Source organism: Peromyscus maniculatus, chromosome 2, assembly GCF_049852395.1.
Source record: "Peromyscus maniculatus bairdii isolate BWxNUB_F1_BW_parent chromosome 2, HU_Pman_BW_mat_3.1, whole genome shotgun sequence".
Classification (NCBI taxonomy): Eukaryota; Metazoa; Chordata; class Mammalia; order Rodentia; family Cricetidae; genus Peromyscus; species Peromyscus maniculatus.
Window position 1 is genome coordinate 37,383,663 of NC_134853.1, and position 71,887 is coordinate 37,455,549.

The 71,887-nt window shown below is 39.9% G+C and overlaps 2 protein-coding genes and 1 pseudogene across 11 annotated transcripts; 2 read left to right on the plus strand and 1 right to left on the minus strand.

Moving 5' to 3' along the window:
• Positions 1–6,305: 6,305 nt before the first annotated feature.
• Chchd7 (coiled-coil-helix-coiled-coil-helix domain containing 7) lies at positions 6,306–12,328 on the minus strand. Of its 3 annotated transcripts, none has more exons than XM_006992645.4 (5): positions 11,618–11,757; positions 9,863–9,928; positions 8,339–8,437; positions 7,494–7,598; positions 6,306–6,604 (listed from the first exon to the last, which is right to left on the minus strand). In XM_006992645.4, exons 2-4 carry the CDS (start codon positions 9,914–9,916, stop codon positions 7,494–7,496), a joined length of 258 nt encoding a protein of 85 aa, XP_006992707.1. In that variant the 5' UTR covers positions 9,917–9,928; positions 11,618–11,757; the 3' UTR covers positions 6,306–6,604. The 3 variants fall into 3 exon arrangements, with proteins under 3 accessions (XP_006992707.1, XP_006992708.1, XP_042126824.1); XM_006992646.4 differs by lacking the exon at positions 6,306–6,604 and adding an exon at positions 12,178–12,328 and having other exon boundaries at positions 7,461–7,598; positions 11,618–11,763; XM_042270890.2 differs by lacking the exon at positions 6,306–6,604 and adding an exon at positions 12,025–12,235 and having other exon boundaries at positions 7,461–7,598; positions 11,618–11,763.
• Positions 12,329–12,680: 352 nt separating this feature from the next.
• Positions 12,681–56,724, plus strand: Plag1 (PLAG1 zinc finger). Of its 8 annotated transcripts, XM_076563952.1 has the most exons (6): positions 12,715–12,902; positions 39,225–39,329; positions 43,421–43,511; positions 46,776–46,874; positions 49,712–50,070; positions 50,586–56,724. In XM_076563952.1, exons 5-6 carry the CDS (start codon positions 49,829–49,831, stop codon positions 51,841–51,843), a joined length of 1,500 nt encoding a protein of 499 aa, XP_076420067.1. In that variant the 5' UTR covers positions 12,715–12,902; positions 39,225–39,329; positions 43,421–43,511; positions 46,776–46,874; positions 49,712–49,828; the 3' UTR covers positions 51,844–56,724. The 8 variants fall into 8 exon arrangements, with proteins under 8 accessions (XP_015841770.1, XP_076420067.1, XP_076420070.1 ...); XM_015986284.3 differs by lacking the exon at positions 43,421–43,511 and having other exon boundaries at positions 12,681–12,902; XM_076563955.1 differs by lacking the exon at positions 49,712–50,070.
• On the plus strand, positions 27,760–28,398 carry LOC121827110 (forkhead box protein H1 pseudogene; annotated as a pseudogene).
• Positions 56,725–71,887: the final 15,163 nt, after the last annotated feature.

Here is a 71,887-nt window from a genome sequence, read left to right on the forward strand (position 1 = left end):
TGATCCTTTCATAGTGTACCATTATAGAATCAGTTTTGTGTGTGTCTGTGTGTGTGTGTGTGTGTGTGTGTGTGTGTGTGTGTGTGTGAGAGAGAGAGAGAGAGAGAGAGAGAGAGAGAGAGAGAGAGAGAGAGACTAAGTTCATCTAAATAGTTAAAGCTTAACAAAGTAAGAAATGACAAAGAAGTTAGACAAATATTACTGTGAACCTGAGTAGATCTTAGGGATTTATAAATCTTATTTATCAAATATACTTTATTCATCAAACATATATTGTTACTTATCTCAATTTTTTAGAAACCTGGTGTTGAACAGATTTAGCAAAGATATAAGTAGTTAGACATACAACTTAAATCAATTTTTGTTAATCTGAGTAGACCTTTATAAACCTTAAAATTTTATCACCATACAAAAATCCATACCAATCCAAAATATTTGAGACCCACTGTTGTTTCCTTAGTCTAAAACAGAGAGACAACGGTAAGCAGAGGGCTCAGAAGGATTGGGCCATATGATTGCTATTCAAAAACATCTATTTTCTTAAGAGTTGATCTAAATGCCGGGCGGTGGTTGCGCACGCCTTTAATCCCAGCACTCGGGAGGCAGAGCCAGGTGGATCTCTGTGAGTTCGAGGCCAGCCTGGACTACCAAGTGAGTCCCAGGAAAGGCGCAAAGCTACACAGAGAAACCCTGTCTCGAAAAACAAAAACAAAAACAAAAACAAAAACAAAAACAAAAAAAAGAGTTGATCTAAGTTACACAGCATATTCTGAACAAGATTTTAATTACAAGCCTTTTGTTATAAATTTAAAGTCAAATTTTTGTTGTAGATTTTTTAACCACACCCAATGAGCTTACAAATCCTGAGACAGAGTTCACAGCATAATCTTTCAAGGATTTTGTAAGAACAGATTACAGAGAAATCATAGAGATAAAAGATTTTTAAGAGTGGGAAGTAAAACCTTAGAGATAAGAGACTTTTGGAAGTGTAGAGTGGAACAAGTTTAGATATGGGAGATTTGGCGTTCACTTGTTTGTGCAGCGGCATTGTTGTGATTTGAGAGAATTTGGAAATCAAGTGTGCCAGTTTTGGGCCATTGATCTGTATTGAGGCCAAGCTGTTGGAATAAAACCTGAGTCCGTGGAGGAGAAGAGGAAGGGTTGCAAAACAGAACACCACTGGCGGCGGGGGTTACAGTGTGGGTGTGTTCCTATAATCTCCAGGAGGGAACTGAGAGTGCAGGACTGGCCAGCAGGAGCCGAGAGGTAGCTTAGTAGGCCTGCAGTTCCTAGGGGAAAGTAAGAGAGGTGACAAGAATTTCCGTCCAGGGTGTCTCCAGGTGGAATGGGAAACTCGTCAGAGAGAAAAAAAGTTCTATATCACAGAGGAAAGGTGTTCATCGACCTTGTGATTGGAGCCCAGTGGGGGCAAGAGGAGCTTCCAAGCACACCAGTGTGGTCTTCACAGTAAAAGCAGACAAAGCAGGGGCTCCATAGAGGCACTTACCCAGGAGAGAAGGAGAGGAGAAAAGGAAGATGTCCACATTGGGGTAGCAGGCTAGAGGCATACAAAGCTGCATGAGCCAGAGAAACATGTAGGTGCCCACATGGGGGGCATAACAGGCCAGAGCCCAGAGAGAAACTTAGATGAGAGATAAATGGTTAGAAAACAGGTAGAGGGAAGCAGCAGCTGAAGAACTGGACTCTAGAATTTGGAACTAAATTTTGTGGGTAGCAGAAGTCAGCAGAAACAAATGATCCATACATACCTTAGGAGAGTCAAATCATCATCTTGGTCTGAAGAAGCCAAGTTCCTTGGAAGGGAACTCATTTATACCACTCCTGGGTTTCAGCACCAGATGAATGAGAAAAATAAAAAAGGAAGGACATGACTATGTATAATGGAGGAGAAAGTTTACTGTAGATAAAAGGGAGAGCATAGCCAGAGGCAGAGACATCTGAGAGAATCTAGAGTGAACATGACCAGACTGAGCGAGGCCATATGAGGAGAGGGGAGAGAGGAGAGGAGCAGAACCAAGAGGCCATGGTGCTAAAGGGTAGACCAAAGAGCCAAGTAACCAAAATGGTTGGATTATATAGGGAAGGGCAACTTGGGGAGAGGAGTCCAATCGAATATCTGGATTGGAGAAGTTTAGGGTAGGAGGTAGGATATGTCAGCCAGGAGAACCCTGTAACAGGTGGGAATGAGGGATGCTGGGAGAACCTGGCAACTAGGTCTGTTTTGATATGTTAAGGAGGTAACTCAGCCATTCCTCGAGGGTTTGAGATCTAACAACTATGTAGAGATGACATTAAAATTCTAAGTCAGGGAATATGCTTACATGTTGTGGATATCACTCTGTATGTTGTGAATGTGCTGTTCTGATTGATTGATAAATAAAGCCATTTTCCTGTGTCCCACCTGGCCCATGGTCAGGACAAATCTCTCTCACCCACCAGTCTTGCAGACACTTGAACCCAAGTAAATGCACAGAGGCTTATATTAATTAAAACTGCTCAGCCATTAGCTCAGGCTAACTATTGCCTAGCTCTTACACTTAAATTTTTTTTTTGTATTTGGTTGATGCCTTTATTACATTGTATTAATTGATCTTCAGTTATCAGAATAACCTTTATTCCTGAGTTAAATCCTATTTGCTTATTTTTATAATACTTTTGATATTATGTAGAGAATTTTGTTCACAGTGCTTGGTTGAACCCACAGGGTTAAGAGGACTAGGAAAATAGTCCACCACTGTGGTAGTTTAAAGGTAATTGGCCCTCCTAGGGAGTGGCACTATTAGGAGATGTGCTTTTATTGGAGTAGATGTAGCCTTGTTTGAAGAAGTATGTCACTGTGGAGGTAGGCTTTGAGGTCACCTATCTGCTCAAGCCATGCCCAGTGTCTCAGACCACTTCCTGCTGCCAGCACAAGAAGTAGAACCCTCAGCTGCCTCTCCAGCACCATGTCTGCCTGCATGCCACCATGTCCCACCATGATGATAATGGACTGAACCTCTGAAATTGTAAATGATCTTACACTTAAATTAACTCATAATTCTTATTTACGTTTAGCCACATGGTTTCACACCTTTTCTCATTATTGCCTTCACCTCTTGCTTCCTTTGTGTCTGGCTGCTGACTCCTGACTCAGCCTTCCTCTTCCCAGAATTCTCTTCTCTGCTTGTTCTGCCTATACTTCCTGTCTGGCTACTGGCCAATCAGCATTTTATTTATTAACCAATCAAAGCAACACATTCACAGCATATAGAGCAATATCCATAGCACTATATATAAAATATAGATAGGATAAAAGGGTAGATTGTTGAACCTACTTTTAAAGAGCAACAACTTATTTGAAATGTTTTACATTGCTATGGATTTTAGTTTATTGATACAAATTTAAAGTTAATTTGTTATACTGTGTGTATATTTCTACTCTCATTTGAGGTACTATGTTTATGTAACTCATTTAGATTGCAATGGATAATTAAAAATACAGATTAATAATTAGTCTTCTATGACAGTCAAACTTATAGTCATGTTAAGTTTTCTAGGTATACGTAGATATAATTCAATTAGGTAGGTAATCATCAAACACTTCAAAGACCTACAAAACATGGCATTTAAAATGTTTTAAAAATTTAGACCTTCTGGACAATGAAACATGTCTGCTCCTGGCAGCACTGATTTACTTCAGAGAGGAGGATGGGCATCGAAGACACTCTATATGGAGTTTATCTTCTTCTTGGCAAAAATAGTAATTTGGACAAGAAACTGTTCTTGCCTGGACTGTTTGACAAAATGTTGCATCGATTGGACATGCAGGACCCATAGGAGGATGACCACTGAACTTTACAAGACAAGATGGTCCTTCATGTTCCTGCTTTGCAAAAGAAACTGCCAGACATTCTACAAGACACACACACACACACACACACACACACAGGACTGAAAGACTGTAGCTAGGCCTGTGGGCTGAAGATGGATGTCCCAACATTACAGAACTTTGGGTGACTGTCCAGGCAGCCAGCTGTCTCTATCATTCTAGATTTTTAGAAGTTGCTTATAATGTACTTCCTGCTTACTTAGGTAATATTATATCCTTCTGAGGTCTTTGATGTAGTTAAAGATGAAATAGTTATAATTTTCTTTGGTTATGATAAGAGATAAGATAGATATAAAACCTTAGACTCACAAATATAGGATAGATATTTTAATTTTACAAAATACAAATAGACTAGATATTATAACTGTAATTCTTGCTTGATATATGTAATTTTACCATGTTAAAGTTAAAACCAGTAGCTAGAGAGTTTTCTCTCCGGGTCCCGCCAAGCCCCGGCAGTCCGACAGCCCACTTATAAAATAAACACACAGATGCTTATATTATTTACAAACTGTATGGCCATGGCAGGCTTCTTGCTATCTAGTTCTCAGCAGGCTTCTTGCTATCTAGTTCTTATTTCTTAAATTAACCCATTTCTATTAATCTATAATTAGTTTGTTGCTCGTGGCTTACCGGTATCTGAACATCTGCTTCTCATCGTGGCGGCTGGCAGCATCTCTCTCCCTCAGCCTTCCACTTCCCAGAATTCTCTTTCTCCTGCCTATACTTCCTGCCTGGCTACTGGCCAATCAGCATTTTATTTATACAAAGTGATAACCACAGTAAAAACCTTCCTTTAAAAAAAAAAAGAGAGAAAGTGCTGTGGATGTCATGTGAATGTGTTGCTCTGATTGGTTAATAAATAAAATGCTGATTGGCCAGTAGTCAGACAGGAAGTATAGGTGGAACAAGCTGAAAAGAGAATTCTGGGAAAAGGAAGGCTGAGTCAGGAGACGCCAGCCCGACACAGAGGAAGCAAGATGACAAGGCAGAACTAAGAAAAGGTATGAAGCCATGTGGCTAAACATAAGTAAGAATTATGGATTAATTTAAGTGTAAGAGCTAGGCAATAGTTAGCCTGAGCTAATGGCCGAGCAGTTTTAATTAATATAAGCCTCTGTGTTTACTTGGGTCTAAGCAGCTGCAGGACTGGCGGGTGAGAGAGATTTGTCCTGACCATGGGCCAGGTTGGACATAGGGAAACTTCAGCTACACTTACGTGTACTGAAATGTGCTATGGGATGGTCTATATGTCAAATTACTCTGATTGGTCAATAAATAAAATACTGATTGGCCAGTGGCTAGGCAGGAAGTATAGGCAGGACTAACAGAGAGGAGAAAAGAAAGAACAGGAAGGCAGAAGGAGTCACTGCCAGCCGCCACCATGACAAGCAGCATGTGAAGATGGCGGAAGCCACGAGCCACGTGACAAGGTATAGATTTATAGAAATGGATTAATTTAAGCTATAAGAACAGTTAGCAAGAAGCCTGCCATGGCCATACAGTTTGTAAGCAATGTAAGTCTCTGTGTTTACTTGGTTGGGTCTGAGCGGCTGTGGGACTGGCGGGTGAAAAGATTTGTTCTGACTGTGGGCAAGGCAGAAAAACTCTAGCTACAAGAAATGCTTATACAAGTATGTACTAAATCTGAAATCCACCTGAAATCATCACTTTCACAAAAATCAACCCAAAATGTTTTTTTACATTGAAAAACGTTCTTCTCACAATACATAGCAATCACAATTTCCCCTCCCTCCACCACTCCTAGCTCCCCCCGCCCAACTTCCCCTCTCCTCCACATAAACTCCCCCTGCTTCCTCTCCAGAAAAGAGCAGGCCTCCAAGAGATGATAACCAGATACAAGACAAGGTGATAGCCCTCATACTGAGGATGGACAAGGGAACCCAATAGGAGGAAGAGAGTCTCAAGAGCAGGCAAACGAGCCAGAGACATACCCAATCTGCTTTTAGGAGTCTCCCAAGAACACCAAACTAATAGCCATAACACATATGCAGAGGATGTGATGCAGCCCCAGTTGGCCCTGTGCTTACCATTTCAGTCTCTGTAAGCCCATATGAAACCTGCTTAGTTAATTTGGTGGGCATGTTCTCCAAGTGTCCTCCATCTCCTCTAACTCCTACAATCTTTCCTCACCCTGTTCTACAGGGTTCTCCAATCCTTTAGGGAAAAGACCTGATGGAGACCTCCAACTTAGATTCTCTCTCCTTGTGTGTGGCTATAGGTCTCTGCCTCTCTGATGATGACTGGACAAGGCACCAATCCTAGGTCTCTGGGCCATCTAGTCTCTGGTCCCTGGCCATCCAGGCAGTGTAGGACATGGGTTCCCTCTCCTGGTATAGGCCTCAAGTTAAACCAAACATTGGTTGGCTACTCCCACAAGTTCTGCGCCACAAAATATTTTCAATCCATTTTTTATTCAAATAGAATCTCATCCAACAATCAGGTCAAGCCAGATGTGGTGGCTCACATATTATCCCAGTGTTCAGGAGGCTGAGGTGTGAGGACCATCAAGTTCCAGGCCAGGCTGGACTGCATAGCAAGACCTTGTCTCAAAAATAAAATAAAAAAATAAATGTCATCTGGTTTAAATACTTCTGAGCTGGGTTTTCGACTGGAGAGTTCATTGAAGAGTCACAGATACTCCTGATTCAGGACCAGGTGACGGAAAGGGACACAAGAGTTTGCCTTGACTTCCTAGAACACATTATTATTAAATACAAAACAAACTATGAAAAAGCAGTGAGAATAAGGAGAGCTCCTGTACCATCTAGTCACCACAGCAAACATTCCCACTGTTTCCTATCATTAAATGAAATTAAGCTCCCCCACACTGATTCATCTAATAAACCCCATATGCAGTGTGTACTGTCATCTGAAACTAGAAACTCTACTTCTACAAGAGTCCATTTCTTTTTTGCCTATTACTGTGGTCCAAGAACTGGTACTGTGGCTTTAGGTGATCCAAAAATTCATGAATTTTAGCCACAATCATAGAATCAAGCGTTCCTTTAAAGAAGTAACAGTTTTGTATACGCCAAAACATTTGCAGTGTTCTTGTGCCCATTTATCTCCTAGTGAATGCACTAACCTTAAAGATGGTGGATGCAGCAGGATGAGGACTTCAGGGAAGAAGCCCAGGTCTGCAGCCCACTGCACCCACAGCTCACTCACCCATCATCTCTCCACCTCATTCTCCACTCATTTTAAACACAGGCTATTCTTCAACACAATCACAGTTTGCTTTCCTCCCATCACAGTGTTGCTTGCATCATTTCCTTTCTTAGAAACACTACCTTGGTAAGAGCCCTAGGAGTCTGTTCTAGGCCCAGGAGAGCTCAGTTCCTACAGTCCTTCCTCACATTGCTGTCCTTCTATGAGGGACAGCATGGCAATAACATTCTTGTCACAGCACTAAAAGCAAACACCAAAGACCTAAGGCTCGCTGAATTCTGTCTCACCTTGCACAGCTCAAACCTGCCCTGCCTGGGATGAAACCAGTAAAGTCTGAAGATTTCAACAGTCACTGACTTAAAAAAAAAAATCCATCTGCTTTAAGTTATAGAAGCAATTTTAATGCAAATACTCAATAGGGCATCCTTTGCATTGCTCTCAAAATTTCATCTCTTTCTGCTGCTGTAGGCATAGGTGGCTGAACTCCATTTTGTCTTCTTTGGACCATGACAGAATTCTGTATATAGGCAGAAAAAAAAAAAAAATCAAAATCAGTCATGTATTAAATGGCAATAATTTGCCAGTAATTTTCTATTGTTTCTTCAAAAAGAAAATTCTAAAACCCAAGTTTTAAAACTCTAAAACCTACTTCTGGAACTCCAAATGTTTCAGTCTATTAACATTTACACCAACGTGATTATCCCCACAGAAAACATTATTAACAGGAGTGGGATAGGAATATGCCATGAAGTATAGACAAGAGTGTATACAGTCCACCTACAAAAGCTGTGCATGATTAAGTGATACTAACTATCAGAAAAGGAAAAGGAAGGAGCTGGATATGGTACTCAGGGAAACAGAAATGAATTATCAATGTATTAATCACATTGTAACAACTGTGATTGTCTGTGGGAAAGGAGACAGAAATAGAAGTCTAAAGAGATCTATGGCATCAGGGGTAAACTGTACTTTCTCTTCCTCTTCAGGAAACACAAATTTATAACAAGGCTATTTTATGACTACAGATACCTCCCTAGGAAGACTTATCCATATCAAAACCGAAGCTTTAACTGTTAGAATAGAATGAAACAATCTCTCAAGGACCCCATAGAGTTGAAAAACCACACAGAAGATAAGGTTGAAGGTTAAATTTCCCTACGGCCATCATGGAGAAGACTGTGGGTTATTGACTGATATCAGCTTCAGTCAAGAGCCTAAGAACAGAGTTCTACAAGAAGTGTACTAAGAGGAGCTTACCCAGAATCGCCGGCAGTTTTTGTACTTCAAGAAGTAATTGGAACACCTTTCCCTGTCGTAGTTATTTTCATCCATACATCTGGTAGAAGCATCAGATTCCTTAAATATATAAGAGAGTCATCATTTAAAATGTGGAATGTGGTCTATGAGAGATCCAAACATAAAGCCTTCTGAAGCTGCTTCCCCTCGGAGCAGATGTGAAATGGATAATTTTTGTTCATTTTAGTGGGTAGACTTATAAAACCCAAATAATAAAGCCAACTATTCCAGAAAACACTCAACTTAAAAAGACATCTTTTTTTTCCAGTTTGGGCCAGTTTTCTAAGTATCTGATCACAAGAGTTTGAGCCAAAGCACTGATTGTGGTCCTATGTTCCAGAAGCTAAAGCAAGGTAAACCATGCTGATCATTGCTCCACAGCAAGAGAGAGGAACCTGTCTCCCAGCTCATGGTGCAGTTCTCCCAGCTTTCCCCAATTCTCATTCTGACTTGATGTTTGATCTTAATGCTCGTTTTGAGATTCCAAGTAAATTACGAGAGTAAGTGATCTACATCAAGGAAACCTAAATTAACAGCACTCATCTAGGTGCATTTTTGGCTATCGTTCACTCCATTATGCAAGCATACTATTACATATGCAATTTTAATAGTTATCATTAATGTACTTCAAAAAGAAAGTTAGCAACACAAGGCCATGAGTTTAAAATGAGGTAGTTACCACTGATAATTAAACTTAAGCTGTCTGAACTAGAAGCAGTTTGGACAACAAGCTTCAAAGTGAAAGGTATGACTGTGAGAAGTTAAATAAAGTTTCAAATAGGCAGGGAATCTCCTTCCCAAATCTAAGAAACATACCTTATCTAAACAATACTTACTTACTTAATAAAGCTGTTGAAAACAGAATATACAGACCAACGGATATATACTGTATAATGTATATTTTTGAAAAAGCCATACAGGATGGTGAATTAGTGCTCCACATGGAAACAATATGATGATTTTTATATTGCATTTCTCAGGAGTGGCAAGGCCACAACAAAATGTTACAAGCTACACCCAATTAATGTCAACAAAAGCTTATTATTTCAACACAACATTGTTTAAAAGATACCTTGGTGAGAACCATTAAGCTTAAAATAAGCTAATCATACTCTCAACCCATGACTCAGCCAGCTTGTCTCAAAGAGATTAAATAATTGCTGTGATTAAAACCATTGTTTTAAATTTGCTGTATTATATCATGTTTGGACTCAAGATTTTCCTTAGCATTACATATGCTTGTCAAGTTTTACAGTAACAACCAAACACTGCTTATTTCACAACTAAGCAAAGTTGAAGAAAAGAGTCTTTGTTAGCTACATTTGGTCATTTAAAAATGTTAGAGTGAAATAAAATACACTGGCCAGGAATATCTTTTTCACAGAATAATAGTTTATTCAATAACTGTATAAAACAGATGCCCACAAAATTAAGAGTGGTTTTCCCACGTTAACACTCATGACAATGAAAAGCAAATCACCCTACCGACAAGCAAGGGTTTATGTCAGGATCTCTCAGCCGCCTTGCAACCATAGGCATCTTGTCTTCTCACTGAAGGCAGAAGGGAGAAAAACAGGTAAGAAGGAAATGACCAGAAAATGTCATCAGCCCCAGAAGCACAGAAAACTTAACTCTCAAAAGTGTAGTAAACAATGGAACATAGCACATCTATCAAAAAGCCAGTTACTGCTTAGTCAACGTTCTAAAAGGCCACAGTTTAAAAAACAATTCAAAGTTTATTCCAGCACTACCTTCTACTTAAATAACACTTCCCTGGGTTGAAGGAAGTCAGGGAATGCTAATGTGGTTCAGTAATTTTCCAATCCAAGTCTTAAAAATACAGCTTTGCAAAAAGTCTATTGGTTAAAGACACCACATTTCACGAAGAGCCAGTTAGTTATTCCAAATCAAGGAATACACTTCATGAAGTAAGTCTATCAATCATGGTTCAAGACAACTGCTCTTCAAACTCCAGTTCAAGTGAAACTGGTGACAATTCTCTTCAAAGAAGGAGGCAGGGTGTAAAAAGCAATAGTCACAGTTATTTCAGAATGGTCTTTATTTGTTTCAATATACTGATATGGCATTGATGAGCTACTCACCATCTTTGAAAAATCCCTATAATAAGTGTAAAGAGGCTGATCTGGCTTACGTGCCCAAATCCTGTTCTAGTTTACTCTTAACTAAAAATCAAAGTATATTCCAGAGAAGTAAGACAGCATTATGTACACAACTCCACTGAATTAAAAAAATAAAAAATTAAAAAAAAGCATGGGATTTTTCAGAGAAGTCAGAATTTTTGAATGAAATGTCACAAAAATGTTAAAAGAAATAATAAATATGCCGAAAAAGTAATTCAAGCCCATGAACTCCTGATAAGTGAACATTTCTCAGCCAATGGTCACCCTGTCCAGTTCCTTCTATACTGAGAAAGATCAGGATGTCTGGGCTAAAAGATGGATCTGATTATTCTTCAGTCCTTTAACTTTCAATAATCACCAAATGATTATTGGATTTCATGACCTTCATTGAAAACATCCAGCCAACAGACGCGTGCTGACAGAGACTCAGTGCAGAGTCCAACTGTGTCTAGAAGTTTCTCCTCCTCAGAAGACAGGATTTTACAGGACTGCCTCTTCCTAACAGAAATAACAGAACTAAGAACACGTACAAACGTACAACCTTCTCTTTCATATCTATCCTGTCATGTCTTCACAGAACTCTGCTTGACAGTTCATACACAGGCATTATCATCTCAGCAACAATCAGACACAAACAGAAGTCAAGCTGTGTCCTAATCATGAAGGAATTCTGTTCTATTTCATTATCATCAGCCAGAAATGCTTTAAAAATACCTACACAACACAGTCATTAAATTTGTTGCTTCAAGTTATTCCCATTTCATTGTTTTTTGTGTTTTTTATTCTGGATTCTCAATGCAAGTCACTTTAAGCATGGATTTCCGAATGCCACCTCCTTCATATGAATCCCTGTGTTAACTGTTCAGGAAGAGGAAATGGGGCTGAAGGGGAGTGGGGCTGAAGGGCAAGATGGAGTGGCCTGCTAAAGAGGCCTTATCTGCTTACTCTTTAAATTAGAGTCAGAGTGAACAACTGTTACAACTCTCTACTACTTCCAAGAGGATATTCAAAAAGAAAACCAAAGGTTTGAGGGAAGGCTGCCAACCTACAGCACATCTGAGGAATCACTAAAATCTACTCTAAAGGGCAAATGGCTTACCCAAAGAGTTCCAGATTCCCACTCTCCCTGTAGCTTTGATCCGTAGTGGGGGAAGGGCACGTTACTGAACTCGTCCAGGCCCCTAGGCTGCTCAGAGCCGGGTCTGAGGGTTAAATCCGGAAGCAGAAACACACCACGCCGTAAACCTGGGTGCAGAGGAACAAGGACAAAAAGTTAAAAAGTACACACTAACGGGCACTGGGAGATCAGAGGAGAATCCCAAAGGATGCGACTCCCGGACCGCATCGCCTTCCGGGGTGCCGCTCCGCAGTATCCGACAGTGCACAGCCGGCACAGGTGGACGCGACACAGGGGCTGGGGAAGGGGGCGCAGCAGACCGCGAGGACCCGGGAAGGGCAGGGCGGGGAGTGACACAATCCGGGGTGCCCAGACCTGCCTAGGGTCACCTTCCGCCGCCCCGGCCGGAGGAGTCGCGTAGCGCGAGCAGCGACAGCACGGCATGCCGCGGACGAACTGGCGCCGAGAACTAGGGTAGGCGTCCCCGGCTAGCGTTGTCCAGGGTCTGCCGCGGAGGGAGGGAGGGGCCGGAGACCACTCACCACCGGTCGCCACTCGGCCAGCACCCGAGCCGGCTGCAGCTCCAAACACGTCAGTCGCTCACGCAGCAGGACCTTAAATAGCGCGCACCCCAACGTGCTGCCCCCGCGCCCCCCGTTTCAGTCCGTCCAATCCGCGCGCGCTGCTGCCGGATTGACAGGCGCGAGGGACTCTGTGCGGCGGGGGCGGGCGTTGTTCGCTCCGCCCCCGGGCCGCGGGAGGAGGGCCCAGGCAGGAGGAGTGGGTGGGGCGGCGTGAGACCCCGCCCTCGCCCCGCCCCACCGCGCCCCCCGCCCCGCAGCCTCGCTCTTAACACTTCGGCCTGACTGGCAGCTGCGCCGACCAATGGACGCGCCGGAATCGGCGGCGGCCGCGCGGACTGGCCGGGCCCGGGCGGAGCGTGAGGGGGGCGGGCACCGCGGCGGGCGGGGGCCAGGGCGGGCCGGCGGGCGGGCGCGGGGCGGGGGCGGCGGCCGAGCGGGCGGGGGGAGGCGGCAGTGGGCGCGACGTCGGCGGCAGCGGCGGCGGCGGCGGCGGCGGCGGCGGCAGCTGCAAGTTGAGCTGCAGGGGCAGCGCATACACTACAATGGCTGCTGGAAAGAGGCGTAAGGAAACAATTTCCAGGCCCGCCGCGTCCAGCCCGAAATATGAGAAAAAAATTATTAGAAATTCCGCGGGCGGTGTAAAGGCGGCGGACGGGCCGGAGGGAGGATGTTAAAGCCCCGCGGTGAGTTCTCCCGGGGTCCGGGACGGCGGGGAGGCGTTTAGCGGGAGGAATATCAGGGTTATTTAAATTATGGGACTAGCCGAGGGGGCAGAGGAGCCGCGGCGGCGGCAGGAGGAGGAAAAGTTTGTGCTACTCCCAGCCCCTGCTCAGGACCCCAGAGAGAAAAATAATAATAAAAAATCAAATAAAATCGTGCGGCGGGGCTAAGAGGACTCCCGAGGTCGCTGCTGACAGGGCAGGGGGCGACGCGGCTGGGGACCCGAAGGTGAGGTCGGTGGGAAAAAAAAAAACCTTTTATTCAGGGTCTGGAAAGTTTGAAAAGTTTTCCTCCTCCTCCTCCTCCTCCTCTCTGGTGCTGTGAATATTGTGACAGCGGCAGCGGCAGCAGCGAGAGCGGAAGACATTAGAGACCCGAAAAATAAGGGAAAAATTAATATAAATTCGGTTTTGAGAGGAAACTCTCCGCATTTTCCACCAAAACATCCCGGGGGAAGGTCGCTTCCCAAAGGGCCTGGCGGAGACCCGCGGTCGGCAATATTTGGGGGGCACTGGGAGTGACTTGGGGTAACTTTGCCCCCTTTTCCGAAGAGGTTTTTCTTTTCTGGAGAAATGCATTTGTTTTTGCCCTCTGCCCAGGTGGGATAGCCGAGTCGGGGTGCGGGGTCCGCGGGGCGCCGGACCCAGCAGGGTGGCGGCGGGGGCGTAGGGGGAGGGGGTGCTAAATGAAAGCAGGAGATCGGGACGGAGCAGGGACAGCTTGTTGTCAGTATCATAAACAACCAAAATGGAGGGAGAACTCAGGCATATAACCAAATAAAAATTGTTAAAAAATCGCAAAAAATCCCTAAAAATCCGGGATGCTCCCCCCTTTCTCGCTAAAGGTAAAAGTGTGAACCGCCTTTCCCCTGAAGTCCATTTTGACTTTGCAGGGACCAAGGAGTTAATATTTATTTATTTTTTAAAACTTTCGAAGGGCAAAAGCCTTTTATAACTCCACCGACAATGAGAAAACGTGAAAATCCAATGCAAGCGAAGCAGGGGGAGGGAGGGGGAGGTGGTAGTGCAGAAACTGCTAAACTTATTGGTAATGTGGACTGATCTGAGATAAGATAAACACTATATTTGCTATTTTATAACTCCCTTTTGATGATCTTTGCGGGGCTTGCTTTTTTTGGTAGAAAAAAAGTGATGCCATTTTCTTAATAGAGTTAATGTGTGTGATTGGAAGAATAAACCTTTGCGGCTTTAGATTGCATTTTCGTCGCATTTATGCCTCAGGTTTTGTTAGTGGCTCCCTCCTTTCTTTAAACTGGGCTCTCCAGAGGAGGGGTAGAAAGGTGCTGTTGCCCAGAGAGACTGGAGGGCGAGACTGGCGAACCTTCTGGGGAGGGGTGGGGAGTTGTTTGGCTTCTCCCTTCCTGACACGTTTCCTTCACCTGTTCGCCCTCACTAAGGAATGTTGAACTGAGGTTTTCTGGTTTTATGTATATAAAAGGATGGTGCCTCTTGCATCACATAGATGTTAGTGGGAAAGTGCTGCTGATGTTGGTTCCACGTGGGATCTGGGACAGAGCAGGGCATTTTAAAGAGACAGCTTCTCTTTTCTTAGGGTTTTCATCACCTACGGAGACTTACTGTCTGAGGACCAAAGGCAGAGGTGCTGGAAGTGTGTGGTGATGGAAGAGCCTTCTCTTTCCATTACTCAAGTGCACCCACGTTTAGGAGTGATGGAGGGAGAGGAGGGTAAACAAGCCCAGTAGAAGATGGATACGAGTGTGGCTTAGTTTTCATCCACGCTGTTCTTTTATGTAACAAGCCCTCCCAGAAACTTTTCATGTTACATTGCTTTGCTCTGGAAGCTGATTTTGGAAGGAATTGTGGAAAAATGGAAATAGTTGAAGGTGTGTGGTGTAATGGTATAGCATTATTGAACAGTTATGAATTCTGTGCAGTGAGATCAAAGAGCCATGTATGCCCATAATGGGGGTTTACAGCCATTTTGTAAAATACCTAATATTCAGTTTGGCTTCAGGTACATTGAGGACTTCTGGTTGAAAATTACAGGCAAAGAGGTGAAGATTCCTTAACATTGTAGGCAGTAGACATTTCTGGGGAGGCGGGAGTGGCCCCCATGAAGACCATGGAAAAGTTTACATACACATCCATTTTTAAAGTCCACCCTGTGCATATGTTGTAACTTTACACTTTGGAAATGAAATGCTTGAAAATCCAGAAGCCTATCAATTTGCATTTTTTTGGCTGAAGTGATTTGTGTTTAACAGGAAATGTTTACTAATCGTTAGCTACTGTGGGCTCTTGTGTCTTAGATGTCCCCAGTATTTTCAAAAGGTAAAATGTGTACGTTGTTAACTGTACTGTATTTGAGATTAAGATTAATCTGGAATGGAAACAACTTACATTCAGTTTCCACAGGCAGATGGAGTTTAGGAAATAAATCTCTATTTTGCTTTGTTCTTACAATTTGTAGAAATGGATCAGAGTTAGAACTGGATTTTTGGGCTTCTTAGGCAATTTCTCTTTTGCCATACTGCATAAAAATTATTATTTTAAAGTCCATTGTGTGTTAGTTCCTGTTTCTAACTGAATTTTCTCAGCACCTTTCTGTAAATACCTCCATGAGAACACTATCAGTGTCCTGTGAGCACATCATCCTGTGGTTTCCCACTTTGGAAACAACTACAGCTTTCTAAGAAGTCACTAAAGAAAACAGTGTCACAGATCACTATTAAATCACAATGGGTTGGAAAGAGATTAAAGAACCAATGAAGAAGATAACCCCTCCCCACCATAACCTTCTGTCCAAAGGTTTCAGATTCCATCATTACTTATAAAACCTCTGAAGTTTATTTTGCATTTTCATTGTGTTTTTGGCTTAAGGTAGTTACTTTGACTATAAGTAGTCAGGATTATGCTTTGTGCTTAAAATACATGAGAGTTGGATACTGAACAGTTGCCACTTTGACAAACCAAATACTAATACCAATAAATTCAGTGTCAGTCAAAGTCAAGGCAAGTTTTGATTTTAGTTGTTAGCTCACTGAGCCATTTAAGTTGTTTGGGCACTTAAAAATAGGATTCCATTCTTTATTGTCAGCCTCAACAGAAGTTCTCCTACTAAAGGTTATTCTTTCTCATATAGGGTGATATAAACTTTTATGTTTGGGCTTTGTACAACCAGCTACTTTTCTAAATTAGAAAATGTACTTAGAACGCCCAACTTCAAACTGTCACTCTTTGGGTCTTCTTTAGTAGGGAGTGCCACAGTAGCTGGTTTGAAATGCCTGCATTAAGGTCTTTAATGTCCTAGAAACCCTACCTGTTGAACTTCCTTTGTCTAGAAGTCCCGTTAAATTATACGAATTTACAGAAATCATCTAAGGATATCTATTGCTCCACATTCTTACTTCACTTAAAGTCAAAGAAATCTCACCGATTTAGATTCCTATCTGAGACTTAGATGCTCAGTGTTGCTGTTCAAAATTCTGAAAAGGATTTTTCTGCTGTGATGGATGATTTAGTGAGTGTGGGCTAATACTGATAAAACTCCATATCTGTGTATTTATTATAATCAAAATATTTCAATAAACAGACATTTTTAGCTAAAGTAGTGATTTTGCTTTTATCAATGAAGTTGGAAATTTTAAGAATGCTGTTTATGTTTTAATATCAATCAAATATGGGAATTTTCCTTCATTATTATCATAATCTTTATTGTTATTAAATACATTTTCATAAGATATTCTGGAAATTTACCTAAGGATTAAATTATTGTTTTCTAAATTAAATGTTCTGTTCCTATTGTAACTGGGATTTTAAAGACAGACAACTAAAACCTATGTCTATGGCTGTCTTTGAAGTTTGCTTAAATAATCATTTTTCTCAAGTTGTGTAATCAAAATGTTCATCCTTCTAGAAATGTTTTAATATTATTATTTGTTATTTTATTCCTTGGGAATTAAACATGTAAAAAATTAACCTGTTACACATGAGGAGAGTTTCAGAAGAAGAAAAGTGTGTCTGTTGAGCAGAAGCTAAGCAAGTGCGTCTGTTCAGGGTGCAAGGCAGAGAAACTCTCACTTCAGCCATCATTCAAAATATTTTAAGAACCTGATAAACAATGTTTTTCCTGAAACACTGAATACGTTGAAAGCATGTCAGTCATTGCTTGGAAACAAAGGTATACCTTTATTTCTTTAATTTTAACAGGAATTAATGTAGGCAGCATACTTAAGCAGTTAGTAAGTGTTTAGGTAGCCTTAGAAAAGTGTTTACAAACAAGTTCAGTGTGAGGGCAGGGTACATGGTCACTGTGATTTCAGAACTCAGGCAGAAGAGTTCTTTTCCATTCCAACACAAAGACACTTTAGAAGTGATTTATCGTTGCTTTTTTTTGTAATCATATCATTGCTAACTTTTTTGAAGCTCTCAAATCCGAAATCTACTGTTACTGCTTTTCCTTCACTTCAGGGCAACTTTTATATCTCATTTGAAAATTTAATTTTAGGTTTAATTTGAGAAAATAAATGAGTATTTCTAGGTTATAAATTTTTATGAAACGTTGGTATGTTGTTGTTAACATTTGACATTATAAGAAATATATCTGTATAAAAGCCTAATAGAAATTATTACAGAGGCATAGTTTGATTTTTACTTTTCAATTTATTGGCCTATCTCCCTGAGGTTTGCATTCTACCTAGTGTGTCCTCCTGTCTGTATGTCCTCCTTGTAGGGGAGAGCTGATCAGGACATGCTGAGGCTGACTATCAGAGACATTTGAATGTTTTTGTGTTCTGATTCTGTATATGTATTGTGTGTGTTATTCGTAAGGATTTTGCTTTTTTTAAGTGCATATCAAAGTACAAAAAAATGTTATAAAACAAATAATATCTCATTTTTAAAAAGTGAAGTAGTGTGATATTGCATTAAAATTGTTAGTGTTTAAAAGTCCCTGAATGTCTTGTAAACAGAGTTATTACAGTATCCTGGTATTAAAACTAACCAAAGTATGTGTTGGGAATTTGAGATGACTACCTATGAAATGTATGTGCATGTGTAGAGTGAGTGAACTTCTGCACTTACATCCTAGGTTAATAGGAAAAACAGTTTGCTAAAAGTATTCTTTTGCCTTGTTTTTTAAGTGGAACTTTTTCCTAATTTAAAATCATAGAAAACCTAGAAATGTGAAGATATTAGAGAACAAAAATGTGGTTTTGATGCTTTTTTAAATATAAGACTTTTGAACAATGGAAGTGTACTACATCAGTGTAAACTAAAATGTCCAAAAATAATGATGAGAGACCAGAGAAATAAGAATTTTAGAATAAAATAGTAATTATGATAAATTTAAGATTCAACTTATGTAAATAAAGAATAATCAACTATAAAGCAAAAATCACAAGTTTGCAAAAAAAGAATATCTGAGTGTTAATTTGGGGAATTTTATCAAAATATTTTTAGTGTAACTTGCTGGATTTGTAACCACCTTTTAAAATTAGACCTCTAGAACCTCTGATCCTTCTTTCTTTAGATTTTGATTAAACTAAATTCTAAGAATGATTTGTAGTGATGATTTGAAATTCTTTTTTTAACAGAAGGAAAAGGAGAAAGTCATTTTCTGATGTTTTTTTAAAAAGATTTTAAAGAGTATTTAAATATGTAGTTAGGTGAAATAGTTTGAGAGCCTTAGGAGTCATTGAAAATTGCCTTTCTTGTTGTTTATTGGAAAGCTTAAAACTTCTTTTTTAGGATAGTAAAATAAATTTCAAAGCCCCATTCTAAGAATAGTTTTGTTCTGTGGATTTTTCAGGGCAATTTGAATAATTTCTTACAGTCTTAATAACACTTTAAAGGCTTTTATAAGGTATAAATAAGAGTATTTCACCAAGAAGACTGTTCATTTTCAGGATATTTTAAGGTGTATGCTGCTGATTAAAGACATTTCTCTTCTCGTTTACTAATTAGCAATTGGTTTTCTGAAGGAGAATTGAAACCTGCTCTTGTGATATCTGGTAGAATTTACCTTTAGTTTTGCAGCCTGCTCTGGGAGTGCAGGAGTCCGTTCCAGAAGTGGATGGTAGTGCATTTCAGGGTCTTCAAATATACCTTTTTTGAATGAGAGTCTCATTTTAAGCTTTTCTGTTGTTAAGATTTAAATTATTGTCCCCTACCAGTGTTGGTGTATTGCATGTAGGTTGTTTATGGTTTTCTATGTTGCAGTTTCTGAGTATGAGACTATTCTCAGAGTAAATGTAACAATTAAAGAACTGCCACCTGACATCATAAAAAACCATCTAATGTCTGATCAGTGGGCATTAGAATCTTTAAGATACATTTTTTGGAAACTAGAAATCAGTTTTTAAATAAGGACTATAAATCTTTTGTCTAAAAGGCGGAATCAGAAAGTGTTACTGTCAATTTTATTTTTCTGAAGATCCATCAGTTGATTGTTCTGGATGAAGAGAATTTTCAGAAACCAAGGCTGGAAACTTAAGGTTGTTTAACTTTGCAGGTTCAAAAGAGCACCAATTGAATTTTAGTCTGATAGGTTTTCTCAGTAAATTAGTTGTATTTTTTTGTATTGTCTTAATGCTCTAATTACAGAGCCCAGATTAGTTCTCATCATGCCCAAAGAAGTTACAATAAAAGATTCTATTGTACCATCTTAAGGCAATGAAGTAAAATAGCATTTATATAAGAGTACATTCCCTTTCTTAGGTTGCTTTTTACATTTCCTAAATACAATTTCTGTGAATGTTCCATTCTGGAGAAGAGAAATTAGCTCTATTACTTTGACATGAAACTTATAATTTTTATAAGTTTATGGAAAGTTTGTTACTTTACATGTGATGGTTAAGACCTATCATATCCTTAAAATAAGCACTGGTATGTCCAGTATAGTTGATTGCAAACTCAGCCCCAGGTATAAATTTGCTCTCCTAGTACATTTAAAATTGCTTAAGTAAATGTTAGAAAATGTTTTTCCTGTGTTTTGGTAATTTGTTATTGTCTGAGGTAATTTAATTGAGTAAATTCTCTTAGTTGTGTTTCTCTTCTAATATTGGTATTTTATTTGAAAATGGTTGGAAAGGCATATGATCTCAGCATTAAGATAGAATTGGACGGACAATAAAGTAGTCACACCAAGAGTGGAGGAAGCAGCCCTGCTGGCTCGGTCTTGGAAGATGTAGAGGCTTTTCAAAGAGTGCAGGTCTGGGTGAGTACAGTGCACATCTGTAGGGCTCGGTGACAGTGTGGGCTCCGCTTGCCCCTCACAAGCCTGTGCGTCCTCAGACGTGACGTCACGCAGATGACCGATTCCACTCTGCTCTGTGGGCAGTGCGTGTGTCAGCCTCCCTAGGCTCTCTTTCAGACTTCTAAAGTAAGGTGTAAAACATTCCTCAAAAATAATGTGCCGTGCATCAAATTTTAAAGGGTTGTATGTATATAAAGATGTGTTATCATAATTGTTTACCCAAATTGAGATGAAAATGAACCATCAAATAATAAATTTAATTGGGGAAAAAGAGATTTAAATATTTATGTGAATAAATTGATTTACTGTTGAAATAGACAGAATTTTAACTGAAAGAATTGTTTTTGTTTCTGAATCTGTTTTTAAATCCCAGAAGTTTGTAAACAAAGTAATTGTCAAAATAAAATAAAGTCTGGCAGTCTGCAAAAGGTCTTAAGCATTTGTCCTTTGACAGTTAATAAACATTTTAAATGACCAAAATTACATTAAAGATCTTAGTATCTTTAATTATATTAATTGTTTTTTTAAAGAAAAGTAGTCACAGATAGCCTAGTATTTAGCTGCATGTCTGCTGTGTTCGGGAGCTTTAATTATTACGTGTTTACCAAGACAGCGCTACTTCAGTGGTTTTTAAAAGTACTATTCTGAATGTTTTCCTCAAAAGTCCTCTTTGTGTGTGTTATAACTTAATTCAGTTGTATTAAACTTTTATTTCTTAAGCATGCCCTTGTTCTCACAGCATGCTGTTCTCTTCTGAAGTACCTTTAACCATAGCTCTGGTTATCTCAAAGTAGGCACTACAGATATGACTGCTCTGCTCCACATTGGCCCAGTGTCATACTTGAATGAAGTTGTACTCAATTCACCCTTTATTGGTTACAGCAAGAATAGGAGAAAACAGTTTAAAACACTATAACGGATCCCGTTCCGAGGCTGACTCATAATAGCCTTTCTGCAGTCCACGATTCCTCTGCCAGAATTAAAAGGACTTGTTAATTAAAACCAAAATGCCCGTGTGTCTACGAACTTCTTTCCTAATCAGGATTCAGACACTGGTGTGCTCCCATTGGCATCCAGTGTGCTTGCTGTTGGCTCTGCTCCGCTCAGTGCTGCCACCCTGTGTATGGTAGTGCTGCTGCGGCAGGCACACGGGTGTGTGTGAGTGGTGAGTTCTGGAGCACTCGTGGAGAGGGGCGTGCAGGCTGAGATGAGCGTGGACGCTGTTGTGTGTGCCCTGTCTCTGTGTGTGGTGCTGTGCTCCAGCTAGGTTTCAAAAGTTATGCAGCTCAGAAGTACCGTATTCAGCTGCCAAAAATGAGAATTTGGAAAAACTTGAAAGGTAAATGCTGTTGTCTGTCTAATCTGCCGTTTCACTAAAATAAAGCAGCGCTGGACTAGTTCTCCAAATGTGGCTCGAAACTGGTCAAGTAAGAAAGCAGGGGTTCTGAGCATGTAAAGATGAAAAATATCATAAGTTTTCTTTTTTTTTATTTTAGCCAAGTTGTAATTACAAGTTCTTCCTAGTAAAAGCAAAACCAAAAGGATCACACACAAAAAGAGACTGTTTCTGCTTAAAAGGAAAGGAAACTTAACTTGATTGGTTAAATTCTGTGAATCACTGACCAACATGACTTTTAAATTATATCATCATCGTATTTAAGTATTAATGCTGTGCTTCAGCCATAAAACACTGGGGTTTGCTTGTACCTGGCTCATCATTTCATTTCCAGAGCAGCCTGGGAGATAGGAAGCCTCAATATGGACAGACTATAAAAGCTAACTATAAATTAATTTGTTAGTGTAAACCTATGTTAGGCTTAAAGTTTATACATATTAACTCAAGTTAGAAAGTGTTGTATGAATGCTTATTAAGCTATATATTTATATACATACATACATATATGGAATTTGGTGGAAAATATATCTGCTTTCTAAGTTAAAGGAGATTTTAAAATATTATAAATCTAAACTTTGTTTTACAGGAAGGATCTCAGACACAGTTGCCTTAAGTCAGGTTTATGGCCAAGCCACCTGATTTCTGAATGACCACTGTTTCTTTCAGAAGTTTTGAATGGTTTTGCTTCAGTAAACAGTGTAATTCTATATGGTAGCAATGGAAAGTATTGCTTAGGTTGGTTAATTTTAGATATTGAGCTTCTAAGACCAAAGTGTCCTGATGGCCCTTCCCTCCCAGGAGGCGTAGAAGAAATGACTGCAGTGTGTGTGCTGTCCCCTGATGAAAAGGCCACGGGCAAGAGCTTCACTTTGGTAGTCCTGTAATGTTCCCCATGTGGAAGGGTTGGGAATTTTTCTTTCAGCTCCATAAAGTACCATTTTAAATTTTTAAAATAACTGGTTGAAATGTGATTAAATTTTGAATCAGTAGTGTAGTATTATCACTTTCAAAGAAACTTTTTAAAAATTTATTTGCTCTCTTGCTTATTACTCTTCATAGCAACTTCAAGGTAAGACTGGATAAGCTGACCTTATTTTAACAAAGCAATGTTAACGGTTATACAGATTTATCTAAAAATCACAAGATTTTACACCGTTTCAAAATATAGACTGCAACTTTCTTGCCTTCACGCAAGTGCAGAGAACCATGCCACTGCTCAGGATGATCATCGTTATCTGACATTGATCCATTCTGTAGTGAGAGACATAATTGGCTTTGTTTTTACTTTGCATCCTGACAACTACAACTTTATTCTTGTGCTAAGTAAGAGCTAAAGTATGAAAGGTACCCATGCCACTCTTAGGGGACCTATATTCACTGCCTTAGTTTTTGCTTGCTTTTAAAAGTGCCATTTGAACAGTGGGTAGAAGTACAAAAGGAACACAAAGGTAGTATATTTTTAAATGTCCAGAGAATAATATAGATACCAAACACTACAGTATTCATGGGAGGGAGAAGAGAAACTTGAGATGGGCCTTGGGAAAGGCATGAGTTAGAAGCAGGCAAGAAAAAAGAGGGAGCGACATTTAGGTGAAAGATGTGGTTTCAGCGGGAGTAGGGGCAGAAGTATGCTTCTTGTGTGGGGCACCGAGACAGCCATGCTGGAGAGCTGTTTCTGAGGGAGCTGTGCAAGGCAAGAGGAGACGGGTGTGCCTGGGTCTGACCAGGGCAAGCCCTCACGGCCTGCCTCACAGTTTGCTCCATGTGCTGTAGAAGTCTTTGAGCTGTTCAAGCAGAGGATTTGGAGTTAGGAAACTCAGGGTGCTTCTTCATTTCAGAAGAACTTGAGCAGGAAGATGTGTGACATACTCCCACCTTGACATGGGATCCTCTGCTATGTGAAAGGCTCGGATATTCCCCATTGGGTCCATGTTTACCAGAAAGTTCTGGGCATTTATTTTCAATAATGCCTGATTCTCAGCACCCCTACAACATGCAGTTTAGACGTCAGCCACGACTCAGGCTTCTAATCATAAAACTGCCCATGATCACTCACTTGGAACCAGAATAGCAGTTTTTCACTTCTGTTGTAGGTGCATAGTCACAGTGGACATGTGGAGGAAGGACAAGAGAGCCAGGCTCACAGAATAGGCCTAGAGCAAGGGTGCACAGCTCAGTGGAGTTTTGACCCGTGGCTGAGTATTAGAATGGCAGTGGGCAAAAACCTAACAGGGGAGGATAGCCAGTGAGACAAGGGCTGTGCTGTATCAATTCTTCAGTGGTTTTTTGTCCTAGTTGGGAGAGAGACTCACTGAGTTTCAAGCTGGGCCTTTGGTAATAGTGATCCTCAGTCCCTGTGCTCAGTCCTCCCCCTGCAGTCTCTACCCTTAACTTCTGCTGACACCTTTGTCTAAGACTCACCAGGCATCCTGCCCCTTTCCAAAGCAGACTGTGCCCTCTGTACAGTCCCTGCCCGGCATGCCTTTACTTCTGGATTTCTGTAGAGTTGCCCAACACTTCTTCAGAACCCTGGGGAGAGTATATCTAGCTGTTTAGCTCTCTAGCTGAGGTGGCTGTACCATATGGCTGTGCATGGCATGAGGTGAGCTGCTGGAGACAACCTGTTACGCCAGCCTAACTTAGGCTAGCCCTCTCATACTCATACTGGAATTCCCCGTTCTTCCTCTGTACCTATAAACTGTGCTCAAATTGTCTTCCATCAGCAAAGCAAAACCCAAATCTTAACCTTCATTCCAACCCCTCAAGTATCTTTTTTCCTCAGCAGTGCCAACTTCATGAGAAAACAGTTTGTGTTTTGTATGTGGTCTTGTTTACCTCCCCATCTCTTGCCATCCAGTCTATCACAAAAGAAAATAGCATCCCTTCCCAGGAGCCAAACCCAGTGGCATCTTTCTAGTGTCACCATGGGTGGATCTTTAGTGCCATCGCTCTGTAAATTCCAGCCTCTTGCCTTCCTATCTCCTGCTAGTTTGTCACTACCTTTGATGGTGCAGTTCTTCCGCCTGTCCTTGCTCACCCACGTGTTAGCACTCCCTGACACTTGCGGTTCTGTGATCTCCTACCCCTCTGTACACACTGTCACTGAGCACCAGGTTCCTTCCCCATGGTTCCTTTTATTTGCAGCTTCACGCTAACAAAACCACTATCTCTACCTCACTCATGGTCCTCCATGCTTCTTTCTATATAAGCCAACTCCCTACATCTCCTGGGTTTTATGCAAACTGCAGACTGCTCAGTACCTGCTTTGAGTCAGGTACTAAGCTAGATCCTCTCCTCAGACTGCAAGCAGGGCTTCCTCAAACTAACAGCTGGTAGGAAGGCTATAAGAAAGAATCCAAGGATGAATAGTTCTGAGGGGCTGAATGAACAAGGACCCTTGGAGACAGCAGCAAATACAAAAGAATCTTTGTATAGTTGCTTGAATAATGAGGAACAACCTGGAAAACCCTGGCAGGATAACTACACAACAGTCCTGCTTTAGTTAAGGGAAACTTCAGACACTGGAGACATAGGGAACAAGTTAGGGGACCAGCTAGAGGTCCACCTTCGCAAATGCCTTGTGCTCTCCTTGGGGACTGTCAATCCAGAGGTAAGTGGAGCTCTTGAGCCATGTGTAGGTTGCCCTTTGCAAGATAATTGACTGCTGTCCTCTCACTCATCTTGAGGTCTTCTGCCCTATGGCTAGAGGCAGGACCACCTTGAAAGCTCTACTTCAGGCATAACCCCCATGAAAAGCACAGCTCCTTGAGGCAAGTGAGCCCCTTCTTCTATATATCCCTGGCCTGCTCTTTGAGCTGTAGTGATATTGCCTTGTATACAGCCACCTTGTTACCTGCTGGAAGCTCTGTCCCATCCTGTGTGTATCTACTTTTCCTCCTGATCTGTCATTAGAGGGCAAGACATGTACCACCAGCTTTATCTTCTCTTTCTTTGAGAACTGGGCATATAGTGAATTTCTGGTGCAATCTGTAGGATCTATTGTGGTGAAGAAAAGTCTGAACAAACCTTGTGCAACAGTTAGGAGCTATGTGATAAAAAATCACCTGCCCAGGAAGACATTCCCCAGGAATAATTATTGCCCCCCACCACCAAAAAAAAAAAAAAAAAAAAAAAAAAGCATCTTTTGGAGGAAGGCCATGACTCCTGAAATTGTGTATTATAACGTTACTTGTATGTCCATCTCATGCTAAGAAAAGAAGTGTTTGGCCTCAGTAGAGTAGAATATCAGGTGACTTGCCTGAGATCCTCACAGCAGGGTCAAAGTCTCAAAACTGGTTGTAGGCATTTCTCAGTTCCTGGAAGAGTGGACATCATACATGTAAATAAATTATCACTATCCATTACCTTCCAGGACAGAACCACGAGGTGTGTAACCTGTAGACACACAGGCTGCCTGTACAGCATTAAGGGGAATGTTGCCTTTACAGATCATTTGAACTCTTTTTTGTAGGCCGATTTGAAGATAGACAGAAGTTGAGAAAGTAGTAGAATTAATTCTTGTACCCAGACCACTTTTTATAGCAGTGCAGAAGTTAGGCTTGCTTCAGCCACACCCCACACGGATACAGCCCTCTGTTGGAGACCATTTGATGGGAGATTGTTTCATGTTATTTGTATTGTGTTTTTGGTATTCCCCAAAAGTACAGACTCTAAAGGTGTGATTACAGTGCAACTATTACATCCTCAAACAAGAATTCCTCAATCTTACCAACTATCCTTAATTCGCCAAATTCACATCTTCTTGGCTAACATTTAATCCTTTTAGCAATTGCATGATTCGAATCTAGTAAAGCCCAGGCCTACAGTTACCTGACAATTCCCTTGTTTCTTTCAGCCCACACATTACTCCTTCCCCATAATCCCCCTTAATAGTTGTTGAAGTTGTTTTTGGTTTTGTCCTGAAGCATTTCTAATACTTTTGAATTTTGTTCATTGGTTTTGTGGTGGGTTTTTTGTTTTGTTTTTTTAACACAGTGTGATGGCTTCTCTATGTTAATAAAATTCAGCGGCTGTTTTGTGCTTCCCGGTAATCTCTTATGGGGAAAAAAAAAGTTTAAAAGAATGAATTAGAAGAGGTAATACTGAGTTAAATGTCATAAGCAATCAGGATACCATAAATATGAATAGAAAATGATACCTTATTCCCAGTGCAACACTAGGGTCCTATCATAAAGTGTATGTAAAATGTGAATGGATATTTCCTTTGCATTTTTCTTTAGAGGACTATAATAGTTGTTCAAATTGAATTATGTTCTTTTGTATAATGCACTTTTTGCAAACAAAAACATCTCACATTGTATAAAGTTAGCTTCCTGTATCCTTATGTGTTTCTTCTTTTGTTTTTCAAAAGCTAGATCTTTGTGGAAAAAAACACAATTGTTTAGCTTTCTCCCAGTTGTTGGCAGGTAGGTTTATAGTTTTTAAGTGGTCTTGTACATAAATCATTGTTTACCTCTCTGGTAATTTTCTTCAACTAAATTCTTATGTATAAAATGAATGGGCAGAAAGATAAATGCCTGTGTTTTCCTTAGCATGTCAGTCACATGGCCATTTGGACCTCTAGGAAAGACTCTTGGTGACCAAGTGGGACATGAGAGTGTCTGTATCTTAACCTCCAACATGACCCACATTGTTTATGCTTTTGCTTTCTCACCCATCGCTGTCATTGTTTCCCTGAACAGTCACCTTGGTGTCATTATTACATTTGCCATCAGTCTGGGACTGCTGATCTTCCCTGTTCCCCAAATCCAATTGTCCAACTTACTATTTTTACCCAAAAGACTAACTCAGAAGGTGCATGGTGCATGCTTTAACACCACAGCATTGGATGTGTGTGCATTGGTAGCATGCTTGGCTATTCAGAACCCATGTTTCTCCACCATATTCAGGATCATCACTATCATTGTTGTACCTTGACATTATAGGTTCATGTTAAGGTAGAAAAGGACTCACCTTAACTCTGTCCTGTTTATTCCCTGCATTGGGTTCCTTCCCACACTCCTGAGGTCTTAAGTGTCTCTACCATCACCCTTCTCCATACCCACTCTGAGCTTTGTTTATATATGTTTTTATAGCACTGGCTACTGAATGCAAGGTCTTACCCATGCTAGGCTACCACTGAGCTACATCCCAGCCCTCACCCTGCTCTTTAAAACCTTCATGGTAGCATGGCCTCAGGCTAAGACCCAGCCTCCACACACAGTCTCACTGCCCTGAGCCCTCTCATAGGCCAGGCCCCAGCCCAGGACTGCCCCCCTTGCTTGGGGTCTTACAACCTCGCCTGTGCCCCCTCCCAAAACAGTTTGCCTCGAAGCCCCCCAAGAGGAGGAGGAAGAGATAACCTAAGGTCTGATAAACCTATACCTCATTGGCTGCGATCACCTTGGTAATTCAGACCGCATACTTCTATCCACAGGCTGAAGCTGGCCCAGGTCATCCATCAGGTCCAGCAGTATTCCCCTTCATCGGGGACAACTATGAGGGCTGGGAGGACTCCATCCACCACAACCTTTCCTCTAACCCCTGCTTCCTTAAGGTGTCCAAAGACCATGTGAAGCCCAGGTTAAGGGCCTTCTGGGTGGTGGGCATGAGCCTGATCCCAGAGAAGTGCTGTGCCTTCAGAGCACTGCCCTGTGCCAGCAATGGCAGACCCAGGGCACACACAGCTTTTGACAAGGACCTGAGCCCCTTCGTGCTCCATGGCCAGCACTGTCAGCCTCCCAGGATTCCACAACCATCCAGGAAGGGTTTTCAGCATCAAGTTCCTGATAGAGGACCCTGAAATCAACATGGTCCTAGCATGCTGATCCAAAGGGCTATATACTATACCCCCTAACTCCTCTGAGAACCTTCTGTGGCCCCTCTGTTCCCTCCAGGACCTACAAGAGTAGAGGTGGGACTTTCCAGAGGAAATCATCAGGCCTTTCCCCCTTTCCTCATAGCAAGGCACCTAGCCCCTTCACTTATTTCAGGGTTCCCTAGATCCTGTTGGGATGTCCAGCAGATGGTGTGGAGACTCCCTGTGAGGACAGCTACCTACCTCTTACCCTTCTCATCCCCAATGTAATAATGCCCTTGACCATACTACCTCCCACCTCTTATCCACAGGCCCATTTTCAACCTTCTGGACAGTAGGTACTGAATCCCAAGATCAGCTCTGCAATTTAGATTTCCTCTTCCAGGGAGTACCACCCAACAAGAGCATCTATGATTTGTGCATATGTGTCAGCCACTCTTAGGTCCTGGTTGCCCTTGCTTCAGGCTGACTCCTCTCCTGGGACAGCCTATGATACTTCAGGGTAGGCTGGGACTGCTTCTCCTTCCCACCCATGGATACCAGAGTGATGGAGAATCAGAAGTAGGAACCTAGCCACAGCTATAAAACACCAGGTACAGCCTTGCTGAAAATCCACAACTTTAAGTGGGCTACTCCAGAAAGGGTTGTGCCTCTGCTAGGTATGATAGGCCTGGCCAATCATGGCTTCACCTCTCCCACATGTAGGGACTGAGTCTGGAGAAACAACGCTCAGCCTATAGAGTGGTGCTTCTTTTCTTGATCTTCTCAGGCCCCTGTGCCATCCATCTGTTCCTCTGTCACCATGCCTTCCTGTCTCTAGGATGGGGGAGGAAGAGGCAGAAATGAGTCTAGCCTAAAGTCTTGCCCTTGTTCAATTGCCTGGGAAGGAGTATCACCTTTTGGGGAAAGGGTTAGGAAATGAAAGACTGGAGCCTTACATGATTTGGGGGTGATAGAGGTAGGAGAAATAACAGTAATTTGCAACATTAAAAAATAAAATAAATCAACTTGCTAGTTTCCCAGGATCTATTAAATAAATTGCCATTCAGTGTCTTCACCTTACTAACTTTTGCTCAACTTATGTAAAATTCTACTGGCTACTACTGCTCCTCATTATAGGATGCGTCTCCTGTCTACTGTCGCTTACTGCCCACAATAGGCCAGTACAATTTGATCTATCTTGCTTTAGAGCTGAGGAACCTGAAGTTGAAAAAAAGCTGAACCTTTTACCCAGACCACAGTGTCCTGTTTGCCTCAGATGAGTTTGCTTTCACACACACCACCAAGTCTAGCTGCTGCTTCTGCTTTGGCCTTTCCAGCCTTACTTGACATTCCCTAAGACACCATTGCTCCCACCAAGGGAAGCTTCGTTCCTATCATGCTCAGCACACACCAGTTCTGGTCCTGTTCTACTGTACCTCCTCTCAGGAGCACCACCACCATCCCACACGTGTGCCATCTGTTCTTTCTGTGAATTTTCTTTGTACCTAACCTGTGTTTATTTTGTGGTGTTTTCTGTCTTCTGTTTTTGGTTGTCAATAAGGATAAGTCATCAGTGCCCCTTTGGCACACCTTCCTCTGTAGATTATAGAGTGTTGTGTTCCCAGTGACACTTTTAGACTTCACTGGGATGATAGGCATTGATTGATTTATCTCTAAGTTGCTTCTAGTATATTCCTTGGTACTTTTTGTGCAGGGGTCAGGGACTATCTGGTCCATTAAGGAAAAATGAACTTTCCAGTCATGACCACAAGGTGGCACAGTGACTACAGCTTCCTGGTATTCGTTGAGAATGGACCAAGACAAGGAAAAAGGCCTTATCTCCTTAAATGCTAGATATGCAATGGAAAGTCCAGAGAATTTCCAAATTTTCAATTCTCAGTCATTTGTAGAGACAACTGTTTTCTTCATCATCTGGTGGGCCAACAGGGTAGAAAGCCCTCCTTTTCCCCTTCCTCTTCCTATTGTTTATTTGTTCAAAAAATACTTGAGTGTAAAGAAATGAGCAGTAAAGAGCAAGATCCTTACTCTGATGGGGCTTATATTCTGTGACCATCCCTTGAGCCAACTGAAAACATTATGGATAGACCCAAGAGTTCCTTTGCTGCTTCATGTTACTTCTGAAGCCATTGTTTTCCGTCTTCCTCAAGCTGAATCAAACCATAGGTTTATATTTTTGTTCAGCATGCTAAAGAACCACCAATAAGTGTCTATCAATAACTAATTTTGGCTTATTCATAATTATCTCTTTTTCTGCTTCCCATTTATCCAGTTAGTCAAGAGTTATCGATGTGTTACTTACAACTTTAGAAACAAACAAAGTTACATCCAGAATTATTATGTATTCAGATATAAACATAGAAATGCTGAAGTCCACATAGCATTTCTTTATGATCAATGCCTGTAAAACTTTCAGAAGATAAAGAAGACCAGTAATGGGGCCAATATGTAAAGGTATTATAGGTTTGACATACACTATATTGGTATTAAAAATGACTTTTTGACAAGGTAAAGCTAATATAAACTTACTTAGTTAAAATTGCATCTAGTTTAGAAATGTCTTTTGCAAGGAGTAAAAATGATAAAAATATAATTTAGAAACACCAAATGTCACACATCATCTGTTTGAAAACTAGAAATTACTTTCTGGTAGAACAGCCCTCTTCATAGTAGAAGTCTTCATTGGAAATTCACACTTTTCTAATATTGGACCTCACCTCTCACTGTGACTTCCGTCCATACGTCACCTCCGCCAGCCTGAATGTGCTGGATGGGAGTTAACTCTACACAGCTCTGGCCATCTCTTGCCTTAGCCACAGGATAATCATGAGTAGTTAACCAGGATGTGGGGGTACAGGGAGGAGGATAATGGGCTTTGTCAGTGGTTCTCAACGTGGCAGTTTCGACCCCTTTGGAGGATGAATGACCTTTTCACAGGGGCCACCTAAGACCATCATGCATATCAAATATTTACATTGCAATTCATAACAGTAGCAAAATAACAGGTAAGTAGCAATGAAAATAATTTTATGGTTGGGGTTACCACAACATGTGGAACTGTATTAAAAGGTTCTAAACCTTAGGAAGGTTGAGAACCACTGGGCTATGTGAAAGAGAGGCACCTCAGGTGTATGTTTTAAAGGGCATAATAGTCCTCTCCCAGCCACAGCTAAGCTACAAGCAAGGGTAAGTTCATCTCTGAATAGGCAAAGCTGTTGCCCAAGTTGCCATTCCATTTCACTAAAAACAGTTTCTTTAGTTGTGATTTGGGTTTATCTGTGACTGCCATTATCATAAAACCCAAGATATACCCTGCCTGTTTACAGACATGGCGTCATAAGCATGCTACTTCACTAAATCCCACTTTACTCTTTGAGTGCATAAGCCTTTCATATGAAATGTTCTTTTTGTTTCTTTGTTGACTGTGATCAGTGTAAGAGCCTGTACTGGGAGAAGGGGGTATTGTGTGAATGTGTGTATGATACAGGAGAGAAGACACATACATGTATCTTGATACACATGTGAAGTCAGAGGACAGCTTTGTAGAGTTGATCCTCTGCTTCTACCTTTTACATGGTTTCCAGGGACTGAGCTCAGCAAACACCATTACCCACTGAGCCATCTCGTCCTGTACATTCCAGGACAAATTGTGGGACAGCACTGATTGCTGAGTAGAACACTGAATACAATAACTTGGTATATTGAGCCCCCAGGACTATGCTGAAGACTACATTAAGTTTTCCATGGCTGCCACCAATCATGATGATCTGAGTTCAATTCCCGAGACGCACGTGGTGAAAGGAGGGAGCCAGCCCCCACAAGCTGACCTCTGACCTCTACAAGTGCCACATACATACATACATACAATTTTTAGGAGAGAATAAACTGTCCAAAGTTACACTGGTCTGGTAGGAATGTTTGTTGGGGGCCGTCTTCAGGTAAGCTTTTAAAGGAGTGGTATGCAAAGGTGAATGCCAGGCATTCACTGTCTAAGATTATGAAATGACTCTCTGCAGCATGCCCCATATCACAGCAGGAAAAGGGCCAAGAGGTATGGAGCAAACTGAAGAGTTTTTGGGTGCTAGAAAGGGGCTGCCCTTAGCTGATGCAGCCCCAAGCTTTAGATTGGTGACTTTGATTATCACCTGTCAGCAAATGTAACAAAGTGAGTTTACAGTTTTATATTTTAAGAAACTTGTTCCTTTAAAGGAGGGGGGGGGGGGGAGTTAAGCTAGTTAGAAACCAGGAGGTAATGACCACTCAATTCTGTTTCAAAAAGCAACAAAGGCACATAAAGATTAGCTCATTCTCAATAGTCTGAGCATGGGGCCAGTATGCACATGTCAGGAGGAAGCTGGGCAGGTACCTATGTTTGGAGCAGTTTATAATTGATCAGGATAATTTTTAAATGTTCAGTGTCTGGTAACATGACCCCTTCAGCCATCTAATCACATAGCTCCAACTCTTACACTTTGCTTGAAATGTAACATATCTCCTGCGGTTACCTAGCCCTGTTTCTAATTCCTCCTACCTGAAATACCTGCTATGTATGACTCACACTTATTCTTTGGGTCACACCTGTCCTGGCTCTGGAATACCTGCCTGTGTATGGCTCATACTTGTTCTTTGGATTACGATTGTCCAGTCTCTGGTGTTAATTAAAGTAAAAAATGATAGAAGTCTAATGCAGAAACATCAAACGTTACATATTGTCTGTTTTAAAACTAGACAAAGATGCTCCTGGTGGAACATGTCTTCCAGTTAGTGTGGGATAGCTTTCCTTGGAAGGCTGTTGCTGATGAGCACACACATGCTTTAGGTCCTGCAATGAATGGGGCACAGTCTAAAGCCTATTGTAAGCTTAATGATTTTTAGTCCTGCAGGTTAAAAATTTATTTTTCAAATTTGTTTAAGTTAGCATACAAATTAATGGGTTTCACTGTGGCAGAAAAAGCTTTTATTACGCCTTATCTACCAAGCATCACCTTAGCCATTACATCAGCCTACACTGAGCACAATCGCCAAATGCAAAGCCAGTTTTGTAATGAGGTGTTGAACATCTCATGCCATTCATCAAATACTGAAAGTAAGGTCAGAAGGTTTGTATGGGTGCACCTTTGTACAAGTATAAAGTTAAAAAAAATCAAATTAAATGGCAGAAGTCCAAGACAACTAGTATTTAAAACAGCAGTGTAGAAACTGCACCTAGACTCAGCAACAGGCACTTCCTTGGTATTTAATAAATGGAACAGATCCTAAAACTATTTATTATCCACAGCTCTCAATTCCAGTTAGAGTATATTCCTGGACCCTTTAAATCATGTGGTATGATAGGCCGGTTCCTAAGCAACAGGTGAGCCACAGTGGCTCCTCCGAGTAGAACAGCTGAGAATGTGGCTCTAAATCCACTTGGATGTGTGTCCTTCCTACTCGGGGCTGAAGGCTTCTCACAGCTATACTGAATTTCCTCACATTGTCTCCCCCTCGGAATGGGAAGGAGATATTTTAGTCACTTTGAGCCATATCCTTGTAAAGATTCCAGATTGTCCATTCTTAGAGTGTTTTCTCTTGAGATTTCAGTGAATTCATCTCAAGATCTGTTTTTTCTCTTCATTGATATTTTCAGTACAAATACACCATTCTGTTTTCTCTTGGCTTTATTGAGGTGTAGTTTGTGTCTATAAAAGTAGACAGATGTGAAGCACCCAGTATACCATTTGGACCACTGTGAGGCCATCACTGCAGCTCATATTGAATGTTTCTACCATTCCTACTGGCTTATTTACAGTCTTTGTGATTGATCCTTCCCTGTCTACCTCCTGTCTTGTCATTGTAGTGTATTTCACATTTTTTAGACATCTGTTAATATGAATGGAACCATACAATATGTGCCTTTTCTGGCCTGGTTTGTTTCAACGAGCATAATTAACTATTTTGAGATTTATTCAAGTTTCTGCAAATATCTGTTGTTCATTCCTTATTGCTGCTTACTAGTGGATTGTGTCCACATTTGGTTTATATATAATTTTGACTATTAAAATAAAGCTGCTTTGGATATCCATGCACAAGTCTTTGTAAAGATGTATGCTTTTATCTCCTGTATAAGTAGATAGAAATGAAATGACTGTCACATGGCAGGTGCATGTTTGACTTTTTAAGAAACCACAAACAACTGTTCTCAACATGAATTGCATCATTGTTACCTTCTTTTCATTACGGGTGTGCCCACTTTGTGATACAGTTTCTGAGAGGCCTGTTGCACAATAACTGCCCAACCCAGTCAGCCGCCTAGGACCATGGTATGGTCATACTGTTACAATTTGCATTTTCCTGATAGCAGTGATGCCAGACATCTATTCATGTAGGGTTAGTTTTTGCCATTTGTATATTTTTCCTTTCTAAAACATAGTATTTTACTTTCAATTATCTGTGTTTATCTATGCAGGAGTATGTACATGTGAGTGCAGGTGCCCACAGAGGTCAAAAGAGGGCACAAGATCCCCTAGAGCTGGAGTTAGAGGTAGTTGTAAGCTACCTGATAATGGATATTGGGAACCAGACTTAGATTTTTTGCAAGAGCAGCAAGTGCTCTTAATGGCTGAGATATCTTTCCAGCACCCATTTATATATTTCATGAGGAAATACCTATTAATGTCTCTTATTCTTTTTGTTTATTTGTTTGTTTGGTTGGTTGGTGTGTGTGTGTGTTGTTTTTTGTTGTTGTTTTGTTTTGTTTTGTTCTTTTGTTTTTTGTTTTTTTCCTGTGACAGGGTTTCTTTGTGTTGTTTTGGTGCCAGTCCTGGATCTCGATCTGCAGACCAGGCTGGCCTCGAACTCACAGAGATCTACCTGGCTCTGCCTCCAGAGTGCTGTGATTAAAAGCATGTGCCACTACTGCCCAGCTGTTTGTTTTTTGAGACAGGGTTTCTCTGTGTAACAGTCCTGGCTGTCCTGAAACTTGCTCTGTAGACCAGGCTGGCCTCAAACTCCCAGAGATCTGCCTGCCTCTGCCTCTCGAGTTAAAGGGGTTAACCACCACCACCTGGCTTTATTATTATTATTATTCATTTTTAATTGAATTATTGCCATCTTCTAGAGTTTTGGAAGGTTTTTTTTGTAGATACAAGTTCTTTATCAGATAGACACTCCATAAAGTTTCTGTTTGTCCTCTAGCTCCCTAGCTTTTCCTATTCTTGGTGATGTCTTTTGAATATCATTTTTAACTTTTGCTGAAATCCACTACCAATTTGCTGTTTTAAGGTTTGTGCTTTTGTTGGTGTTGACAATTTCCTCCTCTTCACAGATAGTTTTATTTCTAATATTTTCTTCTAAAACTTTTATAACGGGTTTACAGAAACTAAATCTTATATTTCAGTCTGTGATCCAACCCAGAGTATAGTTCTGTATATGGTTTAAAGTATGACTCAGTTCATTTCTTAGTATATGGACATTAACTTTTCCAGTGGCATTTGTTGAAAACATAGTTTTTGGTAAAAATAAAATATGCTAATTATAAAAATAAGACATTTTGGTAATATAGAAGAATATTCAGTCTTTATCTTGCCAGTCTTTTATTTATAAGTTACCTAAGTACGTGAATGGGTCTGAGTGGGATGAGGTAGCTGGAAAGATGCCTTGGAGGTCAAGAGGCCATATTGCTCTTATAGAGAACCTGAGTTAAATTTCCAGCACCCACATTGGACAGCTGACAACTACTCATAGTAACTCTGGCTCGAGCAGGGAGCCTTGCTCTGGCCTCTGAGGACACTTGTATACACACACACACACACACACACACACACACACACACACACACACTTAAAAATAAAAATAAATATTAGAAATTAACATTTTTATGTTTTCCCATGTGACCTAATATATTCAATCTTTAGCTGCTTTTTTCCATATAATTTCATGATCTTAAACTTGGTAGGTTTTAATAACTGCATATTTATTCTGTCACATGGACACTGACTTCCATCCATTTTATTAAATATTATCAATTTTATTCTTAAAATATACTTTGACTCTATGCTTAAGTCAGAGAGAGAGAGAGAGAGAGAGAGAGAGAGAGAGAGAGCGCGCATTAACTTTCAAAATTAGTTTATCAAGTCTATGTATTTGGCTACATCAAGTCTATTGTATGTATCTTAAAGAACTTTATTTATTTCCACGTGTATTCCAGGAAAGATTCAACAGTTTAGTCTTCCACCAGCAGTAACTAAGAGATTGAGTCCTTTGTACCAAGTTCTGTTTATTGTTTTATAAAACTGGAGGATGTCCTGGCTCACCCTGTTCTTCCTCTGTCTACTACCTTGTTCTTTATTGTTAAGCTACAAACAGGACCCTTCTGTTCAGCCCTGGCCAACATGAGGAAACTGAGTTTCTTCATTCTGGGACAAGAAAAGCTCTGCAGATGGATGTATCTACCCCCATGTCAGTATAGAGAAGCCAGTTTTCTTACTCCAAACCAGTACTGCTGGTCTTCTCCCATTCTCATTCCACAACTCCTTCCCTATATTTTGATCACATTCAGACACATACCCAGCCTCCTGATCTTTTTACTGACTCTTCCTCCTTTTCCTCCCTCTCCTCCCCTCCTGGGATGGTTAGTGTTGGTTATTAACAAGACCTGAATCACCCAGGAAACAAGCATGGGGCACACCTGTGAGGGGTTATCTACCCTCTGGGCAGTGAGGAATCATGTTGTTTGGGTTAACTGAGGTGGGAAGAGCATCCTAAAAGTGGATGACACCATTCCCTGGCTTGGGTCTCAGAGTATATAAAGAGCAGGAATGTATGTACAGCATGCATGGCCAACTGCCTCCTCCCTGGGGGTGCAGTGGGACCAACCTTTTCCAGCTCCTGCTGCCATGACACCCCCATGGGATGGACTGTACCTTCAAACTATGACCTAGATAAACCAGCCTTAAGTTGTACTGTCAAGGTAGTTTATCACAGCAATAGAAAGGAGCTTAAACATCTTCCTCCCTTTAGTTTCCTATCCCCTTCTCTCTCCTCCTTCCTCACCCTTCTTGCCCCTCTCCCCTTCCTTCTTCTTCTTTTCCCTCTCTTCTCTCCTCTTCCCCCTCCCTTCCTGCCCTATCTCCCCACTCTTGTTGTTAAATGCTCCCTTGTTGTTAAATGCTATGAAAGAAGTTCTTAGATGCCATGAAAGAAAACATCATCTTCCCGGAAGCCCTTCACCACCAAGCAGCCAGTCTTCTTTCCCGCTTCCTTGCTGCCCCTCCTCCCATTATTTACCCCCCTCCCCTGCTGCCCATATTTCTTATTGCTAACGTGAGTGTCCTTCTCCCCAAATGGCTATTGCTTGACAATGTTGGAGTTGTTCTATAGCTCTTAATACCCTCATTTTCTAGTTTTACCACCTTTTCCTTTCTTCCTTGTGAAATTCTGTGGTTTTATCTCCTAGTGGTAGCCATTGGGGTCCGGTTGGTTGCCTATGTCTGAGTGCAGGCTGCACTGCCTCGGACTCCCCTCTTACTTATCTTACTGCTTTGAGAATGCTGACACAGAAGTAGTCTTTCTTCTGGGGAATGACCTTTTTGCTGGTTGTCACCTTGTCTTTGAGCTGCTACTCTGGTCACAGCTTTCATTCAAGAGAACACCCTCTCCTCTCCTCCTGCCTTCCCAAGTATTTGTTGTTCATAGTGCTTCCATTGTGTCCACGTTTTTCCAAAGTCCCTGATTCTTTCATTAGTACATGCATGTGGACATTTCCACAGCCTTGGTGCTTGGTCCTTGGAAAATGTGTAAGCAACATTACACTACAACCAGAGGTCATCTTAGAATCCAGTGACTGGTGGTTCCAACCTGTCAATCCCCAAATACACATACTTTTTTTTTTTTGAGGGGAGGCAGGGCGATGGTTCCTAAGGGAATATTCTTCAAGGCAAGTCATGAAAAAATGAATAGTATTCTTTTCTTCCTGGGACTTCCTGTGGCACTTGTACTATATACTATTGTTTCTCACTGATCTCACCAGTGCCACCTCATGGCAATTTGCACACTCCTACAGAACAGAAATCATGTCTGTTAGTACCCAGGTAGATCAGATCAGTACTGTGTATAATGGGTGTTGGTAATATTTACTACATCAGTATCAAATACTCATCTTAATGGAGTGGTAACTGTAGAACTGGGCATTGGCTCTTATTTCCAGATAGGAAGCAGATGATTTTCTATGTAGAATTTGGGGCCTCCCTTTTCTGTCTTGATTATGCTCCTAGAGGTCTGTCGGTCTTCATAATTTGCAATCATGACGTACCAAGGCTGACTGCACAGGTGGTGTACTTGATTTTTCTTCCTATATTGTTGAAGGAGGGTCTGGCCTGAGGAAGGAGCGTGTATCCTTGTTCTGCCTCCACCCCTGGCCATCAGCAGTCCTTTGTGAGCTCACTCACGGGACATGATTCTTCCTTAGTCTGTGCTCACAACAAGAAAGGTGGGACAAAAGGTTTTTGACAAAGATATGGAGAAGAGTGGATATCTTCAGAATATCCACAGAAAAAGAAAATACATGATCAATTTGAAAAATACCAGCAAACTTATAATATAGATGAATGAAACACAAATAATCTAGATAACTGTGGTTCAAAGGTAACTAAATAAGTTATAGCTACTCATTTGTTTACTTTTTACTTTCCAATATATTTTTGTTTTACATTTGCTTTTGGCAGGATTTAAGATTGATCCTCCCCCACAATAAAGTACAAAGAATAAGTGATAATGAAAGAAAAATAATCTGGTTGGTATGCCGTTAACCAGATGAACCTGACTTTTGAAATTTCAAACTAATTCTTCTTTTCTTCCTAGGTTGCCTCTCGGTGCTGCCTTGGTGGGATTGGGCACCCAGAATGCTTCACTCTATGATGGTCTATTAATAAGGTGGCCTTGCTAGAGTTTGGAACAGGGACTCAGGTAGGTGGCTTTTATCATTATATGGCATGATTTTCAAAGTCATCATTTATTCCCTGTCCTTAATTAAGTAAGCTAATAGTAAAAGCTTTGAAAAGCATGCCACATAATAAGCATGCCACTTAGGATCTTAGGGCTTACAGTATACATTGTGATCTGCAGGACTTCAGTAAACCTGTGGCAAATAAAAGGCAAAGAACAGCTTTCTTGCTTCAGAATGCATTGCCTCTGTACAACATGATTGTTTCTCCTCTCAGAGAGCCCATAGATGAGTAAACTACCCTGCAGAAACACTGTGCACTCCATCTCCTGAGAAGCTCTTATAAACTGTGGGCAGGTGGAGAAGCAGATTAGGTCTGCTCCCCGGAATGGAGCAACTGCTAGAGAGTACAGAGCCCAGTGTGAGACCAGAGCCACTTCCTACCATTGTTGGGAAGAGGACACATGAAGGTATCTAGATTTCCCAACTGTAGTTATACCTCAGTGGCACAGAATCAAGGTATAGCAATATTTGGAAACCCAAGCACATGTGGATTTCAGCCAGGTAAGTCTGTCAGCAGGACCTTAAGCACAAGGCTGTAGTTTAGAGGCCAGGACCCCATAGCTCCAGGATAAGGAGCCTGGAAAAGACAAAAGTGATTACTCAACGGGCTCAAACTCCTAAGCTGGTCATCTATGGCTGACATGCCCCCTGGGGAAACTGGGCTTTCAGAAACATGAGAAGAATTAACAATCAATCAAATTAAAGAAGCATTAATCTTAATAACAATGTTCTATGGAGAATAAACCCTTAAGATTGAGTTAGCATAAAATTTTAGCCATCTCTACACTGCAGCTATTTTTAATAAAATTGTTAATAATTATTTTAGTTTTGTGGGGTTATCTTTTAAACTTATTAATGAAGGTATTTTTATTTTTATTGGTAATGATAGGGGCTTTTTAGTTTTTATTTTTTGAAAATTTGTACATGTATACAGTGTATCATATCTACCTACCACCCCCAATTCCAGTTCCTCCTAGGACTTTGAATCACATCTCCCTCCCTAACTCATGTCCTCCTTTTAGAATTATTTGTTATAATTCTAACTCCACTAAGTCCAATTAGTGTAGTATTTTTAGTATCTAGAAAAAGGAAAAATACTTAATTTTTCTGAACCACACTCCATGCAAATTTTACTTTTTTTGACTTTCCTGTATTGTAATCAGTTAATTTTTTTCTCTCATATTTTCAGTGTCATCTGTAGAGACCCACAGAGGTTTCCTAGTGAGAACTTACTCAGGGTCCAAGAATCTGAGCTTGCTTTACCCAGCAGGGCTGCATAAGGGGATGATTTGATCGTGGGCGTGGTTGCCAGGTGTTTGGAAGGGTGTACATTTGGCTGTGCGGTGTGCTTTGATCTAGTAATGGGAGGTCCTTTGTCTCACCCTTTGGCATTGTTATAAAAAGCCCTTTTGAAGAGGCAGAAGAGGCCATTGGGTATTGACCCAGGTCCTCCCAAAGCTATCCTGTGTTTCTGTCTTTCCTCTCATCATCTAGGTCTCTTTCTACCTAATATTTTCTTATCTCCCTCTCCTCCTCATAGAAACCCTGGAAAAGGTGGGAGCCGGCCTCCCATAGTCATTCTCATATCTTAACCTTACATGAAGATTATTCTTTGTAAAAGGATTTGGAATTTTGCTTTAAATAATTTTTCTTACTGTAAGACTCTCATTTATTTCCAAACAGTGCATCATGATCAGTACAGGGCACATGTGCTTATGGGGTTACTAGGACAGAACATGTGAGGACAGATTCTGGAATGCCCACCATTTAATCTCCAAGCCTGTCTAGTCTGAATGAATAGCATGTGCCTGAGTCCTCTGCTTTCACTTTGTCTCATCAGGGCTACCTGCTGAGATGCAGAAGTAGTATGGCTCTCCAATGGCCCATATCCATCCTGGGCACATCAAGCTGTCCCTTCTGCCAGAGCACACTAACCATTTAACTGCATTAAGTTTTCTCTGGTCCTGCTTTACAACTGGTTGATATTTCCAGAGCTCACAACATGCTTGCCTGGTTGCTCTGATTCTTGAAGTCCCATTACCAGGAACTAAAGTTCTTCTCAACAAATATTTATCAGATAGAGCCAGGTAATAGTGGCACACACCTTTAATCCAGCAGAGGCAGGTGTATCTCTGTGAGTTCGAGAAACCCTGTCACACAAAAAACCCAAATTAATAAAATTTATCAGATGACTACAGCATGCTAGGTCTCTTGACATGTTCCCTAAAACTAATCCTGTTTACCTCAGAGATGTGGGAATAAAGAGAAGTCTTGTTCCTAGGTGTGACTTTTAACCTTGATAGTCACACAGTGTAGCACATGGCCAACAGGCAGGTGGCAGGTACAGAGCTTTCCCTGAGGACTGGGTTCTGTGTCCATGAATTTTTCCTGTTCCTTGAGCATCAGCATGCAGCTTGGGCAGTATTTATACCTCTTCATACAGCACAGGCCTACATTTACAGTGCATGCTACTTTGAGATAGCTTAAAACTGATTTTCCACATGAACTTTTGTAAATAAGATTTTACTTAGCACTTTTCTTACATTCCATCTGAATGCCACCTTTTCCTGAGCTTATCTACAGATTTGGTGTGAGTGCCTGAGAGTTCAGATATGAAACCTAGGTTCTGTTTCTGGGATTTGAATTGCATTGGGTAACTACTCATTCTAGACAGCATACTCTAAATGTTTAAGGACAGCAGGGTGCGAATGGTAGTCGATCAGTACCCACCCCAGCAACTCGTGCAGTTAGTGGTGGTAAGAATGAGCTCATCACGTCAGGAAAGTGACCTGTGGGTCACCTCCTTTCTAGTGTAGCTGCCTGGCAAATATGGAAATGTTTCGTGCATTTTTAGAAGCCCAGAAAATCCTCTTAAAAATAGTTACTAGTATTGACTAAACACTCTTTCTTTGCATTGTTGTAATTGCAGTTATCTGCTCCTCCTGCTCTCCGTTATCACTTCTTCTTTCACAATTCTTTTGTTTCCCGTTTGCAAGTACTAATTTTCCTACACAAAGTGAGAAATACCTAGTATACTCTGTATGTCTTGGTTTTCATTTTCATAAAGATGTGCAGTCATAGAGGATCTCCCATGCACGTAAGACATACATGCTGATCCGGTGTTGCAGCCCATTAATCCTCTTTAATTCAGTGGGCTTTTTGCTCCATAATATAAATAACCAAGACAAGTATTTGTGAATTAAAAATCACATTTGTTTGACTTCCCCATGTTCCTGGATGGCTGGTGTTCTGTGTGGGCCCTCTAGAGCATGTGTAAGCAGAAAGCAAGCATTGAAGACTAGTGGTAGAGTTTCTGGGGACTTTGGGGTGCCAAGTTTGAAACCTGGACATTTCCCTACCTGTCCTTAAAAAACAAAAAGATAAGCCATTGAAGTTTTTGCTCTATATTAAATATAAGATGCTTCTAGATATAATGAGGGCTAATTTTGTGGTAGAGTTGAAAAAGATTATCGTAGAACTACATTTTAACATTTTGACAAGTTACTCAAAAAATCAAATGTAGAAAATTTTCAAAAGGCATCCTCAATTTTACTGATTACTTAACTGTTAACCTAATGTAGAATAAGTGCTGTGATTTTGCTCAAGTCTCAGTGCTGAGTTCTTGAGAACCCAGAATTCAGGTGAGTTAAATATGTACATTAGCTCTGCTTCCTGCTTTGCAGGGCTTTCTGCTCCTCTGTTCTCTGTAGATATAATTAACTCCACCCAAGTGTCTCACCATCTTTTCTACTTCAGGCCAGGTAGCACAGGTACCAGGCATGTTTTCACTCTAGGAATTTTTATTAAGAGTGGGACTGGATTGATGCTGTCTTCACATGCCAGTTAGTTCTGTAAGAATATCATCAGTCAGATCATGCTGGCAAAATGAATGTTTTGAACAGCTTTTAAATTACTGTAAGTGCTAGTATTTATCTTGGACTGGAATATGTATTTGCTGTCTTCTGTCTGCTATGATGATGAGCAAGCCTTCAGGTCGTAATGTTAGTGGTAAGCACTTACCCTGTTTTAATCTTTCTTGTTCATTCAACAGTTACTTTACTGTCATTTATGGGAAACGCAGTGAATAAAACTGGCCTGACCCTGCCCCGAGCTGCCTACAGTTGATTGTTCATTCTCTGAAGGTCTTTTTTGTTTGTTTGATTGATTTTTGCATTTGTTTTCTCTTTTTAATTTTAAATTTTTTTGACAGTTTAATATATGTATAGAATGCATTTTGATCATACTCACCCCATTACCCTGTCTTAAGTCTTTGTAATTGCAAGATTGTTTTTTATTCTTCACTAGCAAGGGACTCTGTAGACTGAAAGCTGACTGATAAAAATTTCCAAGTTATACAGGATTAATGACGTTTTGAAGCAATGTTCCAAATACAGTGGTATGCCTCCTTCAAAATTGTATTCAGTTGTGTAATCTAGTTCATCTCCTTCATATTATTCAAGATTTTATTAGTGTTTCATACGTATAAAGTTTTAACACTACAAAGTTTCCTGTTGTGATCGACCCTATTTATTCCTTATGGAAAATGTTTTAAACACATGTTGACATCTTTCTGAATTGTGAACTAATGGTTTGTTATGATTAGTATAAGTGATAGCAAAAGTTTGATGACTAATAGTATCTGCTCTTAGCAAAATCTACTTGACTTTTTTAAATGAAAAAATTATTAATGCAGGTAAGTGTCACTCAAGCTTCGTAACTTTTAACAAAGCAACTCTCAGAACCATGGGATTTAAAATACAAACACTGTTTTGACATCTCATAGAAATCAATTTCAGTAAGCCCTTTGATGTATGATTTGTTTGCTTCTTATTTTTCTTCATGAGCCACTGTTTCCTACGAATAAAATAAAACATAAGAAGATGAACCTTTGTGACCAAGCATATAATCTTTCCCCTGACTACTGCTACTATTGAATGCAGAATTGCCTTTGGAGGGGGTAGAGGAAGTGTGTCTGCTGAGGCTGAGGTTGTGTTCTGAAATGTTTTACTACCCAGCGTAGCATGAGTAGATGTATTCTCCACCTTCTTTTACAATTCCTCAGACAAAGGCAGAGGAATTTTCATCATTTCAAATAATGTAACTAATGTTTGATAAATTATTTTAACTAGAAAAAAAACATGATTATAAGGGTTTTTTTTTTCTTTACAGACTTTTTAGAGCAGTAATAATACTACCACTTTTCCACCCCTTGGGCCCATAAAAGAGAATACACCAATCAGTTTAGTTAACATTTTAGTTAGGAGTGCATATATATATATATATATATATATATATATATATATATATATATATGCTGTATTTATTTTTTATGTTTATTCTGTCCAATAATTCTAATCAACTCTTGATTTCCTTTGTTTGAGAAAATAATGAGCAGTTCTTTGAAATTATTTGTCAACTAATAAAAATTCAAAGTAGGGTAAAATTTAAAGAAATTAACTAAACTTAGGAGTTATATTTTAAGATAAACTAAATTACCATAGTAACTTTATTTATTTATAATTTTATTTCTGGATATAAGATATAGATAATGGAGGTAATTTGTAGACAGTTATATTTGTGGGCTGTTTGAAATACTTAGCTACTAAAGCATTTCTGTTATAAAATGCCACTACACAATTAAGCGTAACTAGAATTTTATGAAAATGTTTAGAAGGCAGTAAAATTTATAACAAAAAGTACACAGATTTATTATTTGCTAGTCAACTTTGGTTTTAGATTTAATTCTACTCAAATCACGCACTCAAAAATGCTAATTATTTTAATGATTAATTAAAGTACTTAAAATTTTACCTTGCAAATTGTCTTTTAATTTTTTTTATTAATTCATCCTTTTGGAAATTTTATTTGGCAGTTCTCATAGGGAAAAGGTAGCACTGACCTTTCTGAACTCTTAAATATAATGACAGGATGTATCTACATGCAGGCGAGCTCACTGTCTTGCCCTATCAAAGACCATAGTAGAATAGAAGTCTGACCATACAGACACCATCACATAGTGTGGCAATCTTGGGTCATTGATTGCAGGGACAGGATAAAGATGTAAAGACTCTATTTAAAAAGTATTTACATCATTCAGATAATAGTACATAAAATGATCTTTTATATTCATAATTACCACACCAAATACTCAGTGTGTGTCCTGGGCAAGTAAGTATTGACAAAACTAATTTTGCTATTTTGCAATTTCGATGTTCTTTCACTTATGCATGTCCTATGCCTTATAAAAATGGGGCTTTTGCTTGAACTATTAAAGATATCTTTATTTGTCTAAAAATTTATTTTTCATTTAAATAATGAGGATAATACTGGTTTCTTATATACCCTTAGTAATTTTGTAATGATGCTTGAATGTCCTCTATTAAATATTTTTTTTGTATATCATCTTTACATATCATGGAATTCTGAAAGTATGTGAAGATTTTAAGAAATATTAGCTTGTTATACAACTTTGAAAATTTTTTAACCTAACCTGTCATTGACATATCCTTTTGTTACTGGTTTTTAAGTATTTGATTTTTATTATACCTCTCAAATTCTTCTAATTAATACTTCTGTGTACTTAATTAAAAATAATCACAGCTTACTAACCACCTTTGCCTTATATTCTTTAATAAATGTAGGTCTTTTTTACTTTATACCATTGTTATTCTTGCCTTTTCTTTCATTCATAAATATTAACACAGTTTGTATCTGTGCTGTCAGTCTGCTGAAGACCTTGCTATTAACAGACATCTTTAAGATATCTTAAGGTTTTTCAGCAATGGTCTTATGCAACAAATATTGCCTTTTCCCTGATACCTGCCTCCTATAGCAAACCTATATTTAACTTGACTCATATGTACCTGGAACCTGAACAGCAGAGTGGTTGCTACATTCCAGCCATCTTTACACCATTCTTTAGTTTAAATTGGCATTTCTGCAAATAGAAGTGTGATTCTAAGAAGCCGTAGTCACAAGTGTGGGCAGTGTGGGTGGCAGTGCTGAGATCAGGTTTCCAGAGGCACTCTCCTGGAAGAAACTAAGTTTGTGTCTTCCATTATATTAAGCTTAATGAATCTTCACCAGTTTTGTTTAGAGTCAGTAACCTTAATAGCCATTTCTTTGGGTTAGATTTCTTTTTTATTAACAAGTGGGGAATCATTCAGCATCACAAATTGGCATTTTTTTCTAGGTAATACTATTTTTTTTATTTGTGCATTTATTTGGTCATGTAAAGTGTGCTTACAACTAATCAAAATAAGCAGTTGGTGGGAATTAACGCACGACTCAGCAGCGTGGAATGGAGCATGCGCTATGAAATTGCAGTTCATTCATGCTTTATTTTCTGTCCTTTATACTCTAGTTTCATTTATACTAGAATCCATTCATTTTTTACTTCTTCATAGATTGGCCAAAATGGGAAGGGCTGGATTCTGCTCTCTTCCACGAAGAGTTAATGGAACTGGCTAAGATCAAAGTCTGAGGCTTTTTCCATCCTTAATCAGGTATGCATTGAACAAAAATCACTAGTTCTGTGCATGTGCCTTTAAAGTATTTGGTTGATAAATATATTGTTAATATAATTTCTATTTGATACTAAGTTTGCAACTTTATATTTATCCTAAAATTTTAAGTGTACCTATGATAAGTAATTTGAATTTTTTAATGGATTAAAATATAAAAGCATTATCAGCCATGAAAATTTTCAGCTGGTCTTAGAAAAGTGTAATATTTGGTATCAGTGCAATTCCTCATTGCTCAGTATGTACATCTAGAAACATCCATTTGTTACTTCATATTGAGTATCGTCAATTTACTATGATAATGCTTGTGTGTGGTTTCATGATGCCCTTTTAATGTTTTGACAGGGAGGGGTTACATTAAAGTTGCTTTTCTCTTCTGGAATTCTCAGCATCACAACTGTGTTGTTACAGTGGTAATTATGACCAGTTTTCAGACCTAATTAGACACCTTGCATTCCCTTTTTATTCTGCAGTTGGAAAATGATTGTCTTGTTCATAGTCTTATAGTTTCATAGGTCTATGAAAGCATCAAGTGAGGAAATCACAATGAAAATTAAGGCTTTATACTAATTTACTGTCATTACTAGTCTTCAGAGTAGCTATTTACATCTAATGTGGAGGAAGGCAAAGCATCTGTCCTTTGAATGAGCTCATAACAGGAAAAGAACAAGTCTTTGAACTTCAGAAAATCCACAGCCATAGCTAACAGCTGCATCCGTGCTATGATGTCAGAGCTAACAGCTGCATCCATGTTGTGATGTCAGAGCTAACAGCTGTATCCATGTTGTGATGTCAGAGCTAACAGCTGCATCCATGCAATGATGTCAGCACTAACAACTGCATCCATGCAGTGATGTCAGAGATAACAGCTGCATCAGTGCTGTGATGTCAGAGATAATAGCTGCATCAATACTGTGATGTCAGAGCTAACAGCTGCATCTATGCAATGATGTCAGAGCTAACAACTGCATCAATACTGTGATGTCAGAGCTAACACCTATAGCCATGCTATGGTATCAAAACATCTGCATCAGTGCTGTGATACCAAAGCTAACAGCTGCATCCTTGCTGTGGTATCAGAGCTAACAGCTGCATCATTATTGTGATACTGGTTGCATCATATTAATATCATTTGTTAACTTCAAGAGGAACTTGCTGATACTTAGAAAAATGCAAAGGCCTATATCTGTCTTAAAAAGAAGAAACTGTGTGCTTAGCTTGCCTGAATTCTGTATTGCTTTAGTCAAAATAATGGCTCACTGCTGTTTAGTCTTCTACGGACAGCCTCTGTGCTAAAATACAAAAAGATGTGACAGACACTTACGTGTTACCAGATGTGGGTGTTTAGAATTCCTGAAAAAATTTAACTGGAATCTGTGAAAGTGAGTGTAACACACCAAATTATGTAAAGGCATGTGTCAATTTAATACCAAAACACAGGTGAGATAAGGAAGTTGTTTCTTTTCTTTAAAATATACAAGAGAATGACAAATTCTTTTAGCTATGTTTAATAATCAGATCCTTTTAAAAGACGTGACAGATGCTACCATTCTGTGGTCTCTTAGAAGAACCCTTCTAAATTACCGTAAGAAACCTTGAGGAAACCTTTGACTCAGTGGTTCTCAACCTGTGGGTCACAACCCTACCAGTGTCACATATCAGATATTTACCTTATAGTTCATAGTAGTAGCAAAATTGTAATTCTACAGTAGCAATAAAATAATTTTATGGTTGGGGTCACCACAACATGAGGAACTGTATTAAAGGGTCGTGGCATTAGGGAGGTTAAGAACCACTGATTTAACTTACATCGTAGTAAAGTCTTTGAGGAGTTGATTTTCCTACTCTGAGAAATAGAGTTAATTATATTAACTATTTCTTATCTATGGAGGTTTCTATTTAGTTTTAATTATTTCGTTTAAACTTAACGTCATACTCTTTGTTACACAACATATACTTCATTTTTTTCTCACAGCACTGGTAATGAATTGAAACTCAGAGTGAAACACCTCTAGGATGATGCATTTTTGCACAGATGTTGTGCACTGTGAGAACTCTCCACAGGCGTGCCACACTCAGGTTCAGTTGCGTCAGTCGCTGACTCCAATGGCTCTGGCTTCTTACTAACATTAGAGCACCCAGTAAGAATAATCTTCTCTCTGACGTAGAAACAGTTGAGGAAAACTAACCATACTCCCCCAAATGACAAGGATCTGATGCAGTGTTCACCTCATATAGTATCAAAGGGATTTACCATTTAATATTTGTTATGAAAATGAATCAGTTCCACCCTTGACTCAGAAACTCTTTATAGAGTGTTATAGCACTGGTTTAAAGGGTCAGTTTGACTCGGGTGGTGCTTTCTCTTCCTGTAGTATCTGGGCTTCGTGTGCTTCCTTCCTTGAACTCAGTGGTTTGCAAAGTACCAGGTGCTCTAAGTGTGTATGTGTTCATGTAATCCATGTGCACCAGAGTGATGTGCACAGAGTGCTGTGGTTGTTCAGCTGTAAGATGTGTTTTCTAAAAGCAAAATGTCTGGTGCCACCTTTAGAATCATGCTCTGAGAGTTCCTGAGTTCACTACTGTTCTGCTAAGTCCAGCATTGGTCAGGTGCAATTTCAGGGTATGTATTAACTGTTCATTCTGAGCAATGCGTTTATATCTATCTGTTTTGGAAAATACAAAGAAACCTACAGATATTACATTGGACCAGCTGAATCCATTTTATGGTTTCTTTTTTAATTCAAAAGCATCACAAAGCAAATAATTTTTTAATTGAGTTTAGTTACAAACTAGTTGTTTCTTATTTTTTTTTCCAGTCCCTTTTTGCTTTCTTTTACGACCACATGAAACTTGAGAAGCCACCTAAAGCTATATCACTTAGTGGAGTTGGGCAGTTCCCAGGTGTCCAACAAGAAGGCCTGGTTTAGGCTGCGATGGCCACTGTCATTCCTGGTGATTTGTCAGAAGTAAGAGATACCCAGAAAGCCCCTTCAGGGAAACGTAAGCGTGGTGAAACCAAACCAAGAAAAAACTTCCCTTGCCAACTGTGTGACAAGGCCTTTAACAGTGTTGAGAAATTAAAGGTTCACTCCTACTCTCACACAGGAGAGAGGCCCTACAAGTGCACACAACAAGACTGCACCAAGGCCTTTGTTTCTAAGTACAAATTACAAAGGTACTACACTCTATTTGTCTTTCAGATTATCCTTTCTCTTGTGTTGGCCGTCTGAAGCCATTGTAAGTGTGTGTATCTGTATACACATTTCTCAGCTGAGTTGCAGAGAGGAAATGTTAAGTAGATTAGACATTGGCTAGCTTGAAGTATTCTAAGTCACATACTTCTGTATTAGTGTCTTTGGATTTTTTTTTAAGTAAAATGCTTAATGAGAGTAGAATTTCCGTTTGTGAAGAGAAATTTCTACGATGAAAAGGGTGTGAACATTACATGAATGTGTTCAATCTTGCCTGTTTACTTTTGTAATGAGAGCTAAAAACCATTCAGCGCTAAAGTGGCAACTTAGATGGCTCAAGTTTTGCAGTGTGTTAACTATGCTGTGGTGTGTGTTAGTTAGGTATACCCTTTATTAAGAGAGCTGTATATTAGCATTAGTAGTTTAGCTTCCCATTTGAAAAGTGAATACGTACCTTTTTGCTAAGATAACCACTCACAGAATATATCTATGTTTAAAGGCACATGGCTACTCATTCTCCTGAGAAAACCCACAAGTGTAATTATTGTGAGAAAATGTTTCACCGGAAAGACCACCTGAAGAATCACCTCCATACACACGACCCCAACAAAGAGACCTTTAAATGCGAAGAGTGTGGCAAGAGCTACAACACCAAACTTGGGTTTAAGCGACACTTGGCCTTGCACGCTGCAACCAGTGGTGACCTCACCTGCAAGGTGTGTTTGCAGACTTTTGAAAGCACAGGTGTGCTCCTGGAGCACCTGAAATCTCATGCAGGCAAGTCATCTGGGGGCGTGAAAGAGAAAAAGCACCAGTGTGAGCACTGTGAGCGCAGGTTCTACACCCGGAAAGATGTCCGGAGACACATGGTAGTGCACACGGGAAGAAAGGACTTCCTCTGTCAGTACTGTGCACAGAGATTTGGACGAAAGGATCACCTCACTCGACATATGAAGAAGAGTCACAATCAAGAGCTTCTGAAGGTCAAAACCGAACCAGTAGATTTCCTGGACCCATTTACCTGTAACATGTCTGTGCCTATAAAAGATGAACTCCTGCCGGTGATGTCCTTACCTTCCAGTGAACTCTTGTCAAAGCCATTCACAAACACCTTGCAGTTAAACCTCTATAACACTCCATTTCAGTCCATGCAGAGCTCTGGATCTGCTCACCAAATGATCACAACTTTACCTTTGGGAATGACATGCCCCATAGATATGGATGCTGTTCACCCCTCTCACCATCTTGCTTTCAAATGCCCATTCAGTTCTACCTCATATGCAATCTCTATTCCTGAAAAAGAACAGCCATTAAAGGGAGAAATTGAGAGTTATCTGATGGAATTACAAGGTGGTGCACCTTCTTCATCCCAGGATTCTCAAGCATCATCATCTAAGTTAGGGTTAGATCCTCAGAATGGATCCCTAGATGATGGTGCAGGTGACCTCTCCCTGTCAAAGAGCTCTATTTCTATCAGTGACCCCCTCAACACACCAGCATTGGATTTTTCTCAGTTGTTCAATTTCATACCATTAAATGGTCCTCCCTATAATCCTCTTTCAGTGGGGAGCCTTGGGATGAGCTATTCCCAAGATGAAGCACATTCTTCTGTTTCTCAGCTGCCCACACAAACACAGGATCTTCAGGATCCTGCAAATACCGTGGGTCTCAGTTCTCTGCACTCACTCTCCGCGGCTTTTACCAGCAGCCTAAGCACAAGCACCACCCTGCCCCGTTTCCACCAGGCATTTCAGTAGTGTCTGGCTGGGCCATGGGTTGGATAGGGAGGTGCATGTGTAGCCCCACCTTCGATGACCATTTTTATTTTAGTGCCTACTTTAAGACAAACAAAACTTCTGCTTTTGTATAATATCAGATTTCATGAAGCCAGTAAATAATAGAAACTAGCCTCTTTGATAAGCTTTGAAACTATTCATGTTTAATTACATTTGCTGTTTCTCCTGATTTTCTGCCAGTTGTCATAGTCTCAGAGTTTTATTTCATATAGGAGCGCCATTATTATCACTAAATTCTACAAGTCCTGTGTTCAAACTACTATTAGACCTTAAAATTTTCATTTTTGTCTAATAGCAATGGGCATTGGACATTTGGCTCATCTTTTGCAAATATGCAGTACAGTGTAAATCTTATGAAATATGTGTGAATAATTGAAGTGTTTTACATTTTTTTTTACTAGCCACTAAATGGATTCATGATCAAGTGTTTTAAATGAATTAAGAATCCAGTTTGGGGAGATTATAGTGGTTTCTTAAATATACCATCATTTCAGATCAATATATTTTGAAGACTGCTATTGTCTGGCTAAAATATTGTGAGCATATGACAAAGAGAGAGAGAATGTGTGTTTCAGTTTCTGTATGTAAAAGAAATCTAGAGAGGTCGCAGGGTGCTCTGTGTTAGCACTGGCCCTTAGGCTGTTTTGCCACATTTCAACCATCTTACCTTTATATTAACGGTGTGTGGCATCAGTCTTCAGGATCAGTGTAGAAATGTTCTGTTTTATGTCCTTCACCTTTCGTACCTAGGATGGCTTCAGTATACCAGCATTCTTATGTTATATATTGGTCCATAGTTAGTCCAGAGTCTTAGAGCCATTGTGGGACAGTAGTAAGTATATGAAACCCAGAGTAGGCTGCGTCAGTCATTGGAGTGACAGACTCCTCAACAGGAAGATGGATGTAAAACATACAGCCAAACCTCAGAACTTGTCTAGAGAATTTCCACTGTTGCCAGAACTGAAAACTGGACTCTTTGGGGGCAAAGTAAAAGCCTATCACGTCACTTCTAAACAGCAAATCCTGCCGCTGTGCTCTTGCTCAGTGCACATCCATCTTTCCCTGCTGTGTTTTGATGGAGAACTGAAAACTAAGCACATTAAAAAGCGATGTGAGGAGTTTCCACAAGGTTTTACACAACCCAAAACAGTAAAACCCCACTTTTACAAATCTTAGGAAATGGGAGGAATGTTACAAATAAGTTGAATTTGTAGAGGAAACAAAGGAAAATAAAGTAAACACCAAATGAGTGTGAAAGCACCAAGGATGCGGTGCTCACTCGTGGTAGTGATGGGCTTCCTCACGCCAGCCAGGGGTCTGATCAAAAGTTCCATGTAGATTGTCCTAAGGGTTGCTTGTGTCATCAGCCTGTAAGACATATCTGTTAAGCACTTGTTAACACCTTATTCTGGGACCCCTTCTGTCTGGGCAGGGGTAGGGGGAAATTTAGAGAAGAGATGTATCTCTTTAAAAAGAAAAAAAGAAAATATTTCTGAATTTCTGAGCACTCATTAGCCTTGTATGGGGAAACTCATTCCCTTTGGTAGGGCCAACTATCACTTCAGATTGCGTTGTTTATCAATAATTGTAAACATGAGTATAGATTACTGAATATGATGCATTATTTAAAATACCTGGGAGTACTATAAATTGAGGAGAAGTGTAAAATGTCATGTGAATGGGGCTTTCATTATATGTTACATACACGTCTAACGCACTTCGTAGAATCAGAGTTACTCTCTGGAGGGCTCTAGCTCCTGGTTTTAACCTTGGAGCAATAGTTTTTATACTTATGTATTTAAATTTTATTATGAAAAATTACATTTTATTAAAAAAAAGTGTTCCAAAGGCATTAAAAATATATATGTTAATAAGGAAATACATTTTTAACTCTTCAGGCTGCTCCTGAGCTGTGGTTGGGAGCACGCTCACTCTCAAAGTGGGCTCTTTGCTCTGCTTCAAGACTGCTTCCTTAGTTTCTATGAAACAGATCGCTTACCTAAAGCTCTAGTTGAATGATTAGTGTTCAATATTGCTTTAATCACCATTAAAAAAGGAAAAGAGACTTGGTGACAGAGCACAAGTAATAGAAAGCCTATTTTTATGTAGAGGTTGCTCACAAACACCACATATGAAAGCACTAGTTTATTCTATCTAAAATCTGCTTAAGAAGAAATCACATTAATGACCTGAGACACTGGCCTTCATAGGCTGTATTTCACTGCTAATTGAAAAAAAAAAAAAAAAGGGAGTCGCAGGATATATGAAATAAAGCATTTTGAAATGGGAATGGCGCCATATATGTATATATATAAATATATTTTTATCCTAATTCTTGCCCTGCACAGAACTCTAATACACATCTTCCAGGGTACCAGTGTTAAAACGCAGAGTCTTAATTTTCTTTGTAAGTACACTTCTTTACCTATTGCTGCCCCCGCAGACTTGAATAACACTTCAAAGTAAGAGGGAATTCAGCAAGTTGGGTTGGGTTTTTTTTTTTCTTTGTTTGTTTTGTTTTGTTTTTTTAATTGACTGCAGTGGTCACTAAACCCTTTCTTGACAGATTTTCTATTAAAGATCAGGCAGCTTTTAATTTAATTGCACAATGTTTTAACAAGGATGTAACACAGAATTGGCTTTTTTCCCCCTAGAAAATACTGTCACTTGTTTTTATTTGAAGTAGGAATGATTAGGGATAGTTCTTGCCAATGCTGTTTTCATTCACCAGTGGCCAGACTCATCATCCTTGGAATTTCTGATAGTGCCTTAGATTGGCTGAAAGAAAAGGGATTAACATTAACTAAAATAGTTTAGTGTAGAGTTTGGACCTCAGACAAGATACCAAGCAAGCCTCATTCAGTTTGACTTCCACACGTATGTGCAGACTATATCAGCGGCAGCAGGGGCTTGACGGTGGAAAGACTGAGGCACTGTAAACACTATAGCCCATTGATATTTACCAATACCACCCTTATAGTTATTGGTCACTGTTAAGCTTTCATTTAAAATCCTATTACCTACTTCAGATTTCTAGAACTTAAGTTGTCTTGGTGGATTATGCACCATTCTGTATGCAATTTTTTTATTTCAGTCAGCATTTCTTTCAAGCTTTGTGTTTTTGCCTATATGTTGCTTGTGCTTTTATTTTTCTAGTCATTTGTGGAATATAGTGATATATTGTGTTAATTTGGACAGTGACGGTTTTTTAAAACCATATACTGACTGAAACATGAGCCAGAGCTGATTGCTTTATTAAGCTAATAATGAATGTTATAGAGTACATATTTCAGGATCATTCATCTAGTGAGCAGTACACATATAGGCCAATTAAAAAAATAGAGCTTGGTCAACCTCTATACTTCATATACTACAAGATATAGCACTTTCAAAATGAACCTAAACTTTTACAGAAACTTTCTTATAGGTTATGCCTTTTATTTTAAGACTTATTATATTCATTTCAAGTGCCATTAGATGATATATATGTAGGTCTTTGATATATAATGCTTTGTGTACAAAAAATGGTAGATGGTATTTTAAACAGGTACATTTTTACAGTGTTTTCTTATCGATTTGCTATATTGCACAGAATCAGTGTGTGTCTTTTCATATGGTTTTACAATGGTTTATTTTTTTACAAGGTTTACGTATCTCAAAGCACACTGTCTTCCCAGTCCATAAGTAAGTTAAAAGATACCAGTTCACCCAAGTTGCTTCTAGCCTACTGAGATCCATGTGACATTGGAGGAGATCTTTTCAGTGTTGAGTATTCGTCCTTAGTGAAAGCAGACTGGTTTTGTTTTGTTTTGTTTTTACTAATGAGTCCCTCAGTGAGTCTGTCTTGTTTTATTCACGTTGTCAGCAGCCAGGTCCACAACATAATATATCCTGATTATGTAGGTCTACATAAATACCTAATTTGTATTGTACCCACAGAGCCCTCCTTTGAAATTATATGCAAGATAATGCTACCAGCCTTAGTAACAGCACAAATCACCAGTAAGCCTTTCTCCAATGTTAGCAGCCCCTGGGGATGGAAAGCAGTATCTTTTGATAGGTTATCTAGCTCTCCAGATGACACAGAATTATTGCTGATGTATAAGACACTTCTTTGTTATAAGCTCCAGTGGTACAGATGAACCAGAATGAATGTCTCCCTTCTCAGAAACCCTCCTTCAACATTATATGGGATCATGCTGCTACTGTCACTTGGGATACAACTCTTCATGGTGCTACAAACTTCTGTCTCATTCAGTTGTATTTTTTTTATCCATAGGAAAAGGACTACATAGGTGTAAAGGTGTACAATATATTTTTATACTGTGACTTAATTTGTCATTAACAAACTTTTACACCACCACAATGTATTCATGTGCGATTGCAAAAGGAGATCTTGGATTTGCAAATGTTACCAGAACAAACCCAGCTTTTGTCCACAAGGTGACTGTAACTCAGAATGGAAAGTGGGCTTGACATAGGGTGTGGAGTGAAGAACATGTTGTAAGTTACTAACAGCCCTTTGAATTTCACAAAAACTGGGAATCCATTAGAAAAATTGATTGCATCATGCCTGAACATAAGCTGACTGCTGAAATTGTATTCTTAGCTAATGAAAAAGTGTTTGGACTAGTACTCTAAAAATATTCTAATGGTAAAGTTTTGAGTCAAATAGAAATGAAAAAAATCTGCATTCCAGACTGAATTTTGTATATTTTTATTGCATTTTAAATTGCTATTCTGTGATATTGGAAAATCAAGTGGCTTATCATGTATATCATGTACTTAAAATGTATTCACAAACTACTGTTGTATTTGTATAAAATATAGACAAAGGTCATATTTGTGTGTGTGTGTGTGTGTAACTTCTGTAAGGTAGCTTCACGTCAAGGCTACAGTGTTTCTGTACTTTAGAAACTCAAATCAAAGAAGCAAGCTGCTGCTTGTCAGGATACCCAAGTGTAAATTCTCACTCACTGCCAGTTATCACTGAAGCTTCTTATGACTTGTAGTGGGATTTGTTGTAAAGAAAAGGATTGATGAATTCCACAGAATATATAAATAGAAATACAGAATGCTTTAAATAATACAAATCCTCCTGAATCCCCATACATGATACCTTACAGTAACATTTCTACTGTTTTTAGACAATATTAATTCTTTGAGAATTTATATACTTACATAATTGTTATGACCATATTTACCCTTCGTTTTCCCAGAACCATCCCCCACCCTCTCCCAACTTCATATCCTTTTGCTTTTTAATAACCTCTGTCGTCGTCGTCGTCGTCGTCGTTGTCGTCGTCATCTATTTTACGGGGTCCATACAACTACTAAGCGTCTTTTTTGCTTTGCTGATATAAGACTGGAACTGCAGCCTCCAGAAGGCCATTTGTTTTATGAATGAAATGTCAGGTTTCAGGAAATGTGAGACTTCCAAGCTTTGGGAGAGGCTAGAGAGATGGCTCAGCTGTAAAGGTTACCTTTTCTTGCAGAGCACCAGGTTCCATTCCCAGAACTCATGCAGTGGCCCACAACTGTCTATAACTCCAGTTCCTGGGGATCCAGTGCCTTCTTTGGGCCTCCACAGGCACCAGACACACATGTGGTGCACAGACACACATGAGCAGAACATTCATACTCATAAAATATTTTTTAAAGTTTTTTGAGCTTTTAGAAGGAGGGTAGAGAGTATTATTTTTAAAGTCAAAACTTCAAGGGCTCAGGCAGTGAAGTGCCTGCTGTGTGAACTGGAGAACCTGACCCAGCAGGCAGGCAGAATACCTGGAGCTCACTGGCCCTCCATTCTAGCCAATCAGTGAGCTCTAGGTTCAGTGAGAGACCTTGTCTCAGAAGTGGGGGATGAGTTAAGACACCAAACATCAACCTCCTTTGGCCTTTAGCACATTATTGCCAGTCATAGGAATTATCTTTTAACAAGTTCCTCTGAGGTTGGTTGATTTACTACCGGTTTTACTAAATCAAGCTTTGACAATTCCATTAAGCCAGAATGGTTGCCATGTGCATCATTTCAGCTGAAAACATGGTAGCCAAGAAAGCAGCTTCCAGTAAAGATGACAATTCTGCGAATTTATTTAACACCTTTCCAGAAACCAATTATGCAAGTAACATGCTGTGTCTCCTAGCCACTTTCCATGTGCTTTGATCAGGTAAAGAAAATAGGGGTTCTCATATTTATAATTCTGTTTTTCACTTAGTCTTATCAAGTATGAAAGTATCCCACATTAATCCTTAGAATTAACACTAGATATATTCCGGCCGGGCGGTGGTGGCGCACGCCTTTAATCCCAGCACTCGGGAGGCAGAGGCAGGCGGATCTTTGTGAGTTCGAGGCCAACCTGGGCTACCAAGTGAGTTCCAGGAAAGGCGCAAAGCTACACAGAGAAACCCTGTCTCGAAAAAGACCAAAAAAAAAAAAAAAAAAAAAAAACCACTAGATATATTCCTATGTAAAGCTGATCATGTGAACTGCTTCAAAGGTGGCTTAGAGAGGAAAATTGTTCTTTTATAATACCCAAGAGCAGAATACTCTGAGAAAGGACATTTAAGATTAATTTGTATGGTGTGAGCTCCTCTATGAAAATTTCACTAGATCCGTAGTTTTCTTGTGCCAAGTTTTTGGAGCTGAATGAGAAATTCATAGTCATGGCTCATCAGTAGAAGGAAAAGGTCAATGTAGCTGTATAGCTTGAGCTAGGCTACCAGGTCTTCTGAAGTAACGTTGACTCAAACATACCCTAAGGACAAGGGCACTCACTGCTTCACCAAATCCTGGAACTCAGCTCCATTAAAAGGAGAAGCATGTTCCCTGGTGAACTATCCAAGGCAAGCAGAGGCAGTGACTTGACTATCCAAGGCAAGCAGAGGCAGTGACTTGACTGAAGCCAAAGTCCAGAAATTGTTTGGAACCATTCTGAGCTATTTTTTTTTCCTCCTAGAGCAAAAATAGTTAAGTATTTGAAATTTCACCCTAAAGCAAAAACATCAAAATATCTTGATTTCAACTGTATCCTATTCCACAAAGAAATCAGAGTCACTCACTAGTCAATTTGACAAGGCTTGGTATCCAGTCTCTAGTCAACCAGCCTAGATGTCCCTTTGAACATATTTTTCTAGCTATAGTTAATATTTAAATTAGTATACTTGCATGAAACAAATTACACTTTATGATTTTGGTGGTCCTCTTCTAATCATTCAAAGGCAAAGAAAAAAAAAGTGAACTCTCACAAGTAAGAGAATCCTGCGCCTGGACAGCCATCAGCCTGGCTAGACTATCAGCTCTACCTTGACTCTCCATCCTGCTTGCCTGCCCTAAAAATTAGTACTTGCCCCCAAAGTGAACTAGTTCCTTAACCATACCCCAACATACTTGTCTGTTTTTCTCTAGACCCCTATTACAGCTGGCTTTAACTCATTCTTTAGAGGAGATCTTTAGTGAAGAAAATGGAGACTCTCACTCTACTAGCTTGTGGCAAAATCCATCAATTCCCAGGTTCTCTCTCCTTTAGAAAACACATAAGACATGGTGGTGGAGGTTGTACCCACAAAGTAATCCTTAGAATTCTTTTTTTGTACTGGCGGTAGGCTACCGGTGAAAATTATTTTCTCTTAACAAGCAAACATGAGCAGCCTAGCCTTGCTTTCTCAGTGAAGGTGTGCTTGCAATGAACATCAATGTGTATTATAAATACATAAGTGAAAGTGTCTGTGACTCAAACATTTTTTGAAAGCAGGCCAATGGGTCATTCATTACAATACTATATATAGTCAAAGGGGCTGAGGAGATAGAGTAGGTAAATGTGCAGGATAAGCATGAGGAGGTGAGGTCAAGTCCTAGCACCCACATTGAAAAAAAAAACAAAACAGACGTAACTTAACTGCTTGTGTCTGTAACCCCAACAATGGTAGGTGAAGACAAGCAGATTCTGAAAGCTCAATTGCTGGTCAGCACAGCTGTATTGGGGAGATTCGGCGATAGCCAGAGACCCTGTCTCAAGACTATAAAACAACAGGAACACCTTATATCTCTATCTGGCCTCTGTGTGTTGTGAGCATGGGCATGCACATTCAACATACATACTTATATATATATATATACATATATACCTCACACATATACATAGATAGTAATGAACATCACAGTCAAGATCCCAGGTCTTTGCAAGGGAAAGATGCAGAGACATTTCAGTCTATAATAGTAAATTTTCCAAAAGATTCTATTTTGGTTTATCCAGTTTATTGTTACGGAACTTTAATCTTCCTCGAGGATCCTTTCAAAATCTAGTCAGTGCCATTGATCATCTTACTGGAACACATCAGCAAACTGTTTCTAAAACTAAATTACCTCTAATTAGTATTCACACACACATACACACACGCACACGCACCTGATGATATTTCTTAAGCCTGTTCCTATAACCAGCGTTTCGTGCCCTGGGAATGCCCAATGTCTGAGCATTTAAGCTCCTCAGCTATAGTGCCCTGTGGAAAGATTTTAAGACACAGCTGCCTCCCTACCCTAGAGTGAACCTGTACTTGTAATAAGCACAAACTCTGAAATCATTTTCAAAACTTGAGGAAGGTGACTTTAACACAATCTCAAATGCTTTTTGCAGTGGTAAAGAACTACTTAGTACTTAAGCAAATTTCTTACCATAAATCCTTCCATAGAGCACAACTCTGTGTCTTCCTAAATGCTAGCTTTGTTGAGAGAGTTTCAAGTTAGTTATTTAAGTAAGTCCAGAATTTTCCTTTCATTCTTCACAGTATCTGCCCATTTCTCCTCTCACATTTCTTCTAATTTTTCTGTCTTTCATAGGGTAACTCCCTGGTCATTATTATAGACCCTGTGCTTTTCCACCACTTTGCCTTCAGTTAGCCTGTTCTCCATCCCTGGCATGTATGTATTCATTCATTTCTTCTGCCCCAGAATTCCACGTGCTGAAATCTGACTCATCTTCCATCGTCTAATAGTTTCTTCCATAAAGATGCATCTGGTCTCCCCTGCTGGATGGTAGCTTACTTTCCCTCTAGGCATTACTTATCATTTAAACTTCAGATGCTGCGTGGCCCAAGCACCCGAAGGCAAAACTGTCTAGTTCTGTGCCTGAGGCAGATAACTGACATGTACCTTTTGGATCAAAGGCAAATAACAATTCTCACCTAAAAGACTCCGTCATCTTAAGATTTAGTACTCTTTTTAAAAATCTATTCTTTCAAACTTGGATCTAGAAAATAACAAAATAACTTTGACCTAAAATAGAAAGTTTTGTTCCCTACACTTCAAATCTTGTGTTCATACTCAACAGCACCTCTTGTTCCGGCATTCTGCATCAAAGCAAGCTCTGCATCTTTGCTCTACTTCTTCAGACAGAAGTTACTCAACACTTCCACTACAGAATTCAGCAAAATAGAAAGTCTTTGAAGATCTTGTAACTGTACTTCAAAGGATCTATGGGATCTCAGCTCTGAATTGTGAAGATAAAGGGAGCAACCTACAGATTCATTATATTTTCCATTTGAAAGCTAACGTGGTGTCAGCCTTGGCTGAAACAGAAAGGTTGAAAATATTGGAGCATCTTCAAACTCAGTCATCAAACAGATATTCAAGCAGAAGGTGGGTTCAGACACCTAAGAATTCTGAAAACACATTAGACTATTTTTAGGTAAGAAATACAAACAATTCACAGAAGCAATAATGCAATCAACACATTCAGCACCTGAGAGTGGGTGTATTAGCCACTTTTCTTGTTACTGTGACAACATACTAACAGAGACAAGGGAGGAGGGGCTTATTGTGGCTTATGGTTTCGGAAATTCCAGTACATCCTGGCAGGGAAAGCATGGTGACGGGAGGCTCTCAATGGTTAGAAACATGAGGAAGCTGCTTCTATTGGCCAACTGGGAAGCAGAAATCATGCCAGGGATAATCTACCCCTTGGACCTCCTCCCAGTGTTCTGCTTCCTCTAGGTAGGTACTACATCCTACAGTTCTGCAACCTCCCAAATGGTACCACTGGCTGGGGACCAAGTGTCCAAACACATCAGTCTATAGAGGACATTTTAGACTTGAAGCATAACAGCAGAAGATAATTGGTAAACAATGACACCAATAACTCTTGGTTTCATCTAATTATTGAAAATTTGCTAGAAAAAGAATAATTTTTTTTTTTTTTTTTTTTTTGGTTTTTCGAGACAGGGTTTCTCTGTGTAGCTTTGTGCCTTTCCTGCATCTCGCTCTGTAGACCAGGCTGGTCTCGAACTCACAAAGATCCGCCTGCCTCTGCCTCCTGAGTGCTGGGAGTAAAGGCGTGCACCACCACTACCCCGCGAAAAAGAGTATTCTTAAAAGTAATATGCTTGTTCTCAAATATATTTGACAGTTGTGACCATGGCTAGGGGTTGTACATTGAGTTCTTACCACTCAGAGAAAAAAGAGTGAAGACCACTGTAAGCCTTTTAGAGACACATGAACCCACATAACAAGATGATAAGGAGTTAAGAGTTAGAAAGTCGGGCTGGAGAGATGGATCACCTGCTAAGAGCACTTGTGGTTCTTCAAGAGGACCAAAGTTCTATTCCCAGCACCAACATGGTGACTCACAACTGTCTATAACTCTAGTTCCAGAGAATCTGATGCCCCCATCTCACCTCCACAAGTATTAGGCATATACATAAAATAGATAAGTCTAAAAAAAAAAAAAATCCAGTTAGAGTTGAAAGCAGACAACTCTTGCTAGATGAAAGGCAAATAGAAGATTTAAGGCACATTTTTTAAATGATGTTTTGACACTAGAAAATAATAAAATAAAAAAATTATATTAGAGAAGCTTACCTTTGTAAGCAAATCTGAGAGACTCCAGCATCCTTACTGTTGGAAAGATGTAGGGAAGAGGATGATGATGCCTACGTTTCTTATCCAAAGCACATTGTAGGTCTGTGACCAAAGGCAATCAGATTAGGGAACTGGATTTTATGGCAAGTATGGCTCAGCACTCCTGCTCCAGCAGGAGTCCCAAACAAACAGGATCCATTTTGTTCTACAAACATTTGTTAATCACATAATGTGGACCAGACACTCCAAGTGCCAAGAATACATTGAACAAAACAATAATCAAAGTGTTTCTTCATTCCTGATCTGAATGTTTCCAAATACAGACACTCCCTAGTTATGATGGGGCTCTATCCCATCCAACACATAGGTTATATTGAAACTGCATATAGTACACATAACCTGCTGCGCATCCCTGCCCAGCCAGCATAGCAGGACACTGCAGACTGTCCATTGCTTCCCTCACGGTTACACTGCTGACTGGTATCTGCAGCTGGTGGCTATTGCCCAGCATCACATGAGATTGGAAGGTAATCCTGGCCCAAGAAAAAGGCAACATTTAAAACTGCAATGTACTTTCCATTATGAAATGCATTATTACTGACTTATCATTGAGTCAAACCATCCTAATTTGGGCAAAACACCAGAAGAGAAAACTCAAGGCAGGTAAGATCTCTGTTGGCTCATGGTTTCAGAGATTTCAGCCTATGGTCACTTGGCTCTGTTGTTCTGCTGTGGCAGAAACATTAGCAGGTGAGCATTTGCTTGCCTGGTGGAGGCTTCACAAGTACAACAAGAAGAGGCAGCCTACAAGATTATTCTCCCAAGGTACACCCCCAGTTGACCTACTTCTCCAACTAGGTCTCAATACTTAAAAATGCCATAAAATTTTGTATCAATCAATGGATTTGGCCATTGATAAACACAGGGTACTAAATTTCCACCTCTGAACTCTGCTGCACTGAAAACCTGAGCCTTTCAAGAGACACATCTTCAGAGCCTTGCTTGAAAGTAAAAAAAGAAAAGAAAAAGAAAACAAATGTGTACATCCTTGTGTGCTTCTAAAGTGTGAAATGAGAGTACAGCTATGCCAATACCAGTCTGTAACGATGCCTACCTCCACCATCATCTGTGGAAGGAAAAGAAGTCCTGGTTGTAAAGGGATTGCAATCACCAGGGAAACTGGAAGATGGTAGTGCAGAAGCTACCCTTCATATTCCACCTTGGCCCCACATCCTGTTATCATTCTGCAGTTCCCAAACCCAAGATAAGGTCTTGGTAAGGTTCTGAGCTCCAAACTCCTGAGCTTCCAATACAACTATATAGGAGGGGGAGACACCACACATGACTAAGCCCATGAGGCTTAATGTCCGGAGTACCCATGAGGCCACTTGGAGGCAGCAACAAGGCCCCAAGGAGAAGGAAACTGCCTTGAGTCACATGTGTATGGACTTCAGTAGTTCAATAGTGACGAATTTTGAAAATTCCATAAGACATTAAATATCAGATTGGCTCACAAAAAAACCTTACTAACATCCCCCATGCAACAATATTAAGATAATTCAAAGAACATGGTAGAATTTTGAATTCTTCAAACCCTGTTAAATTATCTTCAACATTGTCAGATTGCCCTCCATAACAGCAACATCAATGCACATTTTTATTTCATTTTCTTAGCTGAAAAATGAGTAGTCTATATGCATCTGTTCTCTAAGTTGCTATTTATAGCCAAATGCCAGCTCCCTTGGAACTCTCTGTAACTCCGGTTCCAAGGGATAAGACATTCCACACACAGATCTATCTAGATCAGCTTTTAACTCATAATAATATATTACTGTCATCTAAATCTTTTCTCCTCTACTGCTGCCCTATGGCTCTGGCTTCTCCCCACTGCAACAACCAACACTTATCAAATATTATATAATTCTATTTTCTGGAGGCTTGTCGGAAAGGTGGTGAGTTATCTCGATTGTTCACAGTCAGTTACAGATTGAACTATTGAACTCCTGTTCTACACTTTTTGTGGCTGTGGTTCTCTGCCTCTTCAGGAATGTTGCTCCACCCTACCTTCCACCTTGATATGTAACAATCTCTTTTGTTCTCTGGTCTGTTGCTCTGGAGAGCCACTAGGTCTCAAGGCAAGGGGATAGTCTGAGCTTCATTTGCACAAGAAACAAAGCTATGCATCCCCAGCCAACCTGTCTCCTAGGCTCAGCAGGGGAGTTAGTTACCTAGAAGTTAAGCAGGCCTGAGGAACTGTTTGCCAAATGGCCTGGGAATATTTGGGCACACAAGAATTTCATAGCAGAAGACAGCTGAAATATTAAAAGCTGGATAACACCAAATATTCATAATAAATCACTTGCCTTTTGACAGACCCTTGACCAGTCCAAGTATAGCTTTAATATTCAACTGAATCTCTATAATATATTCTTGTGGCTTGCCACATTTATATATGCTTATTTTCCCAGGATATCACTTTCTTATTATTAAGATCTCAAAATTTCCAATGAATTTGGGGAGATAATGTAAATGGAGATTATGATTTGTATTAGAGTTCTTTAGAGCAACACAACCAATAGAATGAATTTATACTAAAGGGGAATTTATTTGATTGACTTACACCATATGGTTCATATAGTCCAACAATGGCTGTCTCACAAGAGAGAGGCTGAAAATCTGGTGGTTGCTCAGTCCATGAGGCTGGGTGTCTGTCTCAGCAGTCCCAATGGTCTTTAGCCTGTGTTGGAATCCTAAGAAGCAGGTGCTACTATCAGTGAAGGAAAGCCTGGGCAACAGGATACATGAACTTGCCAGCAAGAGAACAAGAAGGCAAGAAGCCTGTCTTTTTCTCTGAGAAGCCACCAGGAGCTATTGCCCTCATTTGGGGTGGGTCTTCCTGCTTCAAATAGGCTGATCAAGATAACCCTGCCCAGGAATGACCAGATTGTGTTTAGTTGATGTAGATGAACAGTCTTATTAAATAAGAAACAAAGAACCAAATGCAGAGTTAAAAGCCCAAGAGCTCAGAGCAGTAGCTAAGAGCTAAAAACCCTTTCTTTCTCTTCACTGCCGCTGCTATCTTTCCTCTCAGAAAGAGACCTACTTCCTGTGTGTCTGTCTTTTTATTGACTTTCTGTTCTGCCTTCTCATTGGTTATAAACCCAACCACATGACCTTGTCACTGCCTGTCTATACAGACCTCCAGGTCTTCTGTGGTTGGTATTGAGATTAAAGGCGTGTGTCTCCATGCTGGCTGTATCCTTGAACACACAGAGATCCACCTAGCTCTGCCTTCCAAGTGCTGAGATTAAAGGTGTGTGCCACCATTGCCCACCTTCTGCTATGGCTTGCTATTAGCTTTGACCCCCAGGCAACTTTATTTATTAACATACAAATAAAACCACATTTCAGTACAAATAAAGTATCACCAGGCTGGAGAGATGGCTCAGAGGTTAAGAGCACTGACTGCTCTTTCAGGGGTCCTGAGTTCAATTCCCAGCAACCACATGGTGGCTCACAACCATCTGTAATGAGATCTGGTGCCCTCTTCTGGCCTGCACAGTCATACATGCTGTATACATAATAAATAAATCTTAGGCTGGGAGGTGGTGGTGCATGCCTTTAATCCCAGCACTCAGGAGGCAGAAGCAGGCGGATCTCTGTGAGTTTGGGTTCAGCCTAGTCTACAGAGTGAGATTCAGGAAAGGTGCAAAGCTACACAGAGAAACTCTGTCTTGAAAAACCTAAACAAACAAACAAACAAACAAATAAATAAATAAATAAAATAAAAATAAAATATCACCATAAGTTGATGTCCACACTTACCCTCCAGTGAAGAACAGCCATCCATGTTAGCTTTTGCCAGTTTAATGGGAGCAAAGAGGTATTTCAGTTATTACATTGATTCTCATTTCCTTGAATTTACTATTAAATTTAAACATAAGGTTTTATATTTGATGGCATTTGTGACCTGTTTATGTACCCTTTGCTCATTTTCATATTTGTTCCTGATTTAATCATAAAATGTTACTTGTAAATAAAGAAATTGATCATCTGTCATCTGCATTCTGAATTTTCCAGCAATGTTATTTGCTATGCCTTTGGCATGGATGCAAGAAAACTATTTTTAAAGCTTTGAACTTTCTTTTTTTCTTTAATATTTATTTACTTTTATTTTATGTGTATGGGTGTTTTGCCAGCATGCATGTCTGTGCAACAGATGCATGCAGTGCCTTCAGAAACCAGAAGAGGGTGCCAGATCCCCTGAAACTGGATTTACAGACAGTTGGTGGTCATGTGGGTGTTGAAAATTGAACTCAGGCCCTCTGGAAGAGCATCAAGTGCTATTAACCACTGAGCCATCTCTCCAGCCCCAAAAGCTTTAAATTTCTATTTAATCATAGCTGGTTATATGAATTCCTATGACTCCAGAGTCCCAGGTATTATTATATGGGACACAGTCTCAGGAAAGAATTTCTCAGTTGGAAAATCATCTGTGTCTGCCTAGCCTCACAGATTTTGAGATAAGATTACTTTCATTTCTACTTTTATATTTAAGCTTTTTTTATATATCAAGTGTAAGATGCAGATAGAATTTTAGTTTCTTCCAGAAGAGCAGATTGTAGTGACAGCATCAATGACTGACCAGTTTGTGGGTCCCACTTCTATCTATTCCACCTTCGACTCTGGTCATTTACTGACCTGGGTAAGCCAGCATCTAGTCCGGAGTTCCCTGCCCTTCCATCCATTGATGTGTGTGTGTGTGTGTGTGTGTGTGTGTGTGTGTGTGTGTGTGTGTGTGTGTGTCCTTAACTTACCGAGTCTGCAGTTAGGTTCTCAGAGGTAGTGTGGCAAACCCACTCTCTGCTGCTCTTTTTGTAGTTTTCTCACCTAACGGTCGTGGGCATTGGCTCAACCTAAGAACTTTAAGAATATGTTATTCAATATAACAAACCCTCTGTTTTTCCGTAATTGTGGCAATCCTATTTCGATGTTCACTTTAAGAGAAGTACATAAGTCAATACCCAAGACTATGAGGAGACCTCTCCACTTCTTTTTTTCTTTCTCTCTTTCTTTCTTTCTTTCTTTTTTTTTATGTCTTTAAATATCACAGATTCTCTGTATTCACTTGCTGTCTTTTTAAAATATTTTATGTGGTTTAAATTTTGTCTTTCTGTTTTATATCTATATTCTCATTACTAGAACATTAAAAAGAAGTCAGTTGTTGAATGGTTAAGCAAATTGAGATAAGTATTTTAATTGGGTTTTTAGTCCCTCTCTTCATTTACTAAAAATGAGCATTTCTATCATTGAATTGATCCTTTGTGTATCTTCTAAATCCATGTCATTCATTTCATATTCCTGTTTTAATATATTGACTCAAATACAAAAGAATTTTTTTATTCTTCTCTCACAGACTACAACCCAACACAGTTTCCCCTCACTCCACTCTTCCCAGTCCCTCACTCCATTCCCATCCACGGATCCACTCCTCCATCCCCCCCCAAAAAAAAAGAAAGAAAGAAAAGAAAAAAACAGACCTGTGACGGGCTTTCTTTTGGGACACCAACCAGCTCTGAAATCAAGATGTGGAGACTTATTATCAATTATGAATGCTCAACCTTATCTTATGCTTGTACCACTAGCTTTTATTATGTAAATTAATCTGTTTCTCTTCATCTATGTTTTGCCTTGGGGCTTTTTTTTTTTTTTAACCTTCCTTTCATTCTGTTTGTCCTGCTCCGTGTCTGTCTGGCTGGCAGGCAACTGCCTGGTTGACTAGCCCTGGGCATCTCCCTCTCTTTTCTCTCTTTCTCTTCCTCTCTCGCTCTCTCTTCCTATTTATTCTCTCTGCCCACCAGTCCTGCCTATCCCTCTACTGCCTAGCTATTGGCCATTCAGCTTTTTATTAGAACAATCAGGTGCCTTAGACAGGCAAGACAAACACATCTTTACATCATTAGACAAATGCAGCATAAACAAATGCAACACATCTTTACCTAGTTTAAGTAATATTCCACAACACAGGCCTCCCAGGGATATCAGCAAACACACCATAACAATAAGTCTAGACACAAACTCTCATATCAAGACTGAAAAGGGTGACCCAGTAGGCGGAAAATGGTCCCAAGTGCAGGCAAAAGAGTCAGAGACAGCCACTGCTCCCACTGTTAGGAGTCTCACAAGAACACCAAGCTACACAACAACCGTCCCATACATGCAGAGGACCTAGCTCAGACCCATAAAAGGTCTGTGATTGTCACTTCAGTCTCCATGAGCCCCTATGCACCCTGCTTAGTTGATTCTGTACATGTTCTCATGGTGTCTTCAAACTCTCTGGCTCCTACAATTCTTCCTTCCCTTCTTCTGTGGGTTCCCCTGGTTCTGCCTAGGGTCTATATGTGCTCCCATCAGTTGCTGGACAATGCCTCTCTGATGACAATTGGGCTAGTCACTGATCTATGAGTATAGCAGAATCTCATTAGGAATCATTTCATTGACTTTTTTTTTTTTTCCAGTCCTGTTTGGTTCTACCCTGGGTCTCTGGGCTGTTCTGTCTATGATTTCTGGCCATCCACACAGTGTAAGGTATGGATTCCCTCTTGTGGTGTGGGCCTCAAGTTGGACCTGTCATTGGTTGGCCAGTCCTACAAGTTCTGTGCCACCATTGCCCCACATACATCTTGCAGGCAGGATAGACTGCAGTTTGAAGGTTGTGTAGTTGGCTTCCACTGCTACAAGCCTTGCCTGGTTATAGAAGATGGCCAGTTTGGGCTTTGTATCCCCCATTACTAGGAAACTTCACTAGGGTCACTCTTGTAGATTCCAGGGAATTTCCACTGCACTAGGTTTCTACATCACCCAAATTCAAATGCCCCCCAATTCCAGCCATCTCTCCCCATACTCTCTATCTCTCCTACCCCACTCCCAACTTGTCTCTCCCTTTCCAATCCTACCCCGAGTCCACCTGCAAAATCTATTCTATTTCCCCTTCCCAGGGAAATCCATGGATCTTCCCTTGAGTCCTCCTTGTTATTTAGCATCTCTGGGTCTATCCTTTACTTAATAGCTAATGTCCACTTATAAGTGAGTACATACCATGGTTGTCTTTCTAGGTCTGGGTTACCTCACTCAGGCTAATTTTTTTCTAGTTCCATCCATTTGCCTGCAAGTTTTATAATGTCATTGTTTTTTAACAGCTGAGTAATACTTCACTGTATAAATCTACTATATCCTTTTTATCCTTTTTTTGATTACAAGACATCTAAGTTCTTTCCAGTTTCCGGCTATTATGAATAAAGCTGCAATGAATATGGTTGAGCAAGTGTCCTTGTGGTATGATTATTATCCTTTGGGTATAAGCTCGAGAGTGGTATAGCTGGGTCTTGAGGTAGATCGATTCCCAATTTCCTGAGGAACCTCCATATTGATTTCCAAAGCGGCTGTACAAGTTTGCACTCCCCCCAACAGTGTAGGATTGATCCCCTTGCTGCACATCATTGCCAGCCAAGCTGCCACTTTTTTTTAACCTTAACCATCCTGACAGGTATAAGATGGAATTTCAACATAATTTTGATTCTCGTTTCTCTGATGGCTAAGAATGTTGAACATTTCTTTGTTTCTGAACCATTTGAGATTCCTCTGTTGAAAATTCTCTGTTCAGATTTGTACCGTATAATTTAGTTGAATTATTTGGTTTGTTGATATCTAGTTTTTTTAGTTCTTTATATATTTTAGATATTAGTAATTTGTCAGATGTGGAGTTGGTAAAAATATTTTCCCATACTATATGACCATGTCCTTGGCCTTACAGAGCTTTGTAGTTTCATGAGGCCCCATTTTTTGATTGTTGTTCTTAGAACCTGTGCTACTAGTGTTCTGTTCAGGAAGCCATCTCCTGTGTCAGTAAGTTCAAGGCTATTTCCCACTTCCTCTTCTATTAGGTTCAGTGTATCTGGTTTTATGTTGGAGTCCTTGATCTACTTGGACTTGAGTTTTGTGCAGGGAGCAAACAGTTTTGTACAAATAGATATGGATCAATTTGCATTCTTCTACATGCTGACATGCAGTTAAATCAACACCATTTGTTGAAGGTGCTTTCTTTTTTTCCATTTTGTATTTCTGGCTTCTTTATCAAAAATCAGGTGTTGATAGGTGGATTAATGTCTGGGTCATTGATTAGATTCCATTGGTCAACCTTTCTGTTTTTATGTAATAATGTGCAGTTTTTATCATTATAGCTCTGTATTAGAGCTTGAAATCAGGAATATTGATATCTCCGGATGTTCTTTTATTGTACAGGATTGTTTTAGGTGTCCTCAGTTTATTGTTTTTCCATATTAATTTGGGTATTGTCCTTTCAAGATCTGTAAAGAACTGTGCTGGAATTTTTATGAGATTTCATTGAATCTGTAGATTGCTTTTGGTAAAATAGCCATTTTTACTATGTTAAACCTACTGATCCATAAGCATGGGAGATCTTTCCACCTATTGATATCTTTTTCAATTTCTTTCTTCAAAGACTTGAAGTTTTTATCTTACAAGTCTTTTACTTGGGCTGGAGAGATGGCTCAGAGGTTAAGAGCACTGACTGATCTTCCAGAGGTTCTGAGTTCATATTCCCAGCAACCACATAGTGGCTCACAACCATCTGTAATGAGATCTGGTGCTCTCTTCTGCAGTCATACATGCTGTATACATAATAAATAAATAAATCTTTAAAAAAAAAAAACAAGTCTTTCACTTGCTTAGTTAGAGCTATCCCCAAAATATTTTATATCATTTGTGGCTATTGCGAAGAGTGTTGTTTCCCTGATTTCATTTTCAGTCCTTTTGTCATTTTGTGTATGGGGGGCTGCTGATATTTTTTAGTTAATCTTGTGTATAGGATCTCTTGTATATACTATCATATCATCTGCAAATAATGATACTTTAACGTCTTGCTTTCCAATTTGTACCCCCTTGATCTCTTTCAGTTGTCTTATTGCTCCCACTAGAACTTCCATTATTATGTTGAGTAAATAAGAAGAGAGTGGACAGCCTTGTCTTATTCCTGATTTTAGTGAAATTGCTTTGAGTTTCCATTTAGTTTGATATTGGCTATAGGTTTGCTGTAAATTTCCTTTATTAGGTTTAGGTATGCCCCTTATA

What these genes read in the sequence shown, in the direction of transcription:
- Chchd7 (XM_006992645.4), bottom strand. Translation starts at nt 9,916, where the DNA reads ATGCCTATGGTTGCAAGGCGGCTGAGAGATCCTGACATAAACCCTTGC. An exon ending in ACATAAACCCTTGCTTGTCG is followed by an intron (nt 8,438 to 9,862) that starts GTAGGGTGATTT and finishes TATATATTTAAG; the next exon opens with GAATCTGATGCTTCTACCAG. An exon ending in AAAACTGCCGGCGATTCTGG is followed by an intron (nt 7,599 to 8,338) that starts GTAAGCTCCTCT and finishes GCCTATATACAG; the next exon opens with AATTCTGTCATGGTCCAAAG.
- Plag1 (XM_015986284.3), top strand. Translation starts at nt 49,829, where the DNA reads ATGGCCACTGTCATTCCTGGTGATTTGTCAGAAGTAAGAGATACCCAG. An exon ending in TCTAAGTACAAATTACAAAG is followed by an intron (nt 50,071 to 50,585) that starts GTACTACACTCT and finishes CTATGTTTAAAG; the next exon opens with GCACATGGCTACTCATTCTC.